The sequence below is a fragment of the Thamnophis sirtalis genome, unplaced genomic scaffold (genome assembly GCF_051295495.1).
Source record: "Thamnophis sirtalis isolate CommonGarterSnake01/CBP01778 unplaced genomic scaffold, rThaSir2_p1.2 scaffold_9, whole genome shotgun sequence".
In the NCBI taxonomy this organism is placed as follows: domain Eukaryota; kingdom Metazoa; phylum Chordata; class Lepidosauria; order Squamata; family Natricidae; genus Thamnophis; species Thamnophis sirtalis.
This window is the reverse complement of record NW_028261389.1, coordinates 16,794,778-16,855,725: the sequence shown is the minus strand read 5'-3', so window position 1 is coordinate 16,855,725 and position 60,948 is coordinate 16,794,778. Positions and strand designations below refer to the sequence as shown.

At 38.6% G+C, this 60,948-nt stretch overlaps 2 protein-coding genes across 5 annotated transcripts in view; one reads left to right on the top strand and one right to left on the bottom strand.

The window, feature by feature from the left end:
• Positions 1–268: 268 nt before the first annotated feature.
• Positions 269–53,037, bottom strand: KDM5A (lysine demethylase 5A). Of its 2 annotated transcripts, XM_087722935.1 has the most exons (28): positions 52,519–53,037; positions 49,847–49,924; positions 48,520–48,642; positions 47,202–47,372; positions 46,339–46,473; positions 43,425–43,530; positions 41,353–41,441; positions 40,691–40,849; positions 39,997–40,116; positions 38,777–38,935; positions 37,846–38,027; positions 36,508–36,670; positions 33,102–33,221; positions 30,615–30,809; positions 30,320–30,501; positions 30,030–30,154; positions 27,942–28,092; positions 26,369–26,483; positions 25,615–25,970; positions 24,255–24,393; positions 23,264–23,443; positions 22,316–22,477; positions 16,919–17,470; positions 13,232–13,375; positions 12,711–12,870; positions 11,700–11,920; positions 10,244–10,654; positions 269–2,062 (listed from the first exon to the last, which is right to left on the bottom strand). In XM_087722935.1, exons 1-28 carry the CDS (start codon positions 52,693–52,695, stop codon positions 1,859–1,861), a joined length of 5,079 nt encoding a protein of 1,692 aa, XP_087579061.1. In that variant the 5' UTR covers positions 52,696–53,037; the 3' UTR covers positions 269–1,858. The 2 variants fall into 2 exon arrangements, with proteins under 2 accessions (XP_087579061.1, XP_087579062.1); XM_087722936.1 differs by lacking the exon at positions 46,339–46,473.
• Positions 53,038–57,713: 4,676 nt separating this feature from the next.
• The window catches only part of CCDC77 (coiled-coil domain containing 77), an 18,184-nt gene continuing 14,949 nt past the window's right edge, over positions 57,714–60,948 (top strand). The window contains exons 1-3 of one of the 3 annotated variants that reach the window (XM_087722931.1): positions 57,714–57,799; positions 58,247–58,330; positions 60,227–60,276. In XM_087722931.1, coding sequence (XP_087579057.1) covers positions 57,785–57,799; positions 58,247–58,330; positions 60,227–60,276 — 149 coding nt within the window. In that variant the 5' untranslated portion in view covers positions 57,714–57,784. Of the gene's footprint in view, positions 57,833–58,246; positions 58,331–60,226; positions 60,277–60,948 lie in introns of all 3 variants that reach the window. The other 2 variants (XM_087722933.1, XM_087722932.1) reach the window with 2 other exon arrangements.

Below are 60,948 nucleotides of genomic sequence, written 5' to 3'. Positions count from 1 at the left end.
ATGTAATCAAAATATATAAGAAATGTGTCAGCAATTTTCCTTTTTTCAGCAGTCTCAAATGAAGACATCCAGTAAAAACCATGAGCCTTGCAACTGTAGGCTATTAGTGCAACTCCAAGCTTTGAAAATCATCATCTGACCCCAGATCTTGATTATATTATTCCGAATCATACGGACGCTGAAGTCTATGCAGTGCCTTGTGACAGTGATGTTTACCAATGAACTCTATACATTCCAGGTATAACAGAAGGGACACAAAACAGGCAAGGCAGAACACTACCATTTTTATATTTTAGAAAATCCCAACCCTTGCAGCTAAGAAGACTGGACGCTATAGTTACAACACATCTAGAGCTGTAGAAGAATGGAAACACAATAGATAAATGGGGGTGGGGAGACACCACTATGGCTATTTTCAGCCATTTACTTACAGAAAACCCAGCATAAACTGGAACACAGCAAGGACGAAGACGCCTTGCTAACCAAACATACCCCAATAGGAAAGTAGCACATGATTTCTTTTTTTTTTACCTATTTAAAACACAGGTAGCAGGGGGAACAAGGATGTGGGGAGTAACTGCTAAGTTCCTTGTACTACAAGGAAGGAATGAAGTAAAAAAACCCAAGCCTGCAGGCAGGTTTTTGTTTAGTGAGCCTCTTTCTTTCTTTCTTTCTGTGCTGCTGGTAACCGTGGTAAGTATAAAAACAAAGAAAAATAATCTATTTATTTTGTAGAACAAGTCAGTAGTCCGAGACATAGAAAAAAGTAAAAACCAGTCCTTAAAAAAATGGGTTTACTAAAACAATTGTTATTTGGGAATACTACCCCCCACCCCACCCCTTCCTCAGCCACCTATCTTCCAGAAAACAGAGGGGCAGGGAAGTTAAAGTGGATTTGTGGCCAAGTGAAGGCCTTTAAATTCATCAACAACTAAAGGTGAGGAAGCAAACCGCATCTTATGGACAGCCTACTGGTACTGCAAAACTAACTTGATGATGCTGGGGATACTGTGACTTAAGATTTTCACAGAAGACATATCAGTGCAGAATCAAGAAAAAAGCTGGGCTGCTTGCAACCCTTTCGAAAAATCTCATGCACTCATGATATCCATGACCAGCTGCACCTTGCTTTAAACAATTTAGTGACAGTGTGTTGGTAAAGCTTAAGACAAGAGAAAAAGAGCTACCAAAGCAGGAAGGAGTGCTTTGCCAAGGTAACATGCCTTAGCTCCGAATTCATTCATAAGTGAGCTTTCCCCAAGAAGGACTATGATCCAAATTTCTTTGGGGTAAATACGAAGCCAATGTTTTCGAGATCTACAGTTCTTCTGCTTCTAAGAGCAGAAGAGACAGGAGTTTTCTATCCTCTTGGTGTGGTGTTTAAAGCAGGTTCCGTAACGTTGCCTCAATGACCTGAACAGGCTGAAGGAAAAACCATCTCCTCTCAACCAACATGCCGTTATGGGGCAGCTCAGAGGGCTCAAGATTCTCCAGAGTGCTCTCAATTTAAACTGTCGAGGCAATATATATATGTGTATATATATGCACATACATACACACATACATATATATCCATGGGCCTCACATCTGCTTAGTCTGAAGGCAGCAGCTACACTCAAGCCTTCCGTAGAAACAAGGGAGTAAAAATACTGACTGGGCCTTTGAACAAGATGATATCTGCATAGCTGGGCCAGTACCCCATTGCTTGTGACATCCGCTTCTTGTAATGGAAGCCAGCTGCGTATGGCCAGCTCCACTATAGGGCTGTATGTCTGCCGGAAGTGCAGCTTTCCAAGCGGCCGCGTTACACCTTCTTAATGTTCCATTTCTTTCAAGTCCCATCAAGACCAAGTAGCTGCTAACTTGTCTTCTTGAGGTCTTCCATGGGTAGCTTGTAGCTCAGCAGGAAGTGAGGTGGTGTTGGACTGCCTCTTCCTTGCTTCTGTTTCTTTGCACAGTTAATACAGATATAATCTTCGTTCTCTGCCATTTCTGGCGAGACACCAACACAAACTTGATGAAACCATTCATCACAGCCCCCATCGCACTGCACCCAGTCTACCTGTAAGACACAATACATCCGTGTTATTTAAATTGCATGAGTTCATCATTTAGCCAAAACCTTGGTTAGAGGTTGAGTGGAGATTATCCAAGAATGAGAATATAACAAAAAGAACCAGTATTAGATCACAGTCTATAGAGATTCTCAGTCATCCAGGTCTTGGTTGTCCCAAAGATGTTTTTTCAAGAGGCAACCAGACTTTCTTGGATTTTTTTTTTAAGACGTTTCACTTCTTGAACGAGAAGCGAAACGTCTTCAAAGAAAAACAAGAAAGCCCCATCGCACCTTTGGGACAATATTAGATCATCTAAATATACTTCCTTTTTAAGGGTAAAGTATCATGTACTGTATTTTTTTGTTTTCAGCATCAAAACTGTATTCCAAGTCACTCATATACAAGTAAGTTTTATAAAATATGAAGAATCCAAAGGAATACAAGATCCATACAAATATCAACTCTCTTACATTATAGTGTATATTCCCTGTATCTTTAAAATACATTATGTGCAAAATATGTGATGCTTTTAACAAATAACATGAATGAAAACTGTACCATTCTCAGCGAGATCTGACAAGTCATGATAGCAATGCTAGAAATGGCTTGTAATATCCATTGAACAATGGGGGTAGCAGTATCTAGACAAACATATGTGTTGGACTTGGAAGCTGTACAAGATTAATAGTTGGATGGAAGATCAGGGTCAGAAGGTAGGAAGATGACAGAGGGAACAGCTGGAAGAATGGAGTGACATTCTATAGTTATAGATATTTCAACATTTCCAGAGTCAACAGAAGTTGAGAGTGAGCCAAAGCTATTTTACTCAAACATGTTTTTTTCAAAATAATTACATTGTTCGTTTCCCATTTATCCTCATAACCTCAGAAAGAATCTAGGAGATAAAATGATCAGCTTTCTCTGTTCAAAGGGCAATCTGTATTTTAACAGTAAACTGCAAGAAATGTAACAATTGAGGGGGAAATCTAGAGTTCAGGAAAAATCTAGAGTTTGGAAACAGATCAAATGCTTTGAAGGCAGAAAGTTTGAGTTCAGTATCCAACAACTATAGGTCCTCTCTAGGAGTAGGAATACAGCTTAGCTGCTCTCAACCTGAGGAGACGATATTATGCTACCTAGGAAAAAGACATGAGTCATTGCAAAGCAATTTCATTTAATGTGGACATAACCATGAATCCCTATTATCGTGTACTCTTCAGATAAATTAGCTTCATCGTTAACCCACGGTGGTTGTAGGCCTACTGTAAAATTCTCATCCATGCAGAAGAGTTTTTTCCCCCTTTTGCTGCTCTAATCTGTTTGTGCTTACAAGTCATCACTCAAAGGATCCTTGGTTTGTTTTTCTGTTTCAGTTTTTGTTTGTAAAAGGTAGTGGATGATTAATGGCCACTATACATTGGCAGAACTGGGACAAAGAAGGAAATTCAAGTAGGTGGAAATGTTGAAATGATAGCAGTGAGGGCAATATTCCAACACTGACATCCAATCCCATTTTCTTTACTTCACCTTGTCTTTAAGTAGTTCACTTGTAGCAGCAGCTTTTTTTTTTTTTAAAGTTGCTATCCTGTATTCACATCCTGCCAATGCAGAGCATTCTGAGGGGCAGGAATTTAAATCTGTATTTCATTCTGGTTAACATTAGCAGCCTTGCTTACATTTTATGACTTGGTTAGAAAAGGCTTCGATTTTGGTTCAACTACCCAAACTGCAGTGAGAGAGAAAAGTGGCAGTTATTTTTACAACACTACATTTCTACAGTAAATAATCTGATGCTAAATTCACCCACTGCTTAATGCCTGGCAATGGGTACCCCTGCCCAAAAAAATGGGCGGTTCCCAACATCTACATCCAGGCAAGACTTTCAGGGTAACCAACAACTTCTGCATCTCCATGATAATCCTAGGTCTGTCCCAATAACAAACTCCATTGATATGTTCATCCATGGAGTTCATCAAGACTGACTTGAAGGGGGAGAGGAGAAGTTCTGAATATCATAATTTGCCCAAATTCGTTTTGAGCTGGAGAAGGCTTCTGTATATTCGTTGCACAGCAAAGGTGACAAACAAATAAGTACTGGAGCGCATAACACCAGACATGTCACTGGAAGGCAAAATCACAATACTGTGTCCCACTTATTTTAGCCCTGTCATTCAGGGGAAAAGCAATTATGCTGGAAAAGTTAGCAGTAAAAGGAAAACGTGCCTCCAAAGAACATAGTGACTGAACACCATCAAAACTGACACCAGCCAGAGCAGGGTTGTCAAACTCCTAGCCCACGGGCTGCGTGTGTCACGCACTAGCCACACCCAGTTTAGCGAAGGGGGGGAAAAGCCGCGATACATCACGTGATGCTCCCGTGACCTGAGTTTGACACCCCTGAGCCAGAGTGTAAATGTAAAGGTTCCCCTCACATATATGTGCTAGTTGTTCCTGACTCTAGGGGGCAGTGCTCATCTGCGTTTCAAAGCCGTAAAGCCGTTTCAATGCCGAAAGCACACGGAAACGCTGTTACCTTCCCACCAAAGGTGGTTCCTATTTTTCTACTTGCATTTTTACATGCTTTCAAACTGCTATGTTGGCAGAAGCTGGGACAAGTAACGAGAGCTGACTCCGTTACGTGACACTAGGGATCCAAACTTCCGAACTGCTGAGCTTGTTGATCAGATCACCTTAGCCACTGAGCCACCGCATCCCTGAGCCAGAGCATACAACAACTCAGAGAGGTAATGCAAGATTGGAGACACAGAGAGACCTGGCCGGTAGAACTGCCAAGAGTTGGACGCGACTGAATGGATAGCATCATCATTTTGTCCAAATTTGAAATCAAGATAATCTATTACAAAGACATTTATTATGGGCAGATATTACATTCTTGAAAAGAGAACCTTCTCTACATTTACTTAATTGGGTTAATGAGCTGCTACAGATCTGTCATAAAACATTGTACATCTCTTGGAATATACTAACTTTTTTTTACTTGTCAATGGCCCGATTAGTGTGAAAAACAATAGGCTGCCTTCAGGCAGTTGCACCCAATTAACTTTTTAAATCTTAAACATTGGCACGCATTCTGATCTGTAAATACCACAGGAGGAAGAGTAAAGAGAGAAGTGTTTTCAAAACTAATTAATAGATACTACTAATTTTATTTGTATTTTTATCTGCTGCCACTGTTGTCTGAAAAAAAATATAATCCAGTGAAATGTATTTTCAAGAAACACACCCTGGAAGCTATAGAATTAACTTTCTATTAACTTGTTTGTAACTAATATAACTAAGACCAAGACTGTGACTCTTTTGCTTGATGTTTTTGTACTGTCTGTATCTCTGTAAGCTTATTCTGCAGATTGGAACAATTAGCCAGGAAGTAAACAGGCAGGTAGTCCTCAACTTATAACCATTCATTTAGCAGCTGTTCTAAGTTGCAATGGCCCTTTTTGGTTTACGACCAGTTCTCACACTTATCACCGTTGTATCATCCAGAAGTCATGTGATCACCATTTGCAATCTTCCCAGCTGGCTTCTGACAAGCAGAGTCAATGGGGGGAAATCAAATTCACTTATGTAGGTATGATTCACTTAGCTGCAGGGACTTGCTTAACAGCTATGGCAAAAGAGGTCATAAAATCAGGCAAAATCCCCTTAACCACCACCTTGCTTATAAATGGAAATTCTGGCCCCACCTGAGTTCATAAATTGAGGATTAACTTCTCTTCTGGATCAGATCAAAGGCCAATGTAGCCTAGCATCCTGTTCCTACTTTGGCCCACAAGATTGCAGATTTCAACTACAATGAGAATGTTTTCTTGCTCACTTTCCTTCTAATACTAGAGAAAACAGTCATCATAATTATTATCGATAGTCTTTTCCATTAATTTCTCTCTTGTCTTTTTCTGCACCTTTAAATGTTATCAAGATAGTAGGTTTTTAGCTCATTGGTAATATTGTACACCACCCAGAGTTGCTATGATGTTCTATAGTCTTACAAATTTGATGGATGTGTGGATGCGTGTGCCTGCACATGTACACACAAGCTTTATAAGATAACTGCAGAGTTAGCATTCATAAAATTACTTTAGACATTTTGTTCATTATGACAGGTGAAAGCTCAAAGGCTTGCAAAATGAGGTCACTTGTGCCTTTCCATTAGATAATCTTTACAGGACAGATTGCACTCTCAATCCTAAAAGAAATTAGAGCGAAATATGTCACTAAATATCATTGTTATGCATACAAATTGGTCATTGAGATTATGCATGTGCAGATGAGGCAGCTGTGCTTATTATTCAATACATATGATGTAGAGTTATGTTTCGAGGCAAGGAATGAAGGGGAAAATTCAACTGAAAGTCCAAGTACTGGCCAAGGTGGTCATGATTAACAGATCCTTTGATGACTACCAAGTCAGATAAAACAACGCCTTCAATAAAGAAGAGCAGACAACTTCTCCGGCTCATTTCAGCTTAAATTTGGAGCATTGCTTGTTGCAGCTATCAAGAGCTACTTTTTAACGTCTTACTTCTCAAAGCACTGTTAGCAACAGTGACGGCTAACCTTTTACTTTACTTTATTATCATTGTATGTATATTCACAGTAGAGCAGACAATTTCCTGGAGTGAGTGTTGAAAGCATGCATGTGCGTGTGTGAATGCACAAACATGCACCTGAACTCCCAAGATGCAACCTGTGCATGCGCCCCATTCCCCATGCATGCGTGTGCGCCACCTGCACATACCCCAGCACCCTGCACATGCCCTGCCCCTTGCGCATGAGCGCCAGAGACCCAACAACCAGCTGGCCAGTGGGAGGCACGCACGCATGCACGCTAGAGCTGAACTAGGGTGACGGCTCTTGTGCCCACAGAGAGGGCACTGTGTGCCACCTGTGGCATGCGTGCCATAAGTTCACCATCACGGACTTAGAGCTTTTCCTTATTAAAAATTAGGGTGTTAAATATCTTCATGATCTGGGTGAGAGCAACAGATTCAAACTCAGACTCAGCCCTGGCAAGACTGAATAGCTATGGGTACGTATCCCCTCCTGGATCCAATGATCCTTGATCATTGAGCCTTTAGCCCATTCAAAGCTGGCATGCAGTTTAGGGGTCTTCCTGGACCCCATTCCCTGCTTCATGCAGACCTATCTCGTGTAACAAGTACACTAGTTTCTGAATCAGAAGAGCCTTGGGACAGTTACTCATGCTCTGGTCACTTTGTGTGTGGATTACCATAACACGCTGTACATGAAGTCACCCTTGAAAACCACTTGGAAGCTACAGATACTCCAGAATATAGCCACCCAGGTGGTTCTGTGTGCCCGTGTAACACATCTGCTTCCTGGTTACACTGGTTGTTAGGATATGCCAACTTTTTCTGCATAGCTAATCTTACCTGCATTTAGTGTTGTACACTGCCCAGAGTCGTTTTGAATTGTATGTCATTACAAATTTAATACATTAAATTAAATTAAACCTTGAAGCTGGAGTATGAAGCAGTAAACTCCAATGACTGCTTTAAATTTATCATTCCAGGTCATCTCTTGAAATGAGTCATTCGGCATATATTATTATGCTTCCTTGGGGCTACTATTAAAGGGAGGACAAATTAACCAATATGGTTTCTTAAGTATAATAATAATATAGTTAGGACACAAGTATACATACCGTATTTTCACCCATATAACCCGCCCACGCAAATAACCCGCACACGCATATAACCCGCGGGTTTTCCGGATCGTGTAAAATGTTTCCCGTATACCCCGCCCACGCATATAACCCGCCCACGCATATAACCCGCCCACGCATATAACCCGCGGCGAGTAAAAGAGAAGGGAAACAGCTGAGATGGGGGGGGAAGAAACGGAGAAAGAAGCCTGCGCACGCTGGGGAAGAGGAAAGGAACGAAGGAGAAGGAAACAGCTGAGATCGGGGTGGGGGAAGAAACGGAGAAAGAAGCCTGCGCACGCTGGGGAAGAGGAAAGGAACGGAGGAGAAGGAAACAGCTGAGATCGGGGTGGGGGAAGAAACGGAGAAAGAAGCCTGCGCACGCTGGGGAAGAGGAAAGGAACGAAGGAGAAGGAAACAGCTGAGATCGGGGTGGGGGAAGAAACGGAGAAAGAAGCCTGCGCACGCTGGGGAAGAGGAAAGGAACGGAGGAGAAGGAAACAGCTGAGATCGGGGTGGGGGAAGAAACGGAGAAAGAAGCCTGCGCACGCTGGGGAAGAGGAAAGGAACGGAGGAGAAGGAAACAGCTGAGATCGGGGTGGGGGAAGAAACGGAGAAAGAAGCCTGCGCACGCTGGGGAAGAGGAAAGGAACGAAGGAGAAGGAAACAGCTGAGATCGGGGTGGGGGAAGAAACGGAGAAAGAAGCCTGCGCACGCTGGGGAAGAGGAAAGGAACGGAGGAGAAGGAAACAGCTGAGATCGGGGTGGGGGAAGAAACGGAGAAAGAAGCAAGCCTCCGATCGTGTAAGCCTCCGATCGTGTAAAATATTTTCTGTATACCCCGCCCACGCATATAACCCGCAGGGGGGCGCTGTGCATGTAAAAACCGCATATAACCCGCGGGTTATATGGGTGAAAATACGGTAACTGTCTTGTGCCAGGAATGGTTTTCCTGTGATTTCTAAAAACACTACCAATCTCTTGGCAGTTGACAACTTTGAATTGGACAAGCATTTAATAAAAAGGCATAAATTAGTAGTATATTTTAAATTAATTTCTACCACTATTTACAAAGTTTATACAAAATGAAATAACCAGTGCATTGTCTATATTAATCTATTCTGTATGCAATTAGTTTATACAACAAAATGATTTAATTTCTTCAGAAAGTGCTTCTTAGTTTTCTGCAGTTAAGCCCTGCAGCAAAGTTCTGTCTTTTGCAGCATATGGAAATTTTTGCAGCAGCTTCAGTCCTTATGCAGGATTTACATTTCCCACAAAGGAACATATACATATACATACACACACACACACACACACACACACACACATATGCATATGTGCAATTGAAAACTAAGAAGCACTTGGTCATATTGGTTAATTTGTTAATATATATCCAAAATTGACTTGTGGGAAGTTCCCTAAACAAAATCACAAAACTCCTGAGAGTTACTCCTCCAAGCAGACTGTTTCTGACTAGAATCCATAGTTGTCGCAAGCAGACCTGCAAAAATTCTCCAAAAGGGGAAAATAATGAAATTTACTATAATCAAATTCGATCAGTTAAAAAAAAAATCTATGCAAGTTTACTATCAGAGAAGAATAGAACAGGGCATGTGGTTTCCTTCAACTGACTTAAAAGCTTTTGTGCAAGAATCTTTGGAAGATTACTGGATTATCTGAATGACTACCACTCCCTGACTATATTTCCCCATCCCTACTGGTGTGATAAAAAAGGCATGCTTTGGTTTCTGCTAGTAGAGATCTATGCTTAGCAGATTCCAGAAGGCAAGCCTTCTCTGGCATGGCGTCTACCATTTGTAACATCTCCACCCCCTGAAGGTGTTCATGCAGACCCTCAAGGCCTGGCTTTGTAATTAAGCCTGGGTTCCAGGAGAACAGTAAAATCTTAACAATGGTTCCATCGCTGCAGTTGATGTTTGTTCTCTCCTGGCAGTGCATTTTTTTAAAAAAAATAACAGCACTTAGCAATAGCACTTAAGACTTATATACCGCTTCACAGTGTTTTTACGGCCCTCTCTAAACGGTTTACAGTGTCAGCCTATTGCCCCCAACAATCTGGGCCCTCATTTTTACCCACCTCGGAAGGATGGAAGGCTGAGTCCACCTTGAGCCTGGTGAGATTTGAACTGCCAAACTGCAAGCAGCTGGGAGTCAGCAGAAGTAGCCTGCAGTACTGCACTCTAACCACCGCACCACCATGGCTCATAATGACTGTTTTATTTTTTTTTTAATAATGGTTTTTTCTGTGTATTTATTATTTTAATTGTGTTGTATGCTGCCCAGAGGCATATTTTGTGAGACAGGGAGTCGTATAAATTTAATGGATAAATAAATCATAAAATCCCTTCTCAAAGAACAGACATGTTATTGGGTTTGTATTTTGACCTTTTAAATAAAGTATGGCAACAACTTTCAAAGATACAGACAGCCCTGGAGTCTGAAGCAATGATCTTTGAAAACATCAATCAAGGTGACCCACCTTGTCCTTGCACGGCCTCTGACAGTTTTGTGCAGCACACACTGCATTTTCATCATCCGACTCTTCTGCTCCTGACCAGTCGTACTTGGAGGGGATGTCCAAAACTTTCTTCTCCCTCTTTTTTTCAGTGCAATCTTTCACCAACTCCACCTTCGTTGCCGCTACTTTCTCACGCTTCTTCTTTCGTTCTTCTTCTTTAGCCAGCTTTTTGGCCAGCTTGTTCAGCTCCTTTGTCTTGTCCATTGTTAGTTTTAGCTTCTTTTTCTTTGGTTTCTCCAACTTCTTCAGCTCTTTAGACTTCTGCTTCAGGTCGCCAAAGAACTGCTCTGCTTTCTCTAGTTTGCGCTTCCTTTTTCTCTCCGAGGCATCTCTTCCCCGGGTTTTTAATGGCTTCTCGTCCATGCTCTCATCCTTCAAGAAACAAAAGTTGTTGATAATTGCCAGATTATTCCCTTGCGCATCATAAAAGCAAAATGAAAAGAAGCTAGTTTCCATAAGCACACAGCACTTCCAGTGAGTGAATAAGCTCATTAACAGGAGAAAAGAGGCAAAGTAAATAATAATCACAATGTCAATTTAAAGTCTAAGGTGGCACGCTCTATTTTGGAACCAAATGAGTGTTAAACAAATTGTAAGATAACATACATATACCCCAAGCTAGTAATCTGCTTCCTTGAGGAGAGCCAATTAGAAGGATTGAAATGGAAAGCAAGTCGTCATTTGCAAAAAAAAAAAAGGGTGGTGGTGGTGGTGTTTCTAGACATATTTCTTCTTCCCCCGCCTCAAAAATGAATTATTTTCAGGAGGCTGAATCTGACAATTTCACTTTCAATATCTGGGAGACCATGAGTTCAAGTCCTACCCTAGCCACTAAAGCCAGCTGGGCAACCTTGGGCCAGTCACTTTCTCTCAGCTCAACCACCACACAGGGTTATTGTTGGAAGAAAAATAGGAGGAGGAAGTGTGCTGGATAGGTTGGCACCCTTGAATTATTTGTAAAAATAAAGACAGAATAAATATGTACACCTTACAATAAGAGACGTTTAGACTGAGGTTTCCCTCTGCTAATAGCAATCAACAAGCTTTTGGCTGCATTTGAATAGGAATGACCCAACATTCCTGGCACTTGAAATAGGGACAGGATATTTTTTGCATCGAATTATAAAATCCTTACCTCAAGATGATCCTGATATTTAAACATGAATATGTGGTACATTCCACTGTATAGATTCAGTGAGAAATTTTTAAAAAAGGAGTAAATAAGAGTGGAAGGGCAGATGCAATGAGCTGATAAGAGCTTAAAGGAAGACTTTGGTAAGAAGCAAATCCTGAAGAGTAAATTAGAAGGAGGCAATCCAAGAAAGATGAAATAGCAGCAGTGCTCTCTGCAATCACTACCATTTTGCCAAAATTAATTTTACATGTGACTTTGCTATTTTATGATAGAAAATTTTACCTCCATGATATGAAGAAATCTATCTTCAGAGGGTGGATGTGTGGCCTGCAAAATCCGCCAGATGTGCTGGGTTTCATCCAGAGATACTTCTAAGATATCTCCTATCATCATTAGATCTTCTAGCTGTGATTTGGCTCCAGAAGAGAGTTCAAGCACAGGAGGTTCTAAACTGCGAGGAACTAGAGGGCTTTTACGGGGTTGCTTTCTTGGGGTATTGGAACCTTTCAAAAAGAAGCACAAAGGGGAAAAAAACATGTTTAAGACTAAAGGGTAGAAAACAAACAAATAACATGAAATGTAAAAAGGACTACCCAGTTTCCTAGAAGTTGATGGCCTCTTTGTCATTAATTATAGACAGGCAAAATGATGGTTTAAGACTCTAGAGAAACTCGGAATCTGTAGCTGATTGATACAGGTGCCACTAAGCACTTATTTGGAGTACACAACCTAAGATCCCAGAGATATATACAATTTCTGAAACCTTCAAAAGTTGCAGTTAGTTAACAGTTGCAGAAACAGAACATGATTAAATACTAGTTCTGTTCACGTTTTGAAAATGATTTGAAAGAAGCTTGGGCAATCACCTGTCTATTATTCATTAATAGCTACATTGTTTTTCAGATTTTTATGTGAGTTTTAAAAAAAATACTACTGCTTTAAGAATCACTTTAACTCATTAAGATAGCTACATTTTTGCAGGTTTATGCAGAAGCCTGAGAAAATACACGACTGTAGTACTTAATAATAGTGTGTGTTGTGCTCATATGGCCTCCAAAACATGCTACAAAGCGAATGTCTGGAGTATCATATCCTGTCTGCCTGTTGGTAAATGAAGTTAACCAAATCTAGTTTTCATCTTGGCATCGCCAATTTTTGGCCCCAAAATGCTTCATTTTTTAATTTAACTTATAAACTGTTTAGAGAAATTTTAATGAATTGAGGAGCTTATAAATTGCAGTAACAAATAAATGGCATGTAGATATAATGGGGGGGGGGGGGAGAGAGAATTACCTTGAGAACAGCTTTTTGAAGCTGATGAATATGCATGTTCAGCACAGAAAGAGGGAGCCGTCCACATATGTGTTACTACTTCTTCAGATTTGATTGGAATTTCTTCATCACAGAAGAGGTTAGGCTCCAGACTGCTAGATGACTTTACACTGGCATTGTCCTAAAGAAAAAAAAAACAGCAGAAACATGAGATTATGGAGCGGAATCTAAACATTTTAATACAACTCACCAGATTGGTTAACAGAATTACATTAAATTTCTTCCTTTGAGTTACTACAGCAATACATGGCCAAAGATAGTTATAGCAGAATAAAAAAGAGGATAGTGCATTTTGCTTTTCTAAAAATGTAAAGTTTGCACTAACTTTTTAATCAAAATTTCCCAAGAGGCTCCTGATCATCTCATTGTAACAAACAACTTTACAGTATATGATTGCAAAGTTTGTTACTGGTGAAGTCCCACTGAAGGAATAAAACAATTAACAATAATAGTGAGCTCAGAAATGTTATTGTAAGACTTACCTTTATATCATAGCCATATGCTTCCCTAATGTCTTCATCTGAATCCGTCTCCTCGTCATCATAATCAATAGTCTGTCGAGGAGATGAGGATACACTACTCGTAGCCCGATTAAACCCAGACTGCTGAAAACTAGTCAAATGACCCTATGTGAAGAAAGACACTTTCTGAGTTATAAAAGCATCAGGTAAAACTTGTAGAGGGTAACAAAAGTTACTCAAATTGATTAACAGCTTTGTAAATCAGATTATAAGAAATTAATATTTGCTTTAAAATTATATTTCTAATAATAAGAGTTGAAATTTCATTTCCAAGGTGCTTCTTTTTTTTTTGAAGAAGTTTTTTTTAATGAACACAAACAGAAACACAAAACCATCTTCCATTACAAATTGTAGAAAGTGTGACGGTTGGTTACAAAAACTTCCGTGTGTCCCTTCCACAGTCATCACCTATAATTCATATTGAATCACATATTTTTAAATCAAGTATGCAGTATTTATATACATTGCTTTCATCATACCTCAGCCTTCATTTGACTGTAATTGTTTTTACATCCTTTTATATGAAATATTCCAATTTAAAGCAGAACCACATAATGGCATTCCATTAACTCCTCCCAACATCCTACAATAAAATTGCATCTTTATAACATGTTCTAAATAAAAAATTGATTATGTTTAATTTCTAAACTTCCTCTCATAGTCTCCATTTGCAATTTATATAGTATTTCCTCTTAACAAACCAATACATATATATGCATTATCATTATCAATCATTTATTTAACTATAATCATTGTCACTTCATTTTATACATAATACTCTAAATTTAACTAAATTTTACTTAATTTTTATTACCAGCTTTCATTACATCAACCTGTGTCTTTCCAGTAATAGTGCAGTCTTATGTCTTTTGCCATTAGTAGCATTAGCATTCTGATTAATTTCTTGGTAAGTCATATATAGACTTCTCTTCGCAAGTTATTGATCATTTCATTTCTTATGTAAACTCCAAACCCTCCATTTGCGTCTTCAATCAGCTTATCTTTAGTTATCACTTGTGCTTCTGATAAAGTTTCTCTCCTTACTTCCATCAATTTTTCTCTTTTCTTCTTCTGTACTTTGAAGTCTGAGATAGAGTTCCAGTCCATCTATCTCCCCTTTCCATATTCCACTCTTTTCATTTCCAGCCAGGCTCAGTTTACTATCAATATTAACAGTTTTCTTGTTTCTTTGATTATTTTTCCCTTCAATTTTTAGAACTCTGTCCTCTACTTTTTCCATTTGATAAACATCCTCAATTTTTCCATCAAATTTTACTGTGCTGCATTCTATATTCTCCAATCTCTTCTCAATTTTTTCTGTTACAGCTAAGATCTTTTGAATTCCAAACATAATCATTTGCAATGTTAAGTTTTCTTTTTCTTGTTGCGCTATTTTCCAATTAGTAAACACTGCCACTATAATATATGAAGCATTTTGTAAGATTTGAAGCAAGTTCATTTATAATCTTTCAAAATCAAGGTCTCTCCTCTCTCCACTCCAGCTGTTGAAAGAGCTCCCGAAGAGCACCTGTATAAACAACCCGTGCTCTAGCCACTATCATTCATAGTAAACAAGCTGAGAGGCCTTAAAGTGCAAAACAAATGATCAAAGGGAAGAAAAAAAACAATATTTCCAGCCTCCAGTTTCCAAGTAGCAGTGTTACTTCCTTTCCTTCTATTGTTACAGACTTCTTTGTATTTCTTTTATAATCCAAACTTACAGAGAAAAGAGAAAAAAACTTAAATGGAGAAAAAACCATCCAGTCCAGCATTGTAAAAATAAAGGAAAAAATTCTTAATCCATTGGTATATAAAAAGAAATAAAAAGTAGAAGAAAAACTAATCCATTCAGTTTAAAAAATAGGAAATATTTGCAAAAGTTCCATCCATGAAAAAAGATTTAAAAAGACAAGGATAACATACTGTCTAACGTAGCTCAATTTCACCGCTTATTTTCTTCTGTTTTCAAATTTAATTTACTTTGATTTTTTTGGGTAGTCTCTTGTCTAATAATAAAATTTCCTCACCAAACGGCACACTTTCTCTTTCCATTTTCCTCCCGTTCCAGAGCTGTCCCAACTTCAGAAGCTTCAGTGGCTGCGTTTCTATCCCCGGCAAGAAGAGGTTCTCCTGGATCAAGCAGGGACTTTGTGATGTCCCTGAGATCAGCAGGACGTACTCTTCCCTGTCACCGTCTCTGCAGGACAGTTTAGGTCCAAAAGGACCGTCCAGCGACAAAAGTATCGACTGCGATCCTGGAGCTCCAAGATCGCATGTTGTGTCGTCGCAACGCTAGCTCCTCCTTCTAAGCTTCTAAGGCATAATTATAAATACTCTCTCCTTTGTTCACAGATACTGAGAACACCATCACTGCTTCTTCACTTTTATAATCATTGTCTGTTGGTAATTGATAGTGCCTGAAAATATTAGAATTTTCTAGACACTGAAGGCATCAAACAAAAACATTTATTATCAGTAAGAATTATTAATAAACATTTTGGAATGATATATTTATTAGATACTAATAAATAACTTCAACCAGGAAAAACAATTAAACCCTTTTGAAAATGTCTTTTTACATAATTCTTGCTAGAAAACAAGCAGAAATCTCAAAATAACAGCTGCAATGTATAGCAAAGGAAGGCATACAGAAGTAATTGGCAATTTATGGCTACTCTACAATTGCTGGAACTGCATATTCTAACAGTTCTAGCCAAGGAAATAAATGGCAAAAAATGCTAGGAACTGCATTCGGTACCTGAAGGATCACAGATCACTGGAATAAAAATGAATTCAGTATTAAGTGTAAAAAGATGCAAGTTCTAAAGAGATAAGAGTAGGAAAAAAATAACCAATAAGAAAACAATGTCACATAACTTCTTATTAGAAGTACAATTCCAGAGTGATAAAAATATATGGTACTAGCTGGATAACCATGCTTTGCTATGAAACTGTTAAGGAGCCCCAGACCGCTCCTGAGTGAAACAGTGGAATGCCTGCCAGTTTGAACTGGCATTTAATAGAATGTGAGGGAACTGGCAGTTGGAACAGAGTTCTTTTCAGATGGAGAGGGGGAGCAGAATGTCTAAACTCCCAGCCCACAGGCTGGATGAGTCACGTGCTAACCACACCCACACCCAGTTTAGCGAAGGGGTAGCATCAGAGCGTATTACTATAAGGCAGCTGGCAGTTATAAAATATACTGATGATTTGAAAAATCCTTTCTTAGCGAGCACCTAGAAGCCATGAGGAACATACGTGCCGAATTTCAGGTTTGTAGGCTTCACAGTTTTGGAGATTTTGTGATGAGTGAGTGGTATTTCGCTTTTATATAGAGAGGGGATTCATATTTGAAAAGCTGTGTTGTTTGTAAGATTTTGGAATTTCCTGCATTGGAATATAACTATTTGTTCCTAGGTCTTTGTAAAATGTAAAGCCCCTGCTAATTAATGTGTGTTCAGTTATGTTCTAAAAAACAACAACTGTGTTTTGGTCATTTGAGCTGGTTTAAGAACACTATACAAAATATCAACTTTTAAGTTCCAGAAGGGGAGCATTCAGATCAAACTAGGTTACAACGCTCAAGCAATAAGGACATTCATTACCCACAGGAAGAGTGGGATGCACCCAAGAAATGAACTATAATACCTGTAAATCAGGATTGGCAGCTGCCTTCTGGAGCTCCGCGCTGATTATCTTCTCTGTTTTCTCACGTGCCGCCTGTTCTACCATACGCTGGCTCAACACAGAAAGTTTGGCCAATGCAGAAGATAGTTCATCAGTGGCCAGGGCTTGCCGTGCTCGGTCTTGCCAGCTCATAGCTCGCTCTGTCAGGCACTGCAATGCTTCCCCCTCTGGCAACCGTACCGGGAGTTTTTGCAAGGACACTAGTAGGGATAAAATAGTCTCAAGACGAGGCCTTCGAGATCGCATGCAAAGCGGGCACAAAAACTTGACTTCTTTGGCAGGCCAGCTGGAGCCCTTCTTTTGGGAGCTCGTTTTGGGAAGGGTCACACAAGTGCTATGAAACCAGTCTTTGCAGAGTTCACATTGTAGCATGAATCCACTGGCCGTCTTGCGGCAGATGCAGAACTTGATTTCTTCAATGCGATCCACCATTGTCATCTTGGCCAGGTTGGCCTCCCTGAGGGCGTGCATGGCTTCCACCTCTTTCTGCTCCCGGTCTTTGAAGACAGCCACCTTTTCAGAGGGGGGGGGGAAATAATAGAGAACCACTCAATGAGTTTCATTGGCAAGAATCACATTCCTAGACTGGCCCAACATTTTTTTTTAAATATACATGGTATAAATGAAAGAAAGAATACTTGTTCCAAGCTGCAACTTAAAAAAAATCTAATATGACAATGGCATTTAGACTTATATACCGCTTCACAGTGCTTTACAGACCTCTCTAAGCGGTTTACAGAATCAATCTCTTGCCCCCAGCAATCTGGGTCCTCATTTTACCCACCTCGGAAGGATGGAAGGTTGAGTCAAACTTGAGCCTGATGAGGCTCAAGGTTGACTCAAATACCCGGATTAAATTTAAAAAATGACTTGTGAAAAAAAATCGTATGTGGAATCTAAAATCATTAACATTTTCAATAGAATACAGGTATTCCTTGACTTACAACAGTGCATTTAGTGACCGTTTGAAATTATGACGGCACTGAAAAAAGTGACTTATGTCCATTTCTCACCCTCATTGTAGCATCCCCATGGTCACATGATTTACATTTGGATGCTTGGCAACTGGTTCATATTTATGACGGTTGCAGTGACTTGGGGTCATGTGGTCACGTTTTGCGACCTTCTGACAGGCAAAGTCAATGAAAAAGCCAGATTCATTTAACAACCATGGTCTACCAAGTTAACAACTGCAGTGACTCACTTAACAAATGTGACAAGAAAAGACGTATAATTGAGCAATACACTTAGCAACATAAATTTTGGGCTCAATTGTGGTCATAAATCGAGGGCTACCTGTAACATCTTTAATTACCACCTGAAACTTACTTATGGAAGCCTAATCTGCCTTCCATATGGAAAAGGTTCATAAACAGAATTCTGCTACAGAAAAAAAATCTTTTCCATCAACCTAACTTTATCCATCATGAGTCGAGAAACATAAGGGGGCTTTCAAAGATGGTTGCACAGTACTAGCAGTTTCATACCACTTGATGTGAATGACAACTTACAAGCTGATAATCACAGCCTGCCAATCTACCTGCCAGACAGGTACAGATCTAAAATCAATACCTTTGGGAGAAAAGGATGCTGCTTGTCGTTTTGACACACAGAGATAACCCAGTAATTCCCTCAGAGACAGACTGCTTGAATTCTTCTTTCCAAGCAAAAAAAAGTACACAGATGGCAGAACCAACGGAGAGGAGAAACTGGAGAAAAACGCGGGAGAAAATAATGAGGGTCTCTTTTGACTTCCCAGGAGCCTTAGAATTACTGGAATTTCCAGGAAATCCAAAAATAATTGGGAAAAAAAGGAAATTATCTGGTTTGGGAAACTGCTAGATGTGTTGCATTAGGTTTAATCTTTGTATTATTATTCCATGGTAAAGTCCCCTGATTCTATTTTCCACATAAAGTAGGGAAAGATTTACTGGTGTAACTAGAATATTTCTGTATAATCTGGTATTCTCCAATCGTTGTCTCTGTTTTAAAGGGTTTTTTTCCCCAAATATTTTTTAGCATTTGTAGCAGACTGCTGCCATCTTGTGATATGCCTGGGACATATCTTTTCTATTTTAGTTTGGATTGTCTCTTCTTTAACAGGAAAGCTTTGCATCTTAACATCTAAAATTACCAAGATTTATAAGTTACAGAGCCAGGAACTTCCATTATTATATATAATACCATATATGATATGATATAAATATATATAGAGAGATGACTATGAAGACCCAGAGGGCTTCTTAGAATGTTTGAGATAGCCACCATTTTTGCCTATGAGCTCGACCCTTTTATTACTTTATGTAATAAAAGGGTCGAGCTCATAGGCAAAAATGGTCATTCATAGGGCTATAAGAGCTGTTTTAGAATGCATAAGATGATGAATGATCCTCAAACCACGTGAGCCTGAAAAAAAAAGGATGTGAGTTTTTAAATTAATTTCTTTAAAAAATGAAGCTACATTAACGAATTGAAGCAACCACCCACATTTCTAGGCTCTTTGTAAATTCCAGAAGATTCTTCCAAACCATTTTCAAAATTTAACCCTAAATGTTAGATGTACCTTAAATAATCACCTGGCTAAGATATTCTGCAGCAGCTATAACTGCTCACACAGTGCTAGATCCCAAAGCATTTTCATATGACACATTTGTTCACAGTGGTACTCCAGTAAGAACGTGTAATAATTCCAAATCCCAGGCTTCAATTGACTATCAACCTTGTCTAGACTATAGATCAGTTAACACAATAATATGTAACTGCTCTCTGTGTCCGAACAGATTTAGGATTTCCAAAGACTTTCTTGGTATTGATTGAAAAAGATAGAGAGCTCAGTGTCATCAGTATGATCATCTCTCCAGTCAAGTTTTGCCTACTAATTAAATTATGGGGCTATAAATCTTAATGTCCCCATTTTAATCTCCTTTGCTGGGTTCTATAGATGGGCTTTGGTGAGTTGTCAGATATTTCACAATTGTGCTAGCTGTAAATTTAAAGCTACAAAGAAAAATCAATTTGTAGTCAGTAGATTCTGTAATTATTCCAAAATGAATTCATGTTTGCTAAAGTGATCTGCACAACTGCAATGTTTATTCTGTGCTCAAGAGTAAAGATTTAGCAGGATGTTCTAAGAATGACATTTTGAAAACCAAAGAAAGTATAAAATAGGTTTTAAGGTTCAAAAATATGGTCTATTATAATAGCAATAAGCTATACAGGTAGTCCTCCAGTTACGAATGTAATGGAGCCTGTCCATTCCATTCATACCTTGATGATTAATGGGAGTGAATCTCGTACCTTGAAAGAGATCACACCCTGCTTTCAGCCACGCATTTGCTAATTTAATGTGTGGGCGAGTGCGTGCTTTGTTTAAGTACACATGAGGTATCTCAGGGTGGGGAAGGCCCCAGGAGGGTCTAGTGATGGAAGAGGCCACCAAGGCCTCCCCAACCCACTAACATACCTTCCCTGCCATGCTGGACTCACTTACTTTGCAAAGATCTCTCTCCTCTCTGCCGCAGTTTATTTCCCTATGAGTCGATGGAAGCTCCTGGGAGCAAAAAGTATTTGCAGTGCCTGTCTCCTACTCCTCCCTCCCTCCCCCCCCTCCAAATTCCTTTCCTCCACCACCGGGACACTTTTCACCCAGATGGAGCCCTGACGGAGACTGGAAGCTTGTCTCCGTGCAAATGGGATCTTTCAAAACAGAGAAATTTGTCCTATTTTGAAATGTCCCATAGGCACCTATGCGGCTTCTGAAAATGGAGGGATTTGTCCCATTTCCAAAGGCTTCATAGGCACCTATGGGGAATTTCAAAACAGAGCAAATCCCTCTATTTTCAAAGGTCCCATTTGCACACAGATGAAGCTTCCAGTCTCCGTCAGGGTGAAAAGTGTCACGGTGGTGGCGGGAAGGAGTTTGGGGGAAGGAACAGGAGACAGTCACTGCAAACACTTTTCACACTCAGAATGAGTTTCTGGGGTCCGTGATCTCCCGAGAGTTCAGGCACCCAGTCTCTGCAAAAGAGGATGGGTTCCTGAACTCGCACAATATTATAGCACCCGGGAGCTTCCATTTCTCCTCTCCCTCAAAAACAAAGAAAACACAGCAGAGATCTTGTAAGGTGAGTGAGTCCGGGATGGCAGGATAGGAGGGGGAAGCAGTTGTGGGGACTGAGGGCAGGGGGAATAGGGGGAATGTTGCATACCTCTTCAGTCATTTGTAAGGGCGAACAACTGCCATGGTACTGCAACATTTGTAATTTTGGGACTTGCTTATAAACATGAGGAGGCGTCTATCTCATAACTTCAAATGGGCACTAAATGAATGCTTATAACTCAAGGATTACCTGTACTAGTCACATATAAATCAGTAACTAGAATGACGGCATGGATGCGCAATTCCCAATGTTATCTCAAAGGATGAGATGTTATCTCTAATATCCAATTTAAAAGTCTAATACCACTGAATATTCAAAATATGAAAATGCTAACAACTAAATAAAATATAGGATGCTTACTTTTAATAATGGTTGCAAACCTAAGAGATGTGTTGTTAGTTGTCTCTAGGAGCTGACTACAACTTGATGACACATAAACAAAAATCAAACTTTAAAAGATTTGCATATGTAAAATGCAATTCTTAGAAGTTTTTTATCAATAAGAATTCAAAAAGTTATAATTGATAATTATAAAAAAATAAGACTAATATATCATAAGCACGCATGGATCCATTTTTTAAAAAAAATAGAACTTATGAAAAGTAAGTCATAACCCTGAAAATTCTGTCATTGTGCCAATTGAATTATCAGCAATAGTTAACTCCAATCGAACTCTACTGAATACCTTTCAGTGGCTCCATCTCCCCAACAGAGTGAGAAAAACAATCACTCTGACATCTAATGGGGCTTATATTACAATACATGCATTATAATAGCTATTAGTTCATTTTGTAAAATCTGCATTCTCTGTATCTCCGAGTTGACAAAACTTTACTTCAGATTTCCCAAATAATGGACCAAATCTTTTGCTTCAGAAACTTCTACATAATTAATAAAATTTATGTTAATTGTTTAAGTTCAGAGTTATTTTATCTTATCTGCATCAATTTGCTATAAACTAACAGTAAATATATAGAAGCATCTCTTCTGTCATTCCATAAATGAAGTAATTGCATCAATGCAATTCTGATTTAATGGATATTTGTATTTAATAGAAAACCTTTCCTCCAAAAGGGCCATTAAATCAAGATTTAATGTCTGTTCTAAAAGTAACAGGCTTTTAGATTCATAGTAAAGTAAAAGATACCGGAGCTTCCTACTGGGGAAAAAGAATAACCAAAAGAATATGGGCTCTCACCACAGCTGCAGTGTCCCTGTATTCTTCTACTCCATCTTCTAATTCACTCAAGGATTCCATGTCAAGATCTTTTTCCTTCTCCTTTTCTATCAGCTCCTTTACTCTTTTTCGTCTGTTCTTACTGCTTCCATATACACCAATGTCAGTTCGAGGGCTAAGAACCTATAACAAAACAGACAAACAAAAGATCAGGCTAAGAACCTATAACAAAACAAACAAACAAACAAAAGATCAGGCCTACAAGTGTTTTTACAAAACCTTAAAATTCTGTAGGGCAATTTTTGTTAGAACTCCGACATAGCCACAATCTGGGTTATGCTAATTTTAGAAGGATTTTTACAGAGTGTTTATCAGATGAATTCAAACTGAGGCAGTTTTGGTTTCAGTCAAAACAATACGCCTTCCTAAAGGCAATCTGCTTACACAATAATGAAATTCTATGCAGGTAGTTCTCAACTTACAAACCTAATTGGGACCAGAACTTCCACTGCTAAGCAAGGAAATTGACTTATGCCTGATCTTTTTTCTGCAGCTCTTAAGTGAGTCACTGCATCTAAGCGAACCACGCGGTGTAAAGCAAATCCAGCTTCTCACTTTGCTTGTGGGAAGTTGGCTGGGAAGGCCACAAATGGTGATCACATGACCCTGCAATCATTGTAAATGCATGCCAGTTTGCCAATTGCCTGAATTTTGTTAACTGTGGGGGATGCTGCAAACATTGTAAGCATAAGGATTGCTCATAAATCACTTTTTTCTCTGCCTTATGAACTTTGAATGGTTTTACTAAAAGAATGGTGGTAAGATGAGGACTACCTGTATCTCTATGCAAAACTGCTGCTTTTTTTAAACAAGGTTACATCAATCACTTGCACGAAAAAAGATCATCAGCAACAATTAAAGTTTTATAACTTGCTTCTCTGGATCCCAGTACCTGTTTCCCCAACTAACCTGTAAAAGTGTGTAGCTTGAATTCTTCTTCAGAAAAGTTCGGCCTGTGCGTTCCCTCCATGCACGGGCTGCTGCTACCTGGGAGTCAACTTGGGGCAGGGAATCAAGACGGACAGGAATCAGGCGACCTTTTGCAGAAAGATTCTCAAGTTGCTCTAGATACGCATAATTACTTCCATTCTGTGTGGATGGAAAAAAAAATCATCATTCTCATCTATGCTCTCTCATAATAGATCAAAAGGAACTTATCACGACTTAAAACTTGATTTTAATCCCTGCATTATTTTAAACCATATGTTGGTCTTCAGTGTAGCTACTACCAGGATAGCCAATGATAATAGCAATAGCAATAGCAGTAGACTTATATACCGCTTCATAGGGCTTTCAGGCCTCTCTAAGCGGTTTACAGAGAGTCAGCATATTGCCCCCAACAATCTGGGTCCTCATTTTACCCACCTCGGAAGGATGGAAGGCTGAGTCAACCCTGAGCCGGTGGGATTTGAACCGCTGAACTGCTGATCTAGCAGTAGCTTGCAGTGCTGCATTTAACCACTGCGCCACCTTGGCTCTTGATAAAACTGGTTAACTCAATAAAACATCCCAGTAAGCATGAATGCAAGAATAGAGCAAGATAATACAATTATTGCAGAATAAAACTTTCTATTTCAAGGAAGGGCATGGGAAATTAACAAGGAGTTTCATCCAAAATACATTTTTAAACGAGTAAATGCAGTTGTGTGTTATTAGGTAAGTCTCTTAGTTAGTAGATGGCTTTATTAAAAAAAATATTCAGATTCAGCAATTAACCACACCATGAGTACGTGTAATTAAAATTTAAGTTTAATTACAACCTGAGCCAGAATCCTCACTCTATGCGAAACAAGTAAATTTTGCATCAAGAAGCAAGAGAGTATCACAATGTTATTATTTGACTCTTTATAATGGAAGGCAGTATCTGAACACTTGCTGAACTGTTTGGAATTAAACATACTTGAATGGCCTCCACTTTGGCTGTCCAATCTCGAGCACGCTGCAAGGCTTCTCTCAATGCCAGAATATTGGGCAGGTAAGCTGGAATATTCTTTGCTTCATTCACAATACTTTCCAGGGCGGCAATACTTTGTCGAGGTCTAAGAGAGAAAAAAGCTATTACAATCTTATTTCCTGGTCCAAATAAAAAATAAAAACTCAGTTATAAAACAGGACTATACCTCAGCTACATCAGGAATAATGCTAATCTCATGGTATATAATTGAAAGGAATTAAGCTAAAGCTAAAAAAAAAAATCACAAATAATTCAACTGGGCTGAAGCACTCATTAGAAGATTCACTGGAGGTTTCAAAAGGTGCGGAAAGCCAAAATAAGAAGGTCAGATGTTTCTAATTTTAGGGGGGGGGGGGGGACTGGAATAGGAAAATGTCACAATTGATAGTATTTCCAAAGATGTAAGAGCTGGGCAAATTGACTCCAGATGGAAAAACTGCTCCTGCATATATCTAGATATCAAGTAATGCAGGGCTTTATAATGATTACAATCTGGAATTAGTTTTGGGAGCCAGTCAGTGTCCAGAGTACCAGTGTAATACGATCCAAACGCTGGTGACAAATGCTACTCCTATTAAAGAAGGCATAGCATTAGGAATTAGTTTCTTCTTATGAGTAGTCTAGAAAGGGAGCTCCACATACAGCACATTGCATTGATCCAGATAAGTGGTAAAGAAGGCATGACCTCTTAAGAAGTCGTCAATCTGAATTTATTTTACAGACATCTATGAGGCTGGCCCATTCTATCCTATTCTACCCTCAGAGGTACTCTGTCAAGGCTGAAAATAATTTGCTCAATAGGATCATAAGTTTAAGATAGATACAGACTCCTCATGCAAGAGCCAAGGTGGCACAGTGGTTAGAGCGCAGTAGTGCAGGATACTTCAGCTGACTGCTAGCTGCAGTTCAGCAGTTCAAATCTCAAGGTTGATTTAGCCTTCTATCTTTCCAAGGTGGGTAAAATGAGGACCCAGGGTGTTGGGGGCAATATACTGAGTCTGTAAACTGTTGAGAGAGGGCTGTAAAGGCACTATGAAGCAGTATATAATACGTCTAAGTGCTATTGGAACAAAAACATATGAACTGGATTTTAAAAGGCTTTCCTAACACCATATTCAGAAAGACTTAGCAATGTAACCTTTTCAGAGATGCTGATTTCATTAATAAACAAAATGCCCATTAGATTCCCCTCCCTTTATGATTTCATCCAAAGAAAATTGTGTGCCATATTTTGGTAGAGGGCGTTTGAATTACCCTCAACTCTTGATGCACACCCCCAAAAAACAGTGAACAAAACACCCCTCACCTTGCTTGAAGGCAGACTTTGGCTTTTTCCTCCCACCTCTCTGAAACTGTAAGCACCTCCTGCAATTCAGCCATGGCTTTCTCCACTGCATGGTGTGGTGCTAGGCCCACCCCTGAGTCTATCAGTTTCTTCATCAAATCCAAAGTGACTCTCTGTGGGTCTGAAAGAGTCACCCGCACTTCATCCAGCCAACGTGCCTGTTGTAGCTCTTGCTTCAGACGAGGTAATTCTGGAAGTTCCACATAGAGCCCGGAGCCCATATCTAGCAGCAGCTGCAGCTTGGATGAGTCTGGGACCTCATCCATCATGGCCTCTTGGGCACGCTCGTGAAACTCTTCAACATCATCCAGCAGGTTCTTTAAAAGGGTGTAGAACAAAGAGACCATTCAGCACAGTGATGGAAGTAGTCACAGACATTAAAGGAATACCTGAATGTTTAGCTAGGCTTGTTTGAGGCGGGCAAAAAAAAATAGTATTCTTAAAACAATTCTTGCAGCAAACAATGTCAAATCAACCATTCACAATAAGGGAAATCCACTTTTTTGAGGGTTTTGAAGGGACCTAGAAACAAAATATTCACTTGCTTCAAAGTACCTCGATTCAAAGCAAGTCAAAATCTTAAAATGTTTTTCTGAAATTAAAACCAACATATTGTCAAGAGTTTCTAATGGACTAATTTATAAAATTTCATTTGAAGAAGTATTCCCATAGAAATTTTAACTCTATCCAAATGCAGCCTTCTCCAGAAACTCACCTTTACTTGTCGTGCCTGAGTGATGACACACGGAAGACTGAACAACTGTTGAACAAAAGCCTTCAGTTCTTCTACAGTCAATTTAGTCCGTGTCCTCCCACTGTCTGAATTCAGTCTATTAGATAAAAGAAGAGAATAATTGCATTTACACTATTTCCTGTTACTAATTTTATATAGTATTTTTTTTTTACTTTAAGGTTTAAATAAGATTAATAAACTTTAAAAAATTACTAATTTCAGAAGTATCCATCAAAATTGATGCTGAAAAAACTAACAATTTTTCAGTAGAAAAAATTAAGCATACTTAATCAAAGTTGACATTGGACTTAAAAGGCTAGAATGGCTTAGAGATAAGAGTAGTTAAACAAACGTTCTTCCCATACAGAGGTAGTCCTTGGGTTATGACCATTTATTTATTAATTATTCAAAAGTTATAACAGCAATATATCTAGTGATGGAAATTCCATTCCAAATTGCCCTTATAAACTGAGGACTACTTGTATATTTGACTGGACATTTCTGTTATTATTAGAAGCTCTTTTCTGGAGAGACCATTCAGTGAAGTTGGACAAGTGCCATGAAAGAAAAGATTTCTTAATTGAAAAATTCTTATTGCAGAATTGTTCATCTCGGTGAATGCCTTTGTAAAATAGGCTGTATTATTCCTCTGTCACACAAATGTTTATAATTTAATACTTTAGTTTTGTTATTAATTCTCTATTACACTACAACTATAACACTAAATATGAGAAGAGATAAAAATGGCTAGAAAGATTAATCAGCTTAAGCTTAAATCAGCACCCTGTCTGCATATTGAAGGTATTTCAAGTCAAGGCATCATGTAGGAGAAGTTGCTTTTAAGTTCTTATGATGAGGTTTCCCTAAATAATCTTGACAAGGGGCAGATTTAATAGTAGGAAAACCACCTACCCGTTAGTTCAGTGGTGGGTTCTGGATTCCATTCCAACCGGTACAGTTGGAACGACTCCGGAGTTACCCACATGCGCGCGTACATTCTAGCATCAAATGACGCTTCTGCAAGCCCCTGTAACGTTCCAGCTGCTCCGTGGAGCGTCGCGCCAGTACTGTATGCGCCATGCGCGTAAGCACCAAAAGCATAAAGCACAGGTAAGGAGTGCGGGCAGGCCCTCCAGAGCACCGTACCGGAACGGTACTCGGTGCTCTGGGCAGGATCCGGTACACCCGTACCGGGGCATACCACATGCAACCCACCACTGCCTTAGTTGCATGTTAAAAATTGGCTAAAAATAATTAATACTGCAACTCCCAAGTACCAATACTGCAATAAATGTATTAATTATACATTTGCAAACATTTTAATAGGCACGCTTATTAAAACATTGCACTTCTCCAATTTGCTGACTCTACAATTTTTTTCAGAGCACAACTCAGACAACTGTAAATAGCTTCTCCATTTTTTTTAACTTCTGGCAATATATCAGCCGATGTGTTCCACTTGAAAAGAGTCTATTTGGCAAAGTGCAATTTATTATTATCAAAGGGTCGTGAACACTTCACATGGCTGGTTTTAAAATTACATTCCTGCTCATACCTGTGCTTTTGTTTTTTGCTCAAAAGTAGCTGGGCTACTGAAGCACAAGTCTCTGCCTCCTTCACAGCATCCCTCAGCTTACGGAAGAGATCATTCTCTGGATATTTCCTGTCTTCAGCATCTTCTAACATTACTTTCAGCTCAATCACATCTGCAAAAAAATTGGCTGTTACATCATTTGCTCTAATAAAGATTTTACAGAATGCACTAAAGACAAGTGCTATTTTTTTTTAAAAAAAAATATTAATCTCTCTCGAAGAACCAAACATTAATATTTTGGGGGCCTATGTGTATCTTTCTTTACTGATTCTAGTGTACCAATTAGAGGTTTTCCCGATTAAGACTTTTTTGAGATTTTAATATCTTTGCTTAATGTAAGTTTGAACTATATTACACCATTGGACACCAGTTAACATTCTTGAAATTCATGTATGATTATAGAAGATGAAGTTTTAGGTAAACTTTTTATTTCATCAATATTTAAGACTTAAAAGAATCGTATGCATGCTAAATTTATTTATTTAATTTATCATCTCTCCCTTCTTCCAAGGAGCTCAGGATAGCATGTATTAGTGTAATTTTAATGTTAAATTTAGCTTTCTTAAACACTGTGTGTGTGTGTGTATAATAAAAATGCACACATACCATATATTGTACTTTTATTATATATCAAAGGTAAAGATTTCCCTGTACAATCATGTCTCACTCAAGGGAGAGGGGGTTTGCTCATCCCCATATCTTCGTTGAAGGAGCCACCATTGTCTGAAGACATATCCATGGCCGGGGTGACTATATGCCAAGGGGCACGGAAAGCTGTTATTATATATTATTATCTGAAAACCGTTATACAGGTAATCCTCAGTCAGTGAAGACTTATTCGGTACTTTTTAACGCAGAATTCACCTAATGAGAGCAAGTTAAATTTCTACAACTGTTACTGTAAGTCACTGGGCTCACAGGATGTTCTGCTTTATAACTGCATCAACTTAAGTGTTGGAGCTGCTGGCCCCACTTGCCACTGTTAAGCAAGGATTATCTGTATTTTATTATGTATGTTGTAATCTGTCTAGATTTCAGATGGATGAGGTGATAAAAATTTCAAAGATTTATATTGTACATTTATATTGAACATGGGTTTTTCCATGCCTCCATATTTTATATCCTCATCTGCATGCTTCTTTATGGTTGGGTTAGAACAGGGGTGTCAAACTTAATTTCATTTGAGGGCCACATCAGGGTTGTGTTTGACCTGGGGGGGCATGGCCAGAGGGGCGTGGCCATCTCAATATCACTCATGTGAGAGCCGAGGTGGCGCTGTGGTTAAATGCAGCACTACAGGCTACTTCAGCTGACTGCAGTTTGGCTGTTCAAATCTCACCGGCTCAGGGTTGACTCAGCCTTCCATCCTTCCGAGGTGGGTAAAATGAGGACCCGGATTGTTGTTGGGGGCAATATGCTGACTCTGTAAACCGCTTAGAGAGGGCTGAAAGCCCTATCAAGCGGTATATAAGTCTAACTGCTATTGCTATGTTGGGGGTACCTGTGGTGGCCAAATGCTAAGGCAGGACTTTGCTCAGACCCTCCCTCCCTCTCCAAATGCAAAATGGGAAACATTTCTTCTTTTGTTTTGTTTTGCTTTTAATTTGTTTTGTTAGCCCTTGGCCAATGAAAATGGGGCCTGGGAGGGTTGCGTGCGGCCCTCCTAAAATCCATTTCCACTGGCAGAGGCACAGATAGGCAATCCTTTGCTGTTTCCAGATCTGGCCCCCAGGCCAGATCTAAGCATCCCGTGGACCAGATCTGGCACACAGGCCTTTAGTTTGACACCCCTGGGTTAGAACAAACTGATTGAGCACTGAACAGCTATACAATACAGAATACAAGTGCTTCTGCTCCTTAAGTAACATTCTAGATATTATACCACATTGACACTGAGGAGATAATTTTCTGAAATAATTGGTTCAACTTTCATGTTTCACCTTTCCAATTTGGGGGTTGGAAACGTGATATCATTAAGCTGGAACATTTTAATTTACTATCCAGGATTTCCCTGAACAAGTTTTTCCAGGTAACAAAACTGCATCTCACCTTTTTTGTGATTGAGATTGGCAGAAAGTGCATCTGTCACCCTGCTGACCCAAGTGTCATAAGATTGTGCTCTGACTTTCACTCCGTATAGCAAAGAAGGGAAGTCTTCCAGTGGGTATCGATATCTAGAAGGAAACAAGAGCTTTCAAACAAGTTGCAATGCTCAGTCAGGAAGAAATGGGACAGATGTGTTACCCTTCTGAATTTGCTCACAATCGAACAAAACCTTGATTTTAATAGGAAAGTTTTAAAGATGGGGAATGTTTAAGAGCAACACAGGGAAATCATACCTTAGACACTTCTTCTGCATAGGGCATGAACACAGATCGTTTGGATGATACAAGCAAACAAGTCGCTCGGGATTACAGGAACATGTAAGGGCAGACAAGAAACAGGTGGTCCTGCAGGCTGCGCACTGCCGCTCATCATCTGGAACCAGCTCAAACACTTCCTCCTCTGACATCAGCACTCCCTGTAGTAACCACAGGCAAGATCTGATAAAGATCTTAAACCAAGAATTGTGAGTCTTCCCCAACATTTTTTTTTTGCTCAGCCCCAACCCCTTCAGAATCCCCCTAAGCTCACCATCTGCATAACACATTCCCTTAAGCGTGCCTCCTCTTCTGTCATGAGAGTCATTTCCTTGCAGACCATGGCAGCCAGCCCAACATCCAAACACTCAGGATCTGCGGCCATCTTGAAAATTAGTTCCTCATGAGAGAACACACAATGACGTCTCAGGCGTCGATAATGGTTTACGCACTGCCGTCCAATTGGAAGCTAGAAATACAAGGAACACAAGAGCTTTTGATTTTGAACCATGTTCCAGTAGATTGCCGACCTATTTTTCCTCCAGGCCTGACAGACAGGAAATTAAAAAGACAAACAGAAAAACTGATAAAATGGTACTAACTAAAGGAGTGGGAAATTACATCAGGAGCCGTGCCGTGCAATATCAAAGGATAATGTTTCTAGAGGTCATGGTGACTAATTCTTAAATGAAATGAAAAATAATGACAAGGCAAATGTTTGAGTGATTGGCTGCAGGAAATGGATTTCAAGAGTAATTTCATCTTAACAAGCCTGAAATTGCCAATCTCCAATCAACCTTTCCTGACTGTAGCTATAGTCTTTCTTTATCAATTGACCAAAAAAAGCTACATTGCAGTAAGCAAGAATAAATGCAACAAGACCCCAGCTCTTTCTATTATTCTAAGGAACCTAATTCGAAATGAATGGATTATAGTAATTTCATAATTAAATACACAATTATTTAAATATTTTAAATATTAAAATAAATTAAATGATTGCATTGAAATAAAAAATAAAATATTTTAAAGTGGCTCCTACGTACATCTTGGCTCAGGAGACAAGACCACCACCCCACCATCCACCGTTCTGTTTTAGGCTTCTGGAAAAGACTTAAAACCTCCTCCTCCTTCTGCCATATCTGTTATCGGATGATGGCAATCATGTTGGCGATCCTATTTTTATCAACAGCCACACGAAAAAGTGCTGAGTTTTGTCCAAACCAATCCCTTAAGAGTTTGAAGCCACGATGTTCTTCCTCTGCCTGGACTTATAACCTGGCTATGCCAAATGGCATGGGGTCTTAAAGGACATTGTCAGGCCTGCAGTCTTCTTTTCTTGGACCATGTGATGGACTTGTGGGGGCAAGATCTTGAACTTTCAACTAGGTGGGGAAAACCGGGAAACTTTCAGATTCAAGTTTTCCCAGATATGCCAACATAGTTCTCTTAATAAATTGGAACTTTGAGCAATACTTTGCCTTGGACTCTGATTTAATTTTGGATGCTATTTGGAACCCTGACAGACATACTGAAGATGGTTGGTGTATTAACAGAGAAGGTTTGCTACCTCTCCCCTCCAAGCCCTTGTTTTCAAGTTTATTTTAATTTTTATAATTTAATCAATTTATATTTATAATCACTGAATATTTGTTTTATCTTGATGTAAAGCACTCAAAGTCATCTGAACAGTGAAATGGATGGCAAATAAATTTGATGCCTATAAAGACCAATATCAGCTAAAGACTGGAATCTGTGATTTCACATTGTTGTATATATAATAATACCCTACACAAAAATCTAAAAGCCATTAAAGCAATATATTTCAGTTTTAAATCAGTGACACAGTAATACAGTATGGTTTTAATATAGATGCAAGGCAACAAGAAGTTTGTTCATTCAGTAAGATACCTACAGCCTGCCTATTATTTAATAGGCAGTCAATGTCACATTTTAAAAATGATTTCATAAATCGAGAATTTCATTCATAACTAGAAATAAACTCATTCTACAAGTATTTCATATTTTATTTCTGCACGCTTGTCAAATGCAAGTATAGTTCATAATATGCCTCTTTTATATATTATTTTGGCAAGTATAGTATATCTTTCTTACTTCAAGCAGCACGAAAGTAGAACTATTTGATAGAACTAGGCAGCCAATTATAATAATTTGAGATGATTTATGAAAAGTTTTTACATCTTTGTGTGTAATCATTCTGCTCCTTTGTACACTTCATACTTTTCATACTTCTGTCATAATATTCTCATAAATCCAGATAATGGAATGATCAAAAGCAGTTTTAAAGTAATATTCTCTTCAGTCCAAAACCTAGGAATTTGAAATCTTGTAACATTTCTATCAGCTGTGAGATGTAATATTGGAGCTAGTATGTGAAGATTACACCATCCATTTGAAAGTTAAATCCTATGCACTTTGGATAGAGATATGTTCACTAATAATTTATTGGTTCTAAACTGAAGTCCGTGAATTATATTATAGAATATATGAATTAGTTATTCTACACTAGCATCAAGAAACTAAAGAAATGGAAACTAATTAACAAGTCAATTAACAAATTGTTAAAATACTATCCAATGCAATCTATTTACAAACTAGTTTGTTGTTTTAAGTTTGGCCAAAATATCTTTCAGATGAGCTGTATTTAATTTTCCTTTACTAAAGTATCATCAATATAACATCAATTTTTATTGGCCAGGAAAATTCTTAGTAATAATCTAGCTTATGCTAGGCGCATACAAACCCAGTCAGCAGTGCAAAAGTTCACAGCTTCAGCAAAATTGTAGCCTTGATTAAATCCAGAATGATAGGCACGGGGAAAAGTCACAACAAATTCACCAGCACACTGATTGGTCCGGTACACCTAAATACAAGAAATTTAAAAAATTGAAGTATATATATATATACAGCACAAGCAGTGAACTTCCTCCCATATTTGGGCATACCAGGGGTTGTGACTTTAAATATATACCTTTCTCCCTGGCTCAGCTGATAACGGAGGAGAGCCTGTGGCTTAGTGGTTAACACATCTGCCTAATATGTAATACAGCCCAGGTTCGAATCCCAGTAAGGGTATGGCTAGCTGTTGAAAGCTAAATAGCTTGAAATAGATGTATACTAGTCTCCCTTTATTTATTTATCAGCACAAATACAACACAAATGTAACAAAGGCAACAGTAAAAATATTGGGTTTCTGTCTGGATGGTCTCTTGTGACGAGCCGATGGACAGAGAATGGAAGCAGTGAACTTATATATATATAAAAACATTGCACAATTAACAATCTTCCAAAGCAGAATGAAACATTGCACAATTAACCATCTTCGAAAGCAGAATGAAACAACCAGCCAAATTGTCCTTGGTTCTTAAGAAAAAGGAAATGGTAGTTGACTACACGCCACTATTTATTTATAATTATACTCATTTAACCCAGAAAGAGGATAAAAATAAGCTGGGAATTGCATATCTTGGGTGGCAACAGGCAACCAGCAGCAAATCACCAGTTTGTCTGCTGATGAATCCTTGCTTTGAGAGTGGTACTAACTACTACAACACTCATGCAGGCAAGATTTACCTTGTGACAGCCCTTTATTCTGAATGACTGTAAGATGTTTTCTAGATGTTAGTTTCAGCATTTAACATGTCCTTGAACTTTTCCTATATCACATGCACATCATCTCTTCCTGTATTTTCACAAGGACTTCAGAGACTCTATTCAACAAGCAACTACTTCAACTGGCACAGAATATAAAAGAGGTTCCATTTCATTTTTACATGTGCTTTGAATCCCATGCTACAGTTTTCTAAAAAAAAAAAAATCCTCTACCTGGAAGTTAAATCCTACTTAAAGGTTAAAAGCTTTTGGAATGCAGCATATATTATTTTGTCTTAGAAAAAGAGTAGAGAAACTGTTGATAAAATGCAAAATAGATTTGAATACCATTTAGCAGTTGGCAACACTTTTTAATTCTAGAATATGCCCATTTTAAAATAAGATTGATGCTCATATATCTATGTTATCTGCCCATATTTCTGAAATATTAAACACAGTTTTTTAAAATATTTCAATTATAGAAATTTATTGTACAATGCTGGATCCTGAGCCAATTTATAAATGAATCAGCATCATTTGTGTGAATTGTACCTTCTACAAAACCTGAACTGCAACTTTTATGTAGAATACTGCACAATCACAACAGCCACACTTACATAATTGAAAACGAAACATAACACCTCAGCTACAAGCGTTTCTTTAAATATTTATATCCTATATTTCTGCTAAAAAGATTCACAGTAGCTACCATATTTTTGGAGTATAAGACGCACCAGAGTATAAGATGCACCAAGGTTTTGAAGAGGCATTTTTTTAAAAGTAGGTAGGTAGGTAGAGGGATAGAGAGAGAGGGAGGAAGAGAGAGAAATACAGTAGGTAGGTAGGGAGAGAGACAGAATAGTTAGGTAGTTAGATACATAAAGGGGGAGAGAGAGGGAGGGGGGAGGGAGAGAAATACAGTAGATAGGTAGGGAGAGAGAGAAATATATATATAGAGAGAAATATATATAGAGAGAGAAATACAGTAGGTAGGAAGAGAGAGTAGGAAGATAAGTATGTAGGTAGAGAGGAGAGAGAAATACAGTAGGTAGTTAGGGAGGGAGGGAGGGAGAGAGAGAGAAATACAATAGATAGGTAGGGAGAGAGAGAGTAGTAGGTAGGTAGGTAGATGTTTCCAGGTGTATTTATCCACATGCTGGAGGACATTGCTGACAATCTGCAGCACCTAAGACTTTGTTTCTGCTGGCACAGCACTTGATCAATCTAATTCTCAACAATCACTCTAACTAAAGAGCTTTCCGAAAGAAAAACAAGTTTTTGCACTCTGCAAACCTCCCAAACGGGCCATTTTTCGCCAAAACAGGCCCATTTTTTTTAAAGGCATGAATAGCCTTTAGGGGGCTTACAGAGTATTCCTGGGGGGGGGGGGCGCAAAAATGAGCAAAAAACGGTCCCATTTTTTGTCAAGAAAATTGCATGCATAGCCTTATGGAGGCTTTAAAAGTGCTGGGGGGGGGGGCAAATTGAGCAAAAAAACAGCCCATTTTTTCCTCATTTCTGCCCTCCCCAGCCCCCAGGAGCTCTCTGGAAGCTTCCTAAAAGCTATGCACGGCCATTTTGGTGAAGAGGCGGGGCTTCGGGAGGCAAACAAATGCTGTATTTGATGTATAAGACGCACCCAGATTTTTAGCCTCTTTTTTGAGGGAAAAAGGTGTGTCTTATACTCTAAAAATATGGTAACTAAGCTCTAACATGCATCCCCACAAAAAAATCTAGTCATGAGAGGTACAAAACCTAAGAATATTTTCTGTCAACTAGGCAAACCTAGACTTATTTAAAAAATCTTAATGAGCAAGCAGTCTTATATGGAGGGAGATGATTCCTCAATTACAGTTGTAATTAAAACATTTGAACTCTTTTGAATGTTCGGTATTCTTGCATAAATATGACTTTAAATATCTGTTTCCAACACAGGTTAAAATTAGATAAGAGAAATCAATGAAACAAATGAATCACATACATGCTTGTTTATTTATTCATGGAATGGTCCAAAGCTTTATCTAATTTTAGGAACCAAGTAAAATGTACCATGCCAATCCAATCTTTATATAAAGGAAGCATGCAGAATAAACCCTCAATATACTAATTGAGCAAATGGGTAACTGCCAAAGTAGAATCTAGAATACATTTTAGACTTAGGCAGAATGACAAATGCAATTTTAGCCACACATTGTATGAACCAATTTTGCCTGTTGCATGGAAAATCTTCTAAATTTAGAGTTTGCTTTAGTATTATGGCCAGGTCCATCCTCTCTAAAGACAAGTGCACTATTCTTTGAAACTGCTTTTTCAAATAGGAATGAACAAAGTGTATTTAGATTCTGACCATGAAGGGCACTACAAATAACAGCACTGAAAGGCAGAGTGGCTCAGAAAGCCAACAATTTAGAATATCCATGGGTGGATCTACAAAGACGCTACCTGGTACATGGAATGTGAAAATGAACTGACTTGTTTTAAGAAATTATCTTCTCACTTATTCTGTGGGGCGTACATTGTTAAACTTACAAAGAGGCAAAGAGTCTGCATTTACTTACAGGCACACCATGTTCCATGAGAATATTGGGGTTCATGATAGTGACTAACTGGTGCAAAAGATCAGGCTGTGTCTCAAACAGCTCCGGAGCCAGTTCTCGCATAACCTCCTCTAGTTGTTCTGCTGCATGGGAAGGCACTCCATACCAGGTCTTTGGTTCCCCCCTAGGATCCATTATCCGAAAGAAAACATATGGTATAAAATATATTCTATTGAAACTTCCAATTATAATCAACAAATGCAAGCAAATATATTTCAAAAGCAGTGCTGCAACCTGGCCAAAAGCAATATATTTCAGGCCAAGAGTTGACAACTTGCTCGTCAGCTTCCAGCATGGACAATAGTTTTCCATAATTTAACTGCACACCAACCAAATTATATAAAACGATGAAATTATTCAGTTTACAGTATTTATTCTGCAATTCTGAAAAGTTGAAACGAAATGCTATCCTTCCCATGTATTTGAACTATTTTCCACCATATTTTATTATTTATTTTTACAGACCATCAACAGCTTTAATATAAAGCATAAATAGATTGGACTAAATGCCAGCGATGAGCAAATTGTGGAGATCCTATAGGTTATAATTTAACAACAAATAGGTCAGAGGCCACCCTTTCTTGGCATATAGGAAGATGTCGGACATAGAAATGTACGTAAGACCTATCTACTATTCCTAGGGACACAGAGGCTCAGTGGCTAAGACGCTGAACTTGTCGATCAGAAAGGTCGGCAGTTCGGTGATTCCTAGCGCTGCTCCCATTACTTGTCCCAGATTCTGCAAACCTAGCAGTTTGAAAGCATATAAAAATGCAAGTAGAAAAATAGGGACCACCTTTGGTGGGAAGGTAACAGCGTTCCATGCACCTTTGGCATTTAGTCATGCCGGCCACATGACTACAGAGACGTCTTTGGAGAGCGCTGGCTCTTTCACTTTGAAACTGAGATGAGCACCGCCCCGTAGAGTCAGGAACGACTAGCACTTATGTGTACGAGAGGAACCTTTACCTTACTATTCCTAGCCATTTTCACAAATCATACTTAAGAATATGAACATTTGCAAATCAGTTATAAGATGGGAGCCCCAAATGTGGATCTAATTTAATTTCTAATCTAATTTCCTTTCTTACTGATTTTTCCACTACATACATTTTCAAGTGCTAGCATATATGTTTTTTGAGAACACATGTCCACTCCCACGCAATATTCACACACTTGAGGCAAATGCCTATTCTTCAATGCTATGCAAAGAACTGATTTACACTTTGCTGGGGGGAAAAAGAAACAATGCCAATCCATATCACTGTTATTATTAGAAGCATATCACACACTCCATACCAATGCAGGTAATTGATGGAATAGCTCCAGTGATCTTCAATGTGCCAACAGAAAGAAGAAAAGCACATTCCCACATAAAGCCAAGGCACTTTCATGCCAGAAATGTCAGCATTGATGTGTGCAAGGACAGACTGGTCCAGGACTGGCATGTTATTAAGATTCCAACCAGAAAGAGCATATTCCTGTCAACAAAACAAAGTCCATAAAAGAAGTAACCAGAAAAAAAATCAGTATGCTGCTCAAAATCACATATATTTTTAGCATGTATACTTCCTGGCTATGGCACAATGTACTGCCTCACTCTAAATCACGGGTGTCAAACTCGCCGCATCACGTTGCTGTATCATGATTGCTTTTTCCCTTCGTGGACCTTGGGTGGGCGTGTCCTGCATGTAACGCATCCTGTCGGTGGGCCACCAGTTTGACATCCTATTCTAAATTCTCTCTTATGGGTTTAGGGTCCAGCTCCAGACCAGTTGCATTCAATAAGCCATGTAAGTACACTATATCCTGTTTTTGTCTCTGAACTTTCTATTCTCCACCACGTACAGTGGCACTATCGATCTAACACTACTTAGTTGGCCAAAGTATGGACTCCAAAGCAAAATTACCACTTCCAACATCTTTGCATGTTAATTACATTGAATTTATCTCTAATAGGTGAATACCCTATAAGCCCACATCTATGATCTGAAAATTCTGTTCAGCACTCAGCACTATGCAATATAGGACAGGCACATCATTCAGTTCTCATAGGATCCCAGCATGCTAATGCCAGATGCAATTACAGCCAACAGAATAATAGAAAAAACATTAAACATCTTATCTCTTCTCAATATTGAAAAATAAATAAATGCATTAAGCCTAAATCCAGTTTAAATATTGCCTTCTAGCATTCAAACTACATCAAAGTTAGATATCCTGGCCATACCTCCTCTTCTGGCATTATCTTGTGCCTCCCATCCTTTACAGGAAAGCCACTTCCAAAATCTTTGGATGAGATATCAGCTCCATATTCCACAATTACATCCTCTTCAATACTGCTCACAAGTCGCCAAAATTCCTTTTCCACCAATTCTGTAGGAACCATCTGAAAAGCCCAAGAGAAAACCATCAAGAGGAGCTCAGGTTTCGAAGTCTGCAAGACATAGCAAGTCTGCAAGTACTTATAACTTAACTGGTGTTAGTTTTCTTAGCACACATTTAAATTGTTTGCATTTTAATGCCGGGACAGTATTCATAATTGATATAAAGATGTAAAGAAAGCATCAGTATATTTTATTTGAGCTTTAGGCAATTTTAATGTAATTTGTCCTATTGTAATTTGGGCTATTTTTCACACAGTGAAGCTGAAAATGCAAGTTGAATTATGTGCTGTTATTTTAACTTTAATGAAGCGATCCATATTGGAGCAACAGTTTGATACAATGTTTAAGTTGCTGGGCTACAAATTAAGAGTCCATGAGTTCTCTCTTAGGCAAAAAAGTTGGCTGGTTAACTTTGGGCCACTTGCTCTCTTTCAGGTTAACCCACCTCAAAAAGTTGTGGTTGCTATGGAAAAAAGAAGGGAAAATGAGTTTTACATATGTTGTTTTAACTTGAACAAAATAAAGGTGGGATATGAATCTCGTGATAACACCAAGAAGAAGTTCATAAAATAGATTAAGTAGGACTTAGGAAGAACTTTGCTGGGGCAAGTTTTATTAAGGTGGTCACATTCAAAATTTGATGAAGCTATGGTAATGCTGATTGGAATTTAAAGAAAAAGGTTTTCTACATAGTGTATAAAAATCTGCCAATTTGGAGAGGCCTCAAATATTATTTTACATGACCATAACAATGAGCTCTGATACTCCTGGCCATTAACAATATATAATCCATGCTGTCCTGAAAAACTCAATTTCCCGTTTCTAATTGCTATAAAAATAATATAACTCTAAAAGATAAACTAAAAGCATTTTAAGTTCTAAAAATATATTCAATTGTCAAATAAACTATTCATAAAACTTTTTACAATCTGCAGAATTTGAGGGAGTCACCTACAAGAAAGTTGGATCCCATCATGCCAAATTTTACCATACTCCTCAGTACAAAAAGGACACACAGACATATAATCTGCTGTCATGAAGATATTAACAATGACCCACTTACATGGACTGGCATATTGAAATAATCTGACTTGAAGTTGTCTGCCATCTCACCAAAGCTTTGGAGGCTGTATTCTCGAACAGCTTGTTCAAATCCAAAGGCTTCCCGTGGTTTGCTACACTCCTAGGAGAAGAAAAAAGCAGCATTTATTATGGAAAACAATCAATTATGGCAGACAATCAATCTTTTCCTCACCAAGTTTTGAGAAAAAGAAAGTTGTCAATTACTTTCTAGAGATGAAAAAACTCTAGACTGAGATTTAAGGAAGAGGGGCCAACTAGAATATCTAAGAGAGAGGCATGTTTTTCAAAATCTGAAGCTTGTATTTACTGCAATGCATTATAGAAAGAATAACTAAGTTAAGAAACAAACTTAGTTCGATTATGAGTTTTGAAGAGACAAAAATATCTGCCAGTTATTCAGCTGCATGTGTTGCAGTTTTCCTTAGTATAATCTAAAACTAAACTAAGCTCAAAAGTGTTTTTTTCCAGCTACAAGGTCTCTAAGTCTTATTACTTACTATTTTGCATTCTGCAAATTATTTTGCCGAAGCCTCTTCTAGCAGAAATATTTTAAAAAATCCACCAAATTACTACATTTGCTATATATGCCTAGATAGCCATAATTAACAGAAATGTCCTTGTGTACATGTGCGTACATGCATTGTGCTGGTCTGTATATGTTAGAAAAATTGTACCTCAGCAACACATTTGGGACATCTCCAGTCACCTTTTGGAACATCAGGCAAAGGAGGTATTAAGCAAAAAGTGTGGTAGCTGTCATCACACCCATCACACAGCAACAATTTATCCTCATTGTTTCCCCGACCACAAAACAAGCAGACGTATAAGTCAACCTGGAGAAAAGTAAATTTCTTGTAATCCAATGACATTTATATATAATCCGACAGTTGTTACATAAACGTATTTCTATCCTTCATGCCACAGGACAGTTTCCAAAACTTAAATGGGAAACATCTAGTTCTCTACAGTGGAAATAATAAGGGATGGAGTTGTACATCTGTATCAACTCCCATACCAATTCTAAAGAAATCATAAATCTACTTCCTAGGCAAACAAGTGCAGAAAATAGAGAGGTGCTATTGAGATCAGAAACAGAAAGATACATACAAACTAGAGTTTTAGTATGAGTCAAAATTGGACTTCAAAAATTATAGGCTGAACTACAAATTTTAATAATGGACTACTATTCATAAACACAGCAATAGATATTACCTCTAATTTTCAAACTATTTTAATAAAACGTAGGCATTTTATTTACTTATTCCTTTACCTACATCTTTCCAGCCTAGACAAGCAACAAGATATCAATGACTGACATGTTGTAAAGCAAACTTACAAAGTTGACAGATAATGCCCCTTTCCGCTGCCTCATCTGCATACCAAAAGCCTCAGATCTGGTACCTTTGCGTCTCCGAGGAATATCATCTGAAAAAGAAAATGCATAAATCATAAACCACAAAAAGAAACCATAAATCTACAATACAGCAGCCAACAGAAGCAAATATTAAATGAATTGTTTGACTAGATAAAGCAATAGACACAAGACTCATTAGTCACATGACTGCAACAAAGGGCTACAACATAGCAGTTCACAAAACATTTTGCCAAGGGAATCTAAAAGAATTTTTCAAAGATTCATGTCTTTCATTTTACAAGATTCATATATTTTTAAAAAATGTCAGAAGAATATGGGTAGGATAGATCTCTGGCTTTTTTCCATTGTATTATTTAATGTGGGGGTAACTGCACAAACCAGAACTATTTTCTATTGCAAAGCTGGAAATCAGGCCAAAGCATACAAATCTATTCCCAGAAATGTATTTCAAAAATGGATTGAGAAAAGCCAATCCATATACACAATTGCAGAGGTTTTTTTTGGTCAGCAGTTGCTAGATTCACAAGTAAAATATCCTAAGCATCCACAACTCTACACCAAGAGAACAATTTTTACCTAATCCTTCCCAACTAAATTTAACTTAAATGTTCAGTAATCTTTTCCAACAATAAAACCTTAATTTACTAGTTCATTTACAATTTTATGCCTATAGAGTGGTGTGGTGGCCTAGAGGTGGAGCTCTCGCCTTACAATCAGGAGGCTGTGGTTTCGATCCTAGGTAGAGGTCGATATTTCTCTCTCTGCACACAATGAGAATATATCTGCTGAATATAACTCCGCATTGGTGACAGGAAGGGCATCCAGCCAGTAATCTCCATTCAATTCCCCAGATTCCTCCCCTCAAGGGATTATGGGGTCATTAAAAGGAGAAAACTTCACAATTTTATACCTATGTAATGCCATTCTATGCATATGTAAATGCTCATTTTAACAGATATCCCATTATTTTGTTAAATCAAAAATATGGAATTTATCAGAGGCCACGACACTGTTTGGGTATGTTAAAAGCCTCACAATAATTCACTTTGCATTTGCTCCAAGAAATGACAACTAATTACACACACACAACTGTGCAATAACCAGTATTTACAATACTAAATCAACCTAAGCACCCAAATATTTTATCAGTCTCAAGACTGAAAATATCTTAATCATTTTAGTTACTTATTTCTTTATAAAATTTATTGGCTGCCCATATTACCAGAGGGGCAGCTTATGTAATTAAAGCATGTCTATACATATACATTAAAAGATAAATAAATAAAAAGCAAACAGTAAAATTTAAGGATATGTAGGGAGGGAGGGGAGGAGTAGAGGGGGGAGGTGGGATCTGTTGTTACTCGATCAGCTACCTCCACTGTGCTGTTCTCCCATTTGGGGCCCTAGGTCAATTGCCAGAGCCACATCTTGAGCCCTTATGAAAGGATAGAAGGGTTGGGGCCAACCTCATATTGGGGAGCAAGATGCTCCAGAGGGCAAGAGCAGAGGAAGCCCTCCTTCTGGATCCTGCCAGCCGGAATGATTGGGTTGATGAGACCCGCAGCATGCCTCTTTTGCCAGCACAAGTGGGACGAGCCACTCATAACATTACACTGTCAACTCATAAAGCTCGATTCGAGGTGGCACAGGAGACAACTCCAATACTTAATCAAGTGGAAGGGCTACCCCATATCAGAGGCATCTTGGATAAAGAGTACTATGTTTTCCCCAAAATAAGACAGGGTCTTTTGACGCTTGAAATAAGCGCTTGGCCTTATTTTTGGAGCGGTCTTACTTTTTTTGAGGTGTAGGAGGCCCCATCCCTAAGTTTGTAGATTGTAGAAGTTTATTTATATGCCGCCCTTTTCCCTGGGGGGGACTCAGGGCGGCTTACAACCAAAAGGGGGGGGGGAACAAACTTTTAACATATAAGACGATACAGTTTACGAGTTTTTAAGCATTAGATGAATGGTGGAAAATCCTGCATTACCAATAATAAAAAGTCAACAGTTAAATTTGAATTGCAATCTTACCTTCCTTTTCCTTTGTCCCCAACGTCAATCCCATCATCTTTGGTCCTGCTCCAAATATCTGAAGCTTCTTCAATTCAGTATTTCTACTCACCTCTCCTCCCTCTGCCTAAAGACAAGATTACATAAATTCACCATTACTATTTAGGCTGAAAATAATTACTTTCTATGCTGGATGACTAAAAGTTACGAGCTGGATCAAATTCAACTTTCACGGCTATCTTTTTCAATAACAATGCTACTAAGGCACTTCAAAGGATAAACATTATTTTAATTTCTACTATCATCCTCAACATGTTTCAGACTAATGATACAAATTACCCTTCTTGGAAGGGAAATCCAAACTACTAATAGAAGATAATTAAATTACATACTTCTATATATAGAGACCATCTACCATGTACTTTCCCTAACCAGTTAGGAAAAAAGTTATTATTTATTAAAGGAAAATGTTGAAACAAATAAGAATACAATTTTTTGATATTGAATTTACTGTCATTTATATCCTAACTTGCTTTAGACCCAAAAGCATGTATATTCTATTACATACCTCATCAGCAAAAATACCATTACCTGTAGCCCATAAGCATCAACTGTTCTATTTCTTCTAGTTGATAAGATATTCTAACCTACATTGCCTTATACTTCCATTAACTGCTTTCTTTTGCACAAGTTAAATATTTTAAACAGATTTCCTAAATAAATGTTTAACATATCATATTCTTTTTTTAAAAAAATGCTAAAAATCCTGCTGGTGAAAATATCATGTAACATGTGGCGTACTGGAAGACAATAGAAAGTGAGACTCAGAAAAACCAGATTAAAATGATTTCATTTCACCTTATCTGATTTTTTTTAATTAGTAACTATTTAAAAGAAAAAGATTCAAAACCTGTTTTGATTCAAACCATAGAAAGAATTCTATTAGGAACTACAAATTTCACATCCAGATATTACACAGAGAAATTCTGAAACATCAGACAGAATTGTTTGCCTGGTTCTTAGCATTTGAAATGATGTTACAATTCTAACCATTCCACAAGCCAAGTATTTCTGAAAACATTTAATTGTTTAACTTTGTTCTGAATATTCAAATCACATGAAATATAACAAAAGAGCTTGTAACTAGATCATTTTTGCGGGGGCAAGGACGGCCTCTTCAAGTTTTCTATCTACACAATTCCATTTTAACTGATGATAGCAAGGTCACAACCTGACTACCTCTGTTCTACAACAATCCCAATTAAAGCTAATTAGTGACAGCAACTGTGTTTTAAGGAGGAGATGAAAAAAATGGAACAAAGATTACTGGGGAAGTATCCTGATATTTTAATTATAATCTTCACAGTAGGAGGTGGGGTTACTGATGCTTATTTCGGCTGCTTGTTTGAATGGTCTGTAAAAGGTACAAGGGCCAATGTCCCTTAAAACTATCAACATTTTACTATTAAAGCTACATAAATACAACTGAAATTATTGTGGATATTTCATACACTTTTCCAATTTGGGAAAAATGGCCATTCAAATGTTAGAATGAAAATGATCTCTTTCAGCCTTAAACCAACACATTTAAAGGACACACAGCTTCAAAGACATTTCTCAAAACAAACGCATTCTAAAATCCAGATTTAAAGAATTGAAAAGATTTTTTAATGTGTATTTTTAACTTTACCCTCGAAGGAAAACTTCAGCAGAATCTGGGGAAAACCACTCTAATCTACAAAAGTATGCCAATGGGAATTGTCTACCTAATTCAAATATCCAATTCCAAAAACAGCTGCAAAACAAGATGAACCTTGAGAATTGGATAGGATAATGAAAGAGTTTTGCCCTTCCCAAGGAAATAAACAAGGGAAAAATACAAAACATCAAAATCAGTTTTTCTTAGAAAATTGAATGAAATATTGCCAATAAATGTAGAATTCTTAAAGCATAAAGTTCATAGTTTGTGGCTTGCTTTATTGCCTTCTTGTCTGATCCTTCTATTCTTCCTACACATACAATTGTTGTGTTTGAGTAACTCAGCTGCACATCAGTTTTTAGTTTTAAGAATTGTAGGGAAGGGACCTTGTGGCCAAAGCTATACACAACTTTTCTCTTGGGCTTCTTTGAGTCAAACAGGAAGAGAATGGAATTTAAATAATTATTGGTAGCACATAATTCTGATGAAAAGTCTCCTAACTCACATGGGAGAAAATAGTTATTTTACTAAAGACTGGGGAAATTATATAGAAGAGCCAGACACTGTCTAGAAAATACTCCTTGCTGCAAGCATTTTCCAAATTTAATTGGCAATCACATATTCGTAAAATGTTTTATTACTCCTCACACTAAAATTTTGAATAGTCTGAATAATCTGAGTAGAAGCCAAAACTCCTTATCTTTTATTTATTGCTAAAGCATACACACACACACACACACACACACACAGAGTTTGTGTATACACAGATTAACATATATAGCAAACTTAAAAATAATAGTTGTGTATGTTGTACTAAATGTTTTGATGACATTCAATAAACACATTAATTGTTATAAGGTAGACCACTTCATAGTTTATATCAAAGCACAGCATGTTTAGGCTAAGTTTGAGATGTTAGCTTGCCTAAACCCTCTAAGTCCTTAAAGGAGAAAATCAAACTTCCCAGCTTGTAGTTTGAACCACATGCTATACCAGATGATGCTCATGCAAAGCTCAACAGCTATCACAAATAAAATCTGTTTTTGTTTTTTAATAGGTTTATCAACCGAAGAACTATTATTAGATTATACTGCATTTTTATCCAACACTTTGAAGTCTCACTGTGGTCTCCTTGCACAAATCTTACAACCAGATAAAAGCCACTGCATTTTTAATGCTTCTGCACTGCACTGAATTTAAAGGCAGTCTATGTAGGGTGGCCAATAGCCTGAGTACCTGGGACTTCACACGTCTGGTTCTTTTCAGCACAACATTCATTCTTGCACCCTGTTTTGGAGGAGACTGAGCATCAACAGCAACTTCCTCAACTTCCACTTTTTCTTTAAGATCCAAGTTTGGCTTTTGGATGCCCTACAGAACCACAACACAAAAGGACAATAGATTGATTGGATCTGGGATGTCAGTCTGGTTTCAAACTGTACATAGCTACTGGGAGAAAAAGGCCTCCCAATAGTGACACATCATATATGTCATTTGGACAGATTCACCCAAATAAAATTAGCAATTTTCCAAATGCTTTTATTTAGCCCAAAACAAAAAAACCCTTTGAGTTTGACTTTCAAACTTTCAGTGTTCTCATCTTATCTAGCTAAAGAGATACAAAGAGACCAAACCCCCCAAATAATATGGCTCTCATTAAGAAGACATTTTAAGTAAGGTAAATGCACATTAGACATGTCAACCTAGTACAGGTAGTCCTTGACTTATGACTGCAATTGAGCCTAGCATTTCTGTTAAAGTCATTTGTTAAGTGAGTTTTGCCTCATTTTACAACCTTTCTTGCCACATTTGAGTGAATCGCTGCAATTGTTAAGTTAGTAATACGGTTGTTAAGTGAATCTGGCTCCCCCTTTGATGTTGCTTGTCGGAGGATTATGAAAGGTGATCATATGACTCAGTTGCCAAGTATCTGGGATTTGGATCACATTAACATGGGGATGCTACAATGGCTGTGTGAAAAACAGTCATGTCACTTTTCAATGCCACTGTAACTTTGAACGGTCACTAAATGAACTGTTGTAAGAGAAGGACCCTAAAAAAGTGTGTAATTTGATTTCTTGCCAATAAAATGCTCTCACCATAAGGCTAACACCAGACTGGAAAAGTTCATAAGGATATAAGATCCGTTCGTAGTGTGACTTCAACAGTGAACCTGTTGCTTTTCCTGGTAAATAACCCAACCGGCTTGCCACTTTAGACCATTTCTTCTCTTTAGTGACCACTTCAAATCCTCCTTTGCTGGCAACAATCTAAAACAAAAGAAAAAACAATGTGGCTGCAGATTTCTACAGATTGAGATTGGATACAAAGCAAATATCTGCGAAATAAAACTACAAACATTATTTAAGCAACCTAGATATTTTCTTCCTCCAAACTTTTTCTTATCTACACATGTAAATAACTAGCTAAGCAGTTTGCACATCTGCCATTTAACCATACAAGAGTCTGAAACATTCAGTTTGATTAGTCATGTTCTGGAACACATTAATTTAACTTGCAATTATCTAATTCAGAAAACCTGAAATTCTTATAGAAGTTTATATCAAGAGCCCTAAAGCAGCAAAGTAGAGCATGTATATAGATCTTTCAAGATTATGTTTGTCATCATTATTAGGTAAAAATAATTTGGGGGGCGGTGTTGTTCTCTTCCACTCACTCTTTCTGGTTTAAACAACCAAAAGTTTGTGAAGGACAGACCTTGAAAAGAGTGAAAACATAGCTGATTACAAAGAAACTAATTTTAAAATAGAGGACTTATTTTTCATTTTGCTAAAGCTGTTTTAAACAAGTAGAAGGTGCAACAGTAACAATAAAGTAACAATGTATCATGTACCAGGAAGAGAATAGACCTCTATAGGAGCAGGAAGGTGAAATGTTGCTTTAGGAGAATCTTGGACAAAGATTTGATCAAGAATAGACTGTACTAATTAAGTTAGGCTGACTATTGCACTATAATGAAAATTTAACACTTTTAAAAAGAATCCTAAAGAAGTTAATTATTTTGGGAAGTTTTCAATTATATTGATTTTATAGTAAACTAACAAAAATGACTTCTCAAAAATCTGAACGTATCTCTTACTCTTCCCATCCAGTCATTCCTTAATTTCTCAAATGAATTACACCGGTGTGTCATTTATTTGAAGACTTCTTGAAATATATTATGTAATGATTTAAAGATTAAAACAATGTTTTATAGCTTGCTGATACAGAATATTACATGCACAAAAATTTCTTGCTGCCTTAAGATACAAAATAATGCACTGGTATGTGTTATAGACTATCTTGGCCATAATATGAACACTTCCTTTACAAAAGAATTGTGCATCCTTTACAGTGGAAAAGCTAGTTCAGATATCTATCACTTGCCTACCAAACCACTACAGATTCCCCACTTACCTTGCTCAGTGAATAAAGATCTAATATTTTTCTTTCTACTACTGGAATTTTCAGTGTAGACCCTTGAAGTTCCCAGAATTTTGCTAGGTGATCTAAGAAATCCAACTTCACTCTAGTCATTGCCTAATAATCAAACAAACAAAAGGTATCATACAAATTTGATGTATAAAGTTCTCTGTCTACAAAAGCAAATGGAAATAACAGAAGAGGCCATTTCAGCTTCTTTCAGAGAAACTGTCAAATATCATACTTGTGGAGTTGCTATGAATTCTGTGAGGGTGTGTGTGTGTGTCTTAAAATGATAAATGAATACATTCCACACTAGTGAAGGCTGAAAAAACCAGGGGCAATCATTAAAGAATTATGGAAACAGACAGGTGTATCCAGGTATACCAACAATTGTATAACATTCTCCATATTTCAAGTTCCTCGTAAATAAATTGTAGGAGACTTTTGGCAAAAGATGTTGCTTCCTCTTGCCTGGGCGAGGGGGGGAGATTAAGGACAATTATTCAAATGGTCTGAAATAAAATATGTGATTAATCCTAATAATGATTAGCTGGAACTCTACTTTAAAGATCACTTGTTTAAAACAAGTCGTGGTTGTAATAAATCCCTGTTTATTGAGCCCAAATAAAACAAGATAAAGATAAAAGCAAATACTGGCAAGATTGGAAGAGGAGCAAAATAGTACACTATAACCTCTCAATCTTAAACTATATTTTAATATCAAGTCTGAACCAGCTTTATCTTCCATACTCATTACTATGGAATTAGTCATTATCAATATTAAGTTCTACCAAAATCCATGAAACATGAGTGCTGATCAGCTCTTCCCTCTTGCGCTCTCTACTGCATAATGCAGAAGAGATAAGATACACTAATTAGCTACACTACCTCAACTACCTTAGGTTAATATATTCCTGTAGATTCCCCCTGTAGTATAAAAGATCATAACCAAGCCCTTGTGTTAGTTTTTAACCCATGAAGGGCTGCACAGTAGAACTACCAAGTATGCAATAATGGTTAAATAATGAATACTTTTATGCTTTCCTCCTGCCATAATGAGTGTCCAAGAGAGCCACTGGCACTGACAAAAGAACCCAGATAGAAATTAGTTCTAGTCAACTATCATTTTTACTGGAGCATCAGAAAGTTACTTAATATGTGTACTTATAAAACAAAATTTACTCATAAATATTGGGAGAGTTATTTTATATAATTATATCAATACAACATAAGAAACTCTGTGGACTTTTCAGGTCATTCATCCAACCATCTCACCAAAAAATTCTAAGTAGTCCAATACTGATGACTAGAAACTTACCTCCAGTTCATTCAAGCGCTGCACCCGTGGAGTAAAACGAAAGTTTTGCACATCACATGCAAAAGGAGGCTGCCAATCCTAAATGGGTAAACAAGGAAAGCCACATTTTAAAAAAACAAGCCTTCAATAAAACAACAAACACGACTTATATATTCTTTTTTGTTTAACTTTTGAATCATTTACAAGCATTCCATGAAAAGCTGAAAATATTTCATGTAGAAAGAGTATTATAAAATGAGTAAGTTTTCATACAATCTTAGGATTCACTATGTTGCAATTTAGAATCTGACTTTCTTGAACTTTAACTTGATTGTTTTGAGCATGATGCAGTTTGGCCAAAAATAAAGTATCTGTATTGTTCTGTATTTTGATGGAGAGAAATTTCAGAGGAATTTCCCATGATAAGTAGAACAAGGGTAGTGTATTTTAGCCCTCCAACTCCTCTTCCACATGACCAGTGTACCAATACACCACACTTCAAGCATGGCACACTCCACTGGCTAATCTACCCGTTCCCCATTTCCCCAGTGCCTTCCTTTGCTGCTGCCTTATTCAATCAAAAATGTTTGACTTCCTGTTTTCCATCCTGGACCACCTGTCCCCCAGAAAATGTTTTTCAGGTCCATGTCTAGATAGAACACGTATCTCTCTCCATACCTGAACTTTGCAAATTTGCCCATTCCATTCCATACACAGAACAATCAGTGCATTGAATTGTTTGCATGTCCCTAATCAAAAAAGTGTTACAAATGTTGACCCAAATTACAAATCTATAAATACTCTAAAAATGGCACATCACTCAGCAGCTGCTCTTGTCTTTGTAACCCTCCCCTTCTTCTCATACAACTAAAGAAGTGATTGCTACTTTTCATGATTTTTTTTAAAGCATAGTATTTCTCTCCAACTAAATGTATTTGTACTTATGTAATGAGTTAGAATGCAGCCGGCTATACTGGAATATAGAATGACAGTTTATTTTAAATGTTTAACAATATGAATCAGAACATCTGTTATTCATCACTAGTTATTAATTTTAAGCTGTATATTTTTGACAATGTAACCTATTCATTATGCAGGTGTTAAATAAGTTAAAATGAGACATTTAAACTGAATAAGACTGGGAATTATTATGTTTCATTCCAACAGATATTTTAATCTGATGTTACTTGACATGATACAAATATAAGCATTCTTTCAGTGTAATATGTCACAAGGCCAAATACATGACTTCCATAGCTTTGAACACAAAGCTAAGGGGGGAAAAAACCACCAGAGATACAGATGTAATGGCTGTTTTTTTCCTGCACTTACAGAACTTACATGGCTTAGACCTCATTCCAAAGAATTTTTTTTACTTATTGTAGCTGATCTATATTAAACATCTTTTTATACTTGAAAAGCAATCTGATTTGCAAATTGAAGCCTAAAACTCCTCCATCAGCATCAATTCAATTCCCGGTTATGACAACTCTTAATAATTAAGTGACAAAGAAAAAAGCTGAGAAGTGATATGACTTATAATTGTTTTTCCCCATTACCCTTTGGATTCTTGGAGTAGAAGGCAGAAAAGAGGGGGAAAGGAGCTGAATCTCAGGCTGATTACATCGCTTTGGAGTTAAAAAGAGCCAGGTGAATAAAACTGCTATTGCACAGAAAAGGGAGCAAAGATGGAAGCCTTGATCTAGACTGACCTTGGGTGATGAAGGGGAGTGTCTATGGGAACTAGAAAAGAGTTATTCAGGACTATGCATTCTAATCTCTTTTAAGGAGATTTTCTTCAAATTAACACGATGGTTTAACCTACAAGAGCTCTTGAAACAGAGAGCAGAAAAAGAATCGGGAGTGTTTTTAAAATATTTACAACGGAGAAAACCAGTAGAGAGACAGAGGCAGCAGGCTACTGGGGCTGTACACCACACAGTACAATAGGGACTATGTACTTCTAGACAAAGAGATGCAAAGCAAAATTATTTTCATGGAGAACCCAGACCGATACAAGAGACAAATGCGGTTTTTTTCATGGAGGCCAGGATAGTGTTTAAAAGCCAGAGCTTTCTACCCTGTATTGACAGAATTTAGCTCACCCAACCCCACTTCAAGAGAGCGACACCGACTGCAACTCAAAATCCCTCCCCCCTTCCTCCCGATAAATTTAAGCCATCTGGCCAGACTCGATCACAAGAGACGGTATTTTAAACACACACACACACACACACACACACCATTAGGAGCTCTCTCTCTTTCTCCTTCCCCGGGAGCCAGAATTTACCCTTCTTCGCCTGCCTAGCTGAATCTATACGGTTCCCACTTCGTTCTCGCTTTCCCCAAAAAACGTTTCAAAGGAGGCTTTATTATATAGCGGGGCTGTTAAGCAAAGTTTATTTATGAATGAACAGAGGGGTTGTTGTTGTTTTTCCCTCCCCTAATTCGGCGTCGGCCCATCGTGACAGAGACGCCATTGCTGCAAAAAAGATCAAAGACCTTTCGGAAAAAGTCCGAAAACCAAAGGGCTCCCTTCGCCACCTTTCCCTCAACCCCATCCGAATTAAAGGGGGGAGCCGGCGGGCGGCCTTTGAGGAGGGGGAAGAAAAGAGAAGCAACTTCTTCAAAAGAGCGAAGACGACGGACACCCCGAGACCTCTCCATCCCTTCCCCGGCGGCCCGGCGGGTACCTTAGGCGGCCTGATCTTGCAGATGCCCGTTTTCTCCGCCAAGGGTCGGATGCGGCAGATGAAGCCGAGGGGGTTGCTGAACTCCTCCCAGCTGGGCTCGAAGACGGGGCACTCGGGCGGAGGCACGAATTCCGCCACGTAGTGCGGCCCATCCAGGCCGTCGTCGTCCCCCGACATGGCGGCGGCGCCGTCGTCCCTGCCGCCGCCGCCTCAGGACCCCGGGCGAGAAGCTCAGCTGGCGGGGAGCGGAGGAGAGGAAAAGAAAAGGCGAAACCGCTCAAAGATGGACCGGAGGGCGGAGGGACATCCCGGTACCCAGCGAGGAGCAAAGGCGATCCCGGCCGACGAGCAGCGGAGTCCTTCCGAGGCGAGGCCGCGGCTCCCTCAAGGCCGGTCCAGGCCTCTCCTCCCCTCACGTTTGTTTTTGTTCGCCCCCCCGCAAGGATTGGTGCTGCTTTGCGTGTATGTTTTTTTTTTCCTCCTTTTCCTTTTCCTCCCCTTCTTGAGAGGCTCAGCGGAAGTGACGCGCCTCAGTTAAATCCCCTTTCTCGCGGAAGCGACTAAATCATATCCTTCCGCCGATCTTGTTTTAAAATATAAGACATATACATATATATGTAGTCCCGGCTCTGTTGTTGTTGTTTTTTTAACCGCTCTCTGGGTCTCAAGCGCTTCTCTCGCTCGGCGTTGTCCGCCTTAGCGCCTCATCCGACGAAGTTCGAGGGCGCTGAGCGAGCGAGGATGGGTGTGGGAGTAGTAGTGGGGAGGGGGGGGAAAGAGTATGTATGCATGCGCGCGCAAGCCTTTCTTTCGGCGGAGTCGTTCTACCACAAGAACTTCCGGTGCCGAAAGCTCGTTTCTCTCCCCCCCCCCTCCACTTTTCGGGTTCTGTGTGAAGAGATTGTGCCCCGCCCCTTTCCGTGCAATCTTTGCCAGGGCGCGAGCGCTCTTCTCTCTCTCTCTCACAAGACTATCTCAGTTAAGCATCGCATTCCTCTCGCGTCCGGCCGACAAAGAGAAACCCGGACTCCGCCCACTTAACGAGTCCCACGAGCCAAGAAAAGTACCGAACTCCCCATAGGCCCCGCCCTCCGTGTCTCCACAGTAACCGTCCGCCCCTTCTCCCCCCCACTCCTCACCCCCCCCATAAAAAACACGGTCACCTCAGCGCCCCCCCCCCCCCGCAGTCCCTCAACGAACTTCCTCGGGAGATCGTCTGTGAGAAGAGGGTGGTGTTTTCTTCTTCCTTTTTTTTTTTGCAAAACTAATTAGCATTCCCTCAACACCTTGGAACTTTCATGCCATAAAACAACTTCGCGGCTGAAGAGAATATTCGTGCAAAATAATTGGTTAATTGTCTCTTGGAATGGTTACTTTATTTACCAACAAGTATCAGGATAGGCATGGACACATGAACAAATGGCACAAATAAATGGATATGTAGATATAAATAAGCTAAACTCTCTTAAGGACCGTGTAAAAGGAAAACCTTTGTTTTCCTCTTTTCCTGAAAAAAAACAGGTTTCTGTGGCTCACCTGTTTTCTTTTGGCTCAAAAAAGCTAAGTAGGGCCAGACCTGGGCCTTCTATCTGCCTTTCAGTTGTAGTTACAAGAGTCATATTATAAACGACGTTATATATCAACGATGCTACCAACCTGCCTTCCATTGAAGACCTGTATACTGCACGAGTCAAAGAGGCCTGTGAAAATAACTATAGAGCCCTCACCCTGGACATAAATTGTTTCAACTTCTACCCTCAAAACGATGCTATAGAGCTTCAAGCACATCAAGACAACTACACACAAAAAACAGTTTTTTCCCCAAATGCCATCACTCTGCTAAACAACTAATTCCCACAACACTATCAAATTATCTACTAAGACTGAATTACTATTATTCTTCTTTTCCCTCCTAGTACCTATCTTTCCACTTATGACTATAACCATGTTGCTTTAAACTTTAAACTTTAAATCTAAATCTTTACAATTTATATTGTTTTATTTGTTTCAAAGTATGATTTGATTGCTTATTAGTAACCTATGGCTATCACTAAGTGTTGTATCTTATGATTCTTGATGAATGTGTTCTTTTATTTTTCTTTATGTATACTGAGAATATATGCACCAAAGACAAATTCCTTGTGTGTCCAATCACACTTGGCCAATAAAGAATTCTATTCTATTCTAAATGACATTCATTAAAAATGGCCATCCTTTATTTCACAATAGAGTACAGATTTGTTCAATATAGTTGTCTAGGTTTTGCTTTTGGGTTTTCCTTTCTAAATCCAAGGGGGGGGATTAATCTTATGAACCCTTTCAAATTTGCCCTTTATTGTTTATAATATATTTTTGTGAACACTTCAGATTTGTGCTATGTTTTTTTCCAAGAAAATATGGTTGCTGTAGTGACAATACTATTTACCTGCATCTTAAATAGCAGAAAACCACACTAGCGTGAAATTGGTGCCCCTGTTAACTGATCTCTATCCTGCTTCTGTTCCAAGTCACTGCCAGTCACCTGATAGCTCTTCAAGGTCATGGATGATTGTATAGACCTCTTGGACATCCCCAACTGTGTTGGAATAAAGGGTAAATGTTACTTGTAACCTTAAGACAACTGAGGATTACTTTTCTCTATATTACTCATGGCAAGAGAACATTGTGCAGACACAAGAAAAAAAAACATGCCAGTGAGGAAAAGATTTTAGTCAGTACTTAGTTGGAAGACCACCAGGACTGCAGGCTATACCAAGGAAGGAAAACAACAGAAGCATCAGCAAACCATTTTGTATTGTTGCCCCAAAATCCGTATAGCTGGGTCCATGAAGGAGTTGAGCTTCATTCAAAGGAGATTTCAATTCATTTCTATCCTGAAAAGGATTCTTTGAGTGAGGAAGACAGGGCAAATTCTTACCTCGAGTGCCTTCAAATCTGGAAGGGATACTATTGTTTCAAATAATGTGAAACACTTTTAGGTGCTTTCCTGAAGTAATCTCTAAATGCGTGAAACAAAGCCTAAAATTTCCTACCATTTTAATCAGCTTCAAACAAAGATGAAATGGGGATGTTGCAATGACTTGCATTTCTTAAACAAAAATAAAGGAGATTTTCAAGCAGCTGATTGTTCCATTTATTGTTACACTTTTTCCTACTAAGAAGATCTGGGGCTAAATTAATACCTAAATTGCCAGAAATCATGCCCTTGGTTCTGGAAGCTGGTATCCCTTCCAGTAAAGGTTCATTCTATAGTACTACAATTTTGCTTTGGGCAATGCAGAGGAGGGTTGCTCCCGATTCGGCCCGGTTCAGCCGAACCAGTAATGGTGGTGGCGGGAAGCTCTGCCCACCCACCCGGAGCACGTGCACAAGCACGAGCGAACCAGTAGTAAACGGGTTAGCAACCCACCATTGGGGCAATGAAATAAAAATATTTTCTACTGTGGAAAGTTATCACCCAGCCCTCTCCCAGGGAAATGAAATATCCTAGGAAATGTTGAAAAGGCAGAATATTATATTTCCCTGAATGAAAGGGAGAAACGTTTTAAAGAGAAACTTCCTGCAGCTTCCTGCTTCCGCCCCCTTTTTGTCAATGACCATTAAGGGGCCAAGCTAGTCCCTTTACATCATAAAGAGTTCTCCACTTCAGCTCCAGAGTAATGGGATTAAGGCATGATAATATTGGCCCTTTACTCAACTGACCACATGGCATCTGAGAACTCAACCAAACCTGGATTCGAAACACAGCCTAGAGAGTTGTCCCTGCATGGCCCCATGGGAGTCTGACAACCAATCAGAATACAAGCTCAAGATCAAAGGCCAGAGAGGGCATAAAACCAGGGACTTTCAGCATCTCAGCCCTTCTTTCTCTCTCTTCTCTTCTCCTCCATGGACCATGAAGCATGTGATCACCTTTTCTGTTCAGGACTCAAACCATGTGGTCCTGTACACCAATAAACCATCTTTCCAAGCAGCCTCCATGTCTCCAGTGTCTTTTTCCCCACTTGGAACCAAACCCAGAAGGACATTTCTTTCATCACTACATAGCTATTGAAATTTATTTCAGGATTTATAACATTACTTACTGAACAATTAGCAGAAAAATAGTAATATTACCACATCCAAAGGTAGAAGTAATAAAATGTCAATTACAAAATCTAAAATGCAGGTAATAAATATGGAATAAAATCTTTCTAGACTTTTTCCAATACAGAATTGTTCTGCTTTATTGGACAAGTAATGCTACTAACACAATTGCTAAAAATCTTTAAAGTTACAATTAACCTTGACTATTTGACCTGTTGCCAATTTGCCAAACCTGTTTAGGACCAATAATTGGTTAATGTGTTCAAAGATGGATGGTTACACAACTTATAAAATATCATATTAAGCACATGCCTTGCCCAGTGGTTGTTAATCTCTATTTTTAATCAAATGGGTTAAGCTATACTAAATTTGTCATACTCATGAACTGGTGCATATTACTTCTCGATTATGTTTTGGTGGAGTCCTGGAAATACATATAATTATATAAATGTAAATTATAATCTTCAAGGGATTCCCACATGAAAATAAACTATGATAACTACTAATATTAAAATAGCACAATATATCCCATAATGTAATATTTTAAAAAGGTTTTAATCTGATCCTGCCCGAGGAAAGATTTAACTTCTGCATGCAAATTCAAAATTAAATTCTATCCTGTTTAGTGCTGCCAAATCACAGTATAAAAGGCAATTTGTAGGCAGTCCACTGTTGCTTATCTTTAGATAATATTGTGCCAAGAGCTTTTTGTTAGTGGAACAAAGCGAATAAGGGTCTTTTTCTGCAAGTAACACACGAATTATTTACTAAAAGAAAAATGGAAATGCCAGGCAGCCTTAAAGAGACCTAGTGCTCTAAACTAGGTAACTGTTTAAAACTACCCGTGCTTTTCCTTCATCAACCTTTCTAGGTCTTTCATCCCGTTACACAAAATGATCCAAGGAAATCCTTCTTATTTGCATCGACTCCAATTACTCTTTAAGCCTTCATTAATGCACCAGCAGAGGTGCGGTAGACAAGCCATGATGAGTAGAGAGTTGTGATTGGCCAAAATATCGGACCTCGTGTATTTCCTTTCCCCTGATTGGAGGACTTTCGCAGCCTGTTGTTTGATTTTGGGTTTTTCCGTTGAGAGCGGCGGCGGCGGCGGCGGCGTCTGGCGGCGTGAACGGCAGAGTTTAGCGGCGCGTAGAGGAGAAGCACAAACTTCTGGTTCCGAATGGGACCGAGAAGGGTGTGTGTTTGCACGGGTTTGCACGGCGTTCTGGTAGGCTAAGGGGGTGGGGGGGAATAGTGTAGCTTCTGGCTGCTTTCGTCCTTTTTGGCGTTAAGCCAGAAGTGTCCCGTTCAAGAAAGACCCGGACTCTCTCCACCAAGTAAACCTCCAGGCTATACGCGCTTCGTTTTTTTAATTTCCAGTTTTTATCTTATTAAGGAAGCCTGCATTTTAGTATGACGGGTTTGATGTGGGGTTTGAGCTGGCGATTTATGGGAGTCAAGGTTCCTTTTTATCTGCGTAGTAACCTTCCCTCAATAGCCAAACTCACAAAAGTGTTGGATAAAAACTGCAAATTATCACTTTTCAGATAACCCCAGGGAATCTTCCATTACTTGTTGGACTTAAAACTTCCTTAAAACTCTTGCTTATCTTGAGTATAACTGCCTTTTTTTCCCCCAATAGCTACTACCGGCTTTGTTTACACTGCATTGGACAACCATGCTTTGGCATGTGAGACAAGCCTTTTCCACACTATTAGCTTATGTGGTAAGAGCCCAGAAAATTAGGCTGAGAAACCATAGTTCAATACAGGTTATAGTGTTACCTAAGCATAGCCATTGTCGGTTTATTGCTTCCCCCTCTCCCCCCCAAAAGCAAATCCTTTAACATTGTTTGCTGTTTGCTCTCCAGTACTGTTACTGATATCTTGCTAGTTTGAATGGAACAGAAGATGATTAGGCAGGTTATAGTTATGCATCCTTTGCTTTCCTCTGTTTAGGCAAATTACACGCATATGTGTTCTTAAAGGTTAGGAAACTGTATTTGATAGGATTTATATATAAAGTGGACTCCTACCATTGTGAAATGGTGAACTCTACAGGACTGTAGGGAATAACTTACTTTGCAGTCCTTAATTTTCAAAAGCACAAGAGATGAGGCTAAACTTTGCAAAGAATGGATGTGCACTTTATTTTTATTTTATTTAGTCAAACATGTAAAAGCTTAACAGGTATACGTATAAACATAAATACGAACACAGTAAATGGGTACAAATAAATGGAGACAGGAGGACAGGGACTGTAGGCACGCTGGTGCACTTATGCACGCCCCTTATGCAGAAACAAACTCCTCTGTGCTTATAGTCGAAAGTAGGGATTGCTTCCTACAAAGACTTGATACGCCAACATATAAAAGCACTGTGCTCCAATTATCCTCCATTTTATTTTCTAAGAATGTCGCCAAGATCTATGTAGGTTTCAAGCTCATTGTTAAACGGGTTAGGGTTGCAACATATTAGTTTATCACTCTTAAAAGAACCTGAAGAGAATGCAATTTGTGGAGTAAGACACCTGCAATAGGATAAGCACCAAGGAATATGCTGGGGACACTCTTAACTTTGTAAATGCTGTCTTGGAGGCCCAGAGATAGAACAATATTTGCACATGGTTATTAACACGGGCTAGTGAGAATTTCTGTTTAATTTGAGTAAGATTGAATTTGTGTATAGTTTGTCTAATTTTATGGTGAATGATGTGCACAGTGAAACCATATGTTACCATATATGAAGTTTCTTGTGAGTATATATTTGGAATTTATTGTGTTTTTGAAAAGCTGTATTGATGAAGAATTGGCTTTATATATTCCAGACCTGAAATTATGCATTTAAAAGTGGGCTAAATAAATCTGCCAGAAACCATTATGTGGATTATGGGAAGTTGGTGGGAGTGTGTGTTGAATAATTGAGGTTCAGTGGAGGATTAACGAAGCTGAAAAGAGGAACTAAATTTAATTGGAATACAAACAAAACTTTTCCATACAATTTGAATAGTAAATATGAATTGAACTTCACTTGCATGAGTGAAGTTCTTAAAATATAGTAAAGATTTCAGTGGATTGTTTTAATGATTGGAACATTTTAATAAAGTTAAATGTTAATGGAAGAGCTGCAATAATACAAACATTGTCATATCCATATTGTTTCAATTGTTGCTTAACTACAAGTAAGCCACAATTGATTCTGTCCACAAAAGACTTTCATTCATAAACCATGGCTTTCAAACCACAATACTTCATAGAGCATGTTAAAACAAACCAAAGAAACCACATAGCTGCACTATATGAACCATAGTTCTACAGCAGGTGTTACAAATAAACCTAAGGCAACTTAAATGACCAGTTTTTTGAGCTGTTATCAGAGCTGAATTGGACTAATCTTATTTTGAATCTACAGTATTCCATGAGCTACTCCATTTTTATTGAGTTGGATTACACCTGCCACTGGTATAAGTCCTCTCCTTAAGTTCTTTATTACGGCATAGACTAGTGGGACAGATTGTGAAAAAGGTCTAAGAAATGTTTTTGTTTTCATATTTTTTTGGATAAAAGCAAAATAGTGAGAGATGTTTTAGGGCTTAGTAATTCAATATATTAAATGCTTTGCAGATGGTGAGAATTTGCGCCATGGCTGCTTCTCCAAGAACCCCTTCCAAAAAGTAAGTCAAACAATTAGGTGCTGATTTCAAATGTCTTTGTTGTTTTCCTCATCATTTAGCTCAAGAGTAAGAATCTTGCAAAGCATGATTCATAGACCTCCCAGCATCCCATTTTTAGTTTCCAAAGCAACATACTCCGGAATAGGCAAAAATGAAATTTTGGGCCTTTGTTGGAGTTTATGAATTAGTTGCTTTAGGTTTGAGACCCTTTTCAAAGTCAGACCACTGTTTCTCTTTGGGTGCTTAAAGTTGCATATAATATAATTAATAACATTATTAATTAATAATACAATAAAAACAAAATACAATAAAATTTAATCCTGCCTATTGAAGAAATGTCATGATGTATTGAGTGTCCCTATAGACCCGTGATGGCGAAACTATGGCACATGTGCCAGAGGTAGCACCCAGAGCCCTCTCGGTGGACACGCGCCTCGGCCTCTGCTCTTCTGGGTTTCTGTGCGCGCATGCACACCAGACAACGGGTCTGGCATGCATGCACACTGGCCAGCTGCTCTCTTCCAGGTTCCGGCATGCATGCCAGCCAGCATGCACACCAGAATCTAGAAGAGAGCAGCTGGCCAGTGTGCATGCATGCGACGGAACCCGAAAGAGCAGTTGACGACGGTGCACATGCACACCGTCTACGCTCTTCCAGGTCCTGGTGCTCCA

Coding starts and splice junctions, on each gene's coding strand:
- KDM5A (XM_087722935.1), bottom strand. CDS start 52,695: ATGTCGGGGGACGACGACGGCCTGGATGGGCCGCACTACGTGGCGGAA. Junction 36,671..37,845: donor TCCATCAATTACCTGCATTG/GTATGGAGTGTG, acceptor AATGGATCCTAG/GGGGGAACCAAAGACCTGGT. Junction 2,063..10,243: donor AGAGGCCGTGCAAGGACAAG/GTGGGTCACCTT, acceptor TGTGTCTTACAG/GTAGACTGGGTGCAGTGCGA.